The following is a 56,314-nucleotide window of genomic DNA, read 5'->3' on the forward strand; positions in this document are numbered from 1 at the left end:
GTTTGGCACTGTGGCCTGTTTGCTTTAAAATGCATACCCAGCATTTATAACACAAATGTTGAGCAACTTACAGAAAAGTAAAGAAAGCATAAAGACAAATATTAGAACAACATCGAAGAGTTTAAGGATACCAGAAACTGGACAAATGGTCTTATTAGAGCCACAAAGAGCTCCATCACTTTGAGCTGGGAGTAGACAGAAAGCATGGTATTCCTCCTAGTGATAAACTAATCTGGGTAATCTGAGCATCCACAAGAACACACCACATGAATGCTGATGCTTGGATGCTGTCACTGGCTCATCATTTTCACTACAGATTCTATTATAGTAAAAAAATAAATAAAACAAGAGCAACATCATTTTTACCAAAATAGAGGACCCTGTCTTTTACATCTGATGCTTGGGGTTAAATAGGCACATAAATATTTCAGGTTAAATATTCACATACACAGAATGAAAATTGAAATTTACTCAGCATACACTTCACATATTCATTGCCCAAGCACCCAGGAAAAGGCATTGCATAAGTGGCTATCATTGAAAAGCATAGTGTATTATAAGATTTAGAAAGGGCAAATATTGTCAATTTGGATTTCCACAGAGGACTAGAAAAAAAACCCTTGGATGTGGATGCTGTCTCTGCTGAAAACTGTGATTTCAAAGCTAGGCTAAGCAGTATGCATACAATCTACCTAGGAAAAATCTGAAGAAATATTCTAATGGCCACAATGTTATTGTCCACATGGCCTGGAAGGCTAAGTGGACAGGAACTTTGTTTCAAAGAATTATCTTGCTTTAGCCAGATGTGTCGTATGGTGTAAAACTAAGTATGAGAAATCATTGCTAAAAATGACTGACTGACTGTATTTGAGAAAATGGATGATATGTGTTTGCAGATGGATTCACTTGCGCAGGCTGTGGAAAAATTCAATGCCACTTGCTCCATCAGTGTCAATTACTACTAGAACCAAAGCTGAGCCTTTAGAGCAGCTACAAAACCCTGCAAGTAATGATCTACAGAATGCATATTTCTTAAAAATAATCTCACTGAGCATCGCCAGCCAAACAGACCTAGATCACTTGAGGGATATTCACAGCAGGACACAGGCCAACAGTTCAATTAACCCAGCAACAGATTAAGGAAGTCATAAACATTAATATTAAAAGGCTAGCCAGGACATAGATAAAGAGAAATAACCCTTGGTTCATTGATCATAGGGGAAGAGTCTTTCAGGGAGAGAAGTGCTCCTTTGCTCCACTCTTGTCATGCACAGATAAGTTCTCTCAAAAGATGTTTTTATTTCTAAGAGGAAAGTCTCTGGGCTCAGCGGGAAGCCAGTCTCCAGGTTTCCACATACCTCATGTGATTCGATCAGAAAATACAACCTTAACAAACAGAATATAACAAAAAAACTACGAAATAGAGCATGTCTGGCTGATACTAATCACTTAAGCTTTTATTTTAAAAGCACATAGAAAGTTAATATGTTTTTGGAGCAATGCTCTATTAGTGTTATTTTAAAGCTCCATGATAGATGATATATTTTCTAAATGGAAAAGGTAATTCCAGGCCAAGAAAGAGCCTATTAAACAATACTTCCTGTTATATATTCTTTACTGCTACCTATTTGCTTCACAATAGAAAGTGATTTAGAGAAGATGCTGACCATGTTATCTACTTACAATAAAAAAAATTCATAAAGATTTTTTGCCTATATGGTCTAGACTTCCCCTCTGCTTTGTTAAATTTTGGGTTTATTTTTATAATAAATATCTAGAAGGTACTTTAGCTAAGGAATGCAGATCCAGGGAGCCTTGAGAAATTAATAGATGTAACTGGTGAATTGCAGTTTAATTAATTAACGCACATTTTAAAAGTAACTTTCTTCCCAAGTGAAGTTTTCAGTAGTCTTTTAAAGATGGATTGTAAGAATCAAGTCTAAATGTTGGTCAAAGAGAACTGAATTCCTTTTGCTTGCACTGGAAAGTGTTAGGGCCACATCTCAGTAGGGAGGAATGTCAAAATCTTCATCAGAAAGTCACATTTAAAATTTATTTGTGATAACTGACCATCACCAGCTTGTAGGCCTTTACAAGCAAACAGCCTGCTTAAGAACAATGTTTGACAAGCACTGGTGACTTAAATTGCCTAAAAAAAAAAAGACAAAGTTAAAGGTGGGGAAAATGCTATCAGGAATCTGGAGACTGAAAACAGCCTTGACAAGTTAGTGAACTGAGATCTCCAGGTGCTCAGATGGTGAGTAACAACCTGACAGAAATCTCAGCCAGCTGAATTCCTGCCTTTCGGAAGGAAGAAATTGCCCCTTGATGTGAAACCAGGAAGGCAGAAAATAAAAAGTGAACTTGAAAATAAAAGTCAAGGTGATGGATAAAGTCTCCTCTCTGGCATCATGGAGTAGATTGGTAAGATACAAGAGGACTTCATCTCGCACCAAGGCAATAAGTACATTTAGAGCAGTGACAATGGCTATAGCTATCTTGTGACAGCATGTAAGGAATTGGCTGTCTTCAAAAGGGCTCAAACCATTTAAACCTTAGACAGCTCCTGTGGTAGGAGCTGCTCCTCGGTTGGGAGACCCAGCAAAGGACACCCAGGAGAAGGAAAATCCTGATGGCTGCAGACCTCCTCCTCCACCAGGCAGCAGCTTGCCAAGCTTCGGGGCCGGGTTGGTGGGTAAGCAGCCAGGCGAGGGCACTGGCACATGCCTGTGGCCTCCGAAGGTGGCCGGTGTCACAGAGGTTGTAGCACCTCCCAGCACGGCCCGTGAGGACAAGCTCCTGCTGCGAGAAGACAGCCCCAGCCACGGCATGAAAGCCCATCTCCCTGACTTTGGTGTCCCACCTGGGACCGGGAGCCAGCAGCACGGGGAGCGGGTCTGAGACGGCAAGGTGCTGGTGGGGTTTGGTGGACCAGGCGCACGCACATGGCCCCAGCCTGCGGCTCTGCAACACCCACGCGGGCGAATCCTGGCCCTACCACTGCATCGCTCTCCTACAGAGGCACCAATGCTCTGTTTCATTAAAAGGTTACGTCCACATTAGACTTTAAGACCAAGTGAAGCAAATAATTCAGAGATCTACAGAACTCAAAAAACAAACAAACAAAAACTTCTGATAGAATGCAAGTTAATTTAAATAAAAGGAAGACATTCTGATGGCAGTTAAACATTATTTCTCAGTTCTCCTGGCATATGTGATTGATTGGAAATAAGGATTTCTCTTTAAGGATAGATTTGGGGATCAGAAATATCTATCTGGAATAGTACAGAATAATGCTAAAAGCTTGCCTTTGAAACAAGGCTGCAAGTAGATTTTTGCATTGATTTGCTTGATTTTTTTTTCTTCTTGATTCTTTTGTATGTTGAGTTTGAGTTTAATATTTTAGGCATTGACATCTGACCAGCTACAAGTTTACTTTTCAGTAATTTCTATTTCTTTCTATAAAATTATGTTTGACTAACAAAACTTTAGTTTTCAGTCATTTTCTAATCTGTACATTACAATAGAGATGCCCGAAACAGAGAAAATTCAACGAGGTAGAAATCCTTGGTTACTTAAAACTGTTCAGTTACAGCAGGTTAACCGTATTGTGTTAGATATCTTTCTCCCAGTACACAATTTATACCTGAAGGAACTCGCTGAAATGCTGCTTCACTCCTTAGCAAATGTTTTCTTTCTGTTCCTCTCCTCCCCTTTTCTTAAACTGGAAAATGAAGGTGTAAATATGAATTCTTGGATCAAGTTCTTTGAGTCAACAAAAGTCTCCAATGTGGACATGTGCTGGTTGTGTTAATCACTGTGAGGTTCCAATTTTAACTTTTATAGAGAAAGTTTTCATTCATACATAATGGAAAATACTGGTGACTTTCTGTTATTACACCTTTCAGGAAACCAGCTTGCTTCAGGATTCAAACCTGTTTCCTATGCAAATCAGGAGGACAGGAAATTTATCCATGTGACCAAGCAGCCCTGTACATAAGGTTCACCAGCTGAGTATTTCATGTTGTTGTTTTTATGCAATACATCAGTTTTCCTGAGGTAGGCAACAGATGATTACATTTATGATATCCTGAAAGTCTTGTTTATGTAAAACCATTAAAAAATAAAATTAAAGTGTAAGATTTTATATACACATTTAAACTCCATGTTTCCAGCTGCATTTTGATTAAAAATTAAGTACACAATACATGTTGTAAGTTTATGCATGTACTAAAAAATTGGTCTTGAAACAAGTTGAATCTTCTCACTGAAACAACTTCTCCCATTTTAGAAAATTACCAGGACATATTTTAAATCACAGTCTTTTATACTGGTTGTCTACAAATGTATTATCAAGGTGAATGTCAACAGCTTCCTAAGTAATACTTAGTAATGCTTCCTAAATGGCTCTGAGGTTCGCAATATCGTGTCCTCCTCTGTGGCCAAGGCTCTCCACAGAGGGCTGAAAGGAGCCTACAGACTTTGGTCCTGCAGGACCCATGAAATGGATAAGAAGAAAAGTTTTTGATGCCTCAGTTACTACATACCTAACAGTGCATTTCAGAAGTTTTCCTTCCTGTTGTTCATTTGCATTGGATCTGTCTTCTCATATATCTTTCATTTTCAGTTCGAAGGGCCAAACTACTACTAGTTATCTGACCCCAAGGCTTACCTGTGGAAGGGACTGGGAAAACACGTTTCTTTACCTCTTCTTACAGGCAGTCTTGGAGATTCAGCCAACCCAGAATAATTATACTTCTGAATCAGGCTTGAATTGTTGTCCTTTCTCTCTCAGCACAGTGTCTATTTCCCCTGATAATAAGGATAAAATTTGAAGCTCTTTATGAATGAAATAGAAAATTACTAGTTAGAATAACCTACATATATGCCTACAAACAGAATACATTTACTCCTTCAGAGAATAAACATTATACTGTACCATGTTGTAAATAATAGTAGTAACAAGGACTTAACTACGCAGGAAGTCTCACGGTTGGTGTTTGCAATCCTGTCTTTCCAGAGTTACTAAAACAATAGGTACCTAAAAATCATCCTTCAATATGTTCAGTTCATCTGCCAAGGAAGATTAGATATTCATAGGAGAAAAGCTGTAATGAGATCAGAAGATAATCAGGTAAGATTTATTATATGCTCCACTAGGGAAATCGTACAGAATCACAACAGTGCTCATTCGCTGAGATTTCTGTCCTCTTTGGTCACAGGAAACAGCTCCAGCAAGCAGCAGCCTCACACACCTCAGCCTGACAACGAGATCTTCCAGGTTAGGGCATCACTGAAAATTCATCCAAAAGCAGTAAACCAAAACATCTACATTTCAGAAACATGTGAAATTCACCAAACAAGATGTACATGTGCAATAGTGACTAGTGATTTTTTTTTCTAAACTCTTAAGTTGGAGAGGGCAGAAGAACCTACCCTCTGAAAACCCAACCCTCTGATATCCAAGCTTCTTGAGAGCACCTCAGGTTGCTAAACAGCACTAACAACCCCCTGCCCCCCCCCCCCCCCCAAAAAAAAAACCCATAAAATAAAGATCCTCGTGCTAGTAAAACTGCAGTTTCAGGTTGTATATCCACAAACAAAATTGAGGATGACTGAGTCTGTGATATGATGGGACTTCTGAACTTTATGCAGTCACATGGCTATTATATTTTTCAATATAGCAGCATAAGATTAACCGCACCAAGTGCCAAATAATGCACAGGTCACATTGTGTACAACTTCACTCCTCCGAAGGGATCTCAGCAAGCCATGGCTGCTCCAGTGACACATACAGTCTGTCTCCAGGCTTTCATGTTTCCAGCACCATTTTCAAAATACTGAGTGGCTTTCTCATGACACAGGCTGCAGTTAAAGAAGTGTGCAGTGATGCCAAGGATGCTTTCTGATGTATCCCTCTCTTCCTTCAGCTCCCATACGGCTAGTGACTGCCTTTTCTCTGCTGTATACAATATACCAAGCAATATACAATCTTGCCTTCTCCATGCCTCTGTGCCTGGCTGGGCAGTACCAGCAGCCCTTAAGGTTTCTGTGAGCTGCCTTATATAGAGCACTAGATGTGTGGGACCAAGAACAATTGCATACAGGTTGCTTTTCCTCTTTTCTTCCTCTGGCTCGTAGCTTTACCCAGCTGTTCATTGCAAGCACAAGCAAGCAATTTTACCACAAGTGGGTTATTTTCTTTGACTGCAGTCCCGATTTCTTACTGCTCAGGGGATTTGTGTTACAGACTATGACTTGAAGATACTCAAGCTGTTTTAAATAAGCTGTTTGAGAAGCCAGATGGAGTATAATAGGTTTGTTTGATTAAATCCATTGGTATCTTTGTCATGCCTAGGACTACTTCTATGCTTTCATTTTCCAGGAGGAAAAAATTCAAATGTGCTTTCAGGTCTTCAGGTCAGAGTACAGATGTTCGAGTGACAAAAGCCAGTGCTCAGTAATCTTAATGCACAAGCATACTTCTTTTGGCAGGATCCTGGAACTCCAGCTGTTATTTTAGGCTGCTGTCCGGCTGTTGTCCATTAATCAGCTTCTGGAAGGAAAAAGACAGCCTCCTAAAGATCCTTTACCTTTGGCCTTTATGCAAGCAGCCAGAAGGATGCTGCAGAATACGAGGCTGGTGCCAGAAGGGACCTTCAGCCTCGCAGAGACCACGACCCTCATTCCTCTCCGTGAGATTGCCCACAGGCCCATCACAAAAGACTCAGCAGCCTTGGCAGCCACACCATGTTTTAGGCTTCTACATTTAAGTAGGGTGTTAGCCCCCAGTTATCCTGCCTGGCTTTGTAGCAAGTTAACAAATCTGTTCCTGCCTAGCAGAGATGTAGCAAGACAGCGTCACGAGGGTGGTGACTAAAAGAGGGACAACGTGTTTAAGTGTTTTAAGACTTCTGTGGTTGAGGGTGGGGGAATAAAGGAGGAAAAGGAATCAAGAAAATAAGGATGTGAATTGAAATCAACTTCAGCCCTTCCTCCCATCTTTTTTGCCCATATCTGGGAATATTAATATACAGAAATCCTCAGACAAAACTCATTTCTTTTTAGTGACCTAGAAAGGAGAAAAACTTTCAAGAAAACTACATTTCACTCAAAATTAATATTAAATGTTTAAAACACTCAATTAAGGAACCCAAACTACCTTTATTCTACTTCAATAAATGCCCTCAAAAATTTTGATGTGTTTATTCACCTGTCAGTGCACTTCCTCAGCACTATCATTAAGCTCTCTCCCTTTCTTCCCAAGGGAGGTAAGGAAGCCTGCTTTCTAAGCCAACGTTTTTCTTACCTGTCTCAGGATATACTCTCTCAGTTCTTCCACTGTTAGACTGGAGTTCAGGATGCCACGGATCTGCATCCCAACTGCCTACTGCCCCAGGGATCAAACTCCCCTATCTTACCCATGTGGAAACTGGGGGACCAGTGTCCCTCTTAAGAGCTGAAAATATATTTAAGTATTGAGTAGTGTATGTTTTTTTCTATTTTGTTTTGTTTTTAAGATCCAGGAAAAGAGCTGAACAAGTTTTCAGAGGGTTCCTTAGTCTTTGTGCAGCTCCAGGTATACATTCTCACTACATCTGATGTGATAGCATTTATTCGTTTGTTGATTGATTGGCATTGGACTTTCAACATCCAGACTGAACGTGAAAACTACACTAAGTAGCAAAAGGTAAGCTCGAGTTACTGCTTCTCATGGACAACGTACTCACCAGAACACGTGCCGGTAGGACTTGTGAGGAAGACGGGGCAGCTTTCTTTGTGCTATAGTAAACCGGACTCTTCTCGGATTCGATGTTAGTTCGCCCATGCCGTGGGAAAAGCGAAGGAGGGATCTGTTCATATTTTCATGAGTAGTGATCAGATGATATAGTCTACATCCTCACTGAAAAGTCAAAGCGAAAAATCACAAGAGTCGTAAACCATCTATCAGCCATACCAGCTAGCACAGGTTTGAATCAAACTTGGCTGCGTGTGGACATGGTAGTGACAATGCCCAGGGAGGAGCCTGTCTACAGATTTAGCTACTGGTGCAGCTCTGTCTCATAGTCAATTATTCCTAGATAAAATAACTTCATTCTGGCATATAAACTTCAATCCATTCTCAGTCAGTACGTGCACATCAGTGACAGTGCAGCTGCAGTAACTCAGCAGTGCCGTTGTACCAGGCTGCTCCCTGCTCTGACAGCCCGAGCCCGAAGCAGAGATGCTGCATTTCTGCAGCACTGGTATGGAGATGGCACCCAAGTGATTTTTTCATGTTGCCAGCCGGCCTGAAGCAGACATCGGCCTTCTATTAAAGCTGTGGTGAAGGAGCAGCCTCAGGAACAGTCAGGAGGGCTCCAGTAAGGCCTACGTTTTGCAGGGTCTATCGCAACCCACTCCCTCTGCTGTCTCCTCTTATTTAATATGGCCTGCATTAGAGCAAGAGCTTTTCTAGGTATTTCTGGTCTCATGATTGACTGCTTGTGATTGTCATATGAGTAGTTAGTATGTCCCTCTGCATTAGCCAGAATGACTATTTTTAGTAGGCAAGAAAGCAGCAGGGAGGTAGAGATTTCAGTTGAGTGCACTACAACCTTCTGTTATTCATAGATGGAAGCACTTTTTGGCACTTTCATTAAAACCATTAGGTTAACAAATGCTGTTTGCTTTTCTCTTCAGAAAGACCTGTATCAACACATAATTCCACTTGGAATGTGCTGAAGTACTGTTTTACCCTGCAGTAGGGAATAAAAGAGCTCACCTTGCAGTGTCATTCATAAAAGCAGTGCAACGCACTATTAACAGATGTGACATCCCTGATAGTTAAGTTAGCATCTTGCAAAAGAAAAATAGAGCTTACTAAGTTATACTGAAAATTACTGAGATGGAAGAGAATAGGTAGAGTAATTTAGGTCTAATTTGAACATCAAGTTCAATTGAATTTGTCCTGAGCATGATCTGGTGCAGAATAACATTTGCTGTTTTACAGAAGCTAATGATAGTGCTTTATATCTGTCTTTTCTCCTTCTCTCTCCATAACTTTGGCTCTTGTTTCTAGGTCAAACTGTCACTTCTTGTAAACAACTCAAACATGCCTCTGAAGGCCTCCCAGAATACAGCACTGGCAGAGCCCTGCTCCACAGGCTGGACCTTTGCTTTCCGTCCTAAGGCAAAGCACAGCTTGTGCTTAGCTTGAACCACAGGAGGATGGGGGAGAACATCACTCGTTTTTTCGGAAGTATAGCGGCAGTGACATTAAGAGAATCACTTTGCTAGTACCACTTGCTTCAGAAACCACTATGAGGCCTAGGAGAACACTTTTGTTTTTTTAATTCAAGATATACTAGTGTTTCCTCCATCGAAACATGCTTGCAAACATTCTCTTCTCCCCATTAAGACAGGCCTTAATTAGTATGCACAAAATAGTTTGAGGCATGTAACAGCTTTTTCTCCATGTATAAACAGTAGCTATGAGGTTGCTGTTCCGTCATATTCAGTATTACACCTCTCCCACCCTCCAAATCAGGACACTTAAAAAGTGCCGTTAGGATATAGGAGTCAGCCTTTTAGCCTCTCCCTCAAAAAGAGGGCTAGCTGACATCATGAAATAATTTGAATCCAGAAACACAAGCTCTGAAGGGAGGAGACCTTTTTCATGGGGCTTGGGATGGAGTTACAGAAGGCAGCAACACTGCAGTTTACGAGTTTTACCAGCTCCATTTGGGGCTTCCATTCGTACGCCAGAGATGTCTTAGCTGACACAGTCACCTCCAGAACATGTTTTGATAGTCCCCTGAGCTCCATTCTCCACTCTCCTATGTATTTATACCTTCACAGTATTTGTAAACTAAATTGTTTTTCTTGCCTTTACTAAAGGCCCTTCTCAGTGCTACAGTAAGAATACCAAACTTACTGCTTGCTGCTGTTTGTTCTTCCCCTCTACCCCTTTTTTTTGTTTGTTTCTAGGGCTATTGCCCTTAATTACAGTGTTTGGGAATCTAACAGTGATCAAAAGATACAGATTCAGTTTTGAGGAGTTCATCTAGCAGAATAAGAAGAAATTTAATTACTTTTTATATTTAAATTGAATCATGTTTCTTTGAAAAGAAACATTCCCTGTCCCCTTTCAAAAGGAGCTGGTTTGCTGTGGTATACTAGAGATTAAAGCGTGAAAAAAAATTCCCCATAGATTCTGAACAGTGCATTTGCAAAACTAATAACATTGTTACAGGAACGATTACCTATTTGGCTAGTGAATATTTTACGCAAGTCAAATGACTAACAGTCCAGTGAATATCTTAGCAAACTCCAATACAGTCCTGACAGTGACAGGAATTATTTTATCATTTTGTAGCTGTTTAGCAATCTAGAAAGAACCAGTAATTTCACCACTATTTGTAGTGAATCAGTGCCAAAAGACAAAATAAACCAGTCATAGGTAGCTGAAGACTTCAGATCACAGCTATGAACATTTAACTACTGCACCCCTCCCTCCCCCAAAAACAGTTCTCCAGAAATAATTTGAAGCGTATGCACATTCTTACAATGAATTCACATAGTATGCACGAACTAGCTTTTGTGAGCATTCATTCTTTCCATACTGGGGGAAGAGCACATCATACCAATCTTATTCTCATACCTACTCTCTAAGAAATCAATTTCAGTAAGAAGTTGGTTGTGAAAATATGCTCAGTCTTTGTGAAATACTTTGGCAGTGCTACAGAGGCCCACGATCAATAATCCAATATATAGCTTGGATGATGAACAGCAAATAATCTTGCAGCTACACATGTAATAGCCAAGGATAAACTGCTTCTTTAGAATCAACAAGTTTGCTGGAGAGAGATAGGATGCAACGATTTAATTAAGCAGTTTGCAGACATTAGAAATGTTTTAATGTCACTCATTCAATTAATCAGGAGAATCATTTCTGTTCTGTATCAGCTTTCCCTATAAGAATTTCAAAAACAAATCTGAAAAGAATAATTTGAGAAAGGCAATCCAAACTTGATTATCCCCAATCTAATAAAAGCAGAGGGTAGTGATAAGAGTGCTTCACCTGCATTTTAACACCAAACTCAAGCCCAGTATTTGCATAGATTGCGTTTTCTTTCTTCCTATTACAGATAACAGCAGTTATCTATCTTTTCTGTTTGTCATAGTAGTAACAGAGGAAGTGCAAGCTATTTTGGAAGGGCAGTCTTACTCAAAGTTCAAGTCCTAAGCAGTATTGTAACATGTTCTGGGAAACGGGTAGTTATTTTCTCTAGAAGTTTTCCCACTCTGCATTTACAACACACAAAGCACATAATTGTTTCAAGTTGCCTAGCACACAACCTCCTGGTGCCCACAATATTAGACCAAAGGCCACGGGCAAGTACTCAGCAACCGTCACACTGAACATTATTGCTTTTGTTTCCTCCTTTTTTTTTTTTTTTTTTTTTTTTTTTTTTTTTTTTTTTTGGAGGGAGATGGATGTATTGCCACACCTATTTTCCTTTAACTAGTCTTTAAAAACTGATCCAAAAGTCACACTGGGAAGAAGGGTTTCCCATTCAGGATTCTAAGAGAAGTACATGAAAATTTTTCTAACAGTTCAATAAGTTAGAAGTTTACCTGACTCATGCTAACCAGAAAATATTTCAGCTGAATTACGGTCATAAAATATATTTCAAAGTTGTAATTTACAAGCACAATTGTACAACTCCAGGGCAGACAGCACACCTGGAAGTACTATTTGAATTTCTCAGTAGAAGAGAGCTTCCTGTATCACCTTTCTCATATGAGATAACTGAAATCAGTAACTGTGGAAGTAGCAAAAGAGTAGCATACAAACCATCAGAATCTGTGGAAGCACAAAAGTATGAGGAGTTAACTTTGTTCTTTCAGGTTTTTTTTAATCTGTTTTTGTACTGACGGCTGATTTATTGTAACACTGTTTACCACTGTACCTACAGACAGGAAAGTTACTTCAGCTGAAGACAGTCTTTGAAAGCCATCTTGCCACACTTCACTGAGCTCTTACAAGATGGAATACATTTTCTAACTTTTTAATAACAAAAATGGCTAAGTGATTTGCCAAAGCAATTTACAGCTGGCAAGAGAGTCAGGAACACTGCTACATGCACTAGACAGTATGCATTTCCACAGCAGTAAAACAGAAAAAGCAACCCAGGGAAAAGGCAACTCAAACTTAGCTTACTCAGGTATACTTTTATGGTCACAATATCAACATAAAGATAACCAGCTATGTTTTTATATGTAAAATAAAATCAAACATTTGCCATCTTTCAAATATTTTATTTTAGTACTTTTAAATATGTTTTAATACAACAAAGATATAAAACAATATATTAATTCAATCTGAGTTTAGAATCAAAACAATATTTACTTATTTACAGTACTTGCTTTAAACTTCACTGGCATTCCTTCCAGCTGTTACGTAATACTAGTTTCTCTGTGAGAACAAAATTGATTTAACTGTTCAGTGTGAAAAGTCATGTTTCTACATGCCTATTATGGTACATACTGTGTACAATGCAGTTGGTGATTTCTCACATTTGACATATTTCTCATTTAAGAAAACTGAATTGAGAGACACCAAAACTAAGTTACAGTAAGTCTTTATGCAGTCACTTGGCTAACAGGTCAGGTTACTGTGCTCTGCATTTAACACCTTAAGTTCTTACACACCTACTACAAACTGGCTTTGAAAACGTGCATATCTCTAAATTATGTACGCTCTATTCACTGCAACTTTAAGATACAAATGGTAAGTAATGCAGGAAACTGCTATATGAGAAGTTCAGTGTTCACAATACTATAGTGTTTGAAGGGTTGTAAGGGCTTTGGAGGGGCATGTTTTTCTTAAAACAATGAGCAAGACACCTGTAGGTTCACTCCAAAGGACATTTTTTCCAGAAATACTGTTTCAACTAGAATAGTGACAACAACAAATATGCATCAGAAGTAGTAATCTATATGGATCACCAGTGGTCTACCAATTAAATCCCGATTCAAAAAGTCTTACACAACATAATTCAGAGTGTGTGCTGGCTCACTGCTAGGACTTCTGTCAAATAAACTCCCTTCACAAGATCATGATAGCTTTGTAGTTACAGGTCAACTTTCTAATAAGTAATTCTAGATTATTCAAACCAAAACCGAAAAAGTCAACGTCTTCCACAGATTCCAGCAAATTCTCCCACCTCTTCAGTGGAGGTTATGTAGACAGAATGAAATACTATTTGTCATAGTCATAATTGGTTACTTTTCTGATGTTACACTCCAAGTCCACAAAACTCACATTTATTTATTCAAGATATCTGGTATTTCTTCAAATATATGTTTAATGATTAAGATTCAGCTCCACAATAGTTTTGGTGCTTGCAAACCTCAGCAGACATTAAAAAGTACATGAAAAAGGAGCTAAATAGAAACAAACAAGTAACACTGAAGTGTGCAATCACTGCTAAAAAAGATACTGCCACAAGAGACTTGTGTGCATCTCAGGAGTTCCATCCTTCCCTCTTTCTCTCAGATATTCTTTCTGGCATTAAGAGATACCACATATAGCTAGCCATACAGAAGAAAAAAAAAAGAATGAGTATAGGAACCTGTAGTTTCATCCTTGTTGAAGGACTTTAATACTGCTAAATAACACTTCATTTAACGTTTGCAGCTGAAATAGCTTTTTTTCAATTAATTTCACCAATTTCTGCTTCTTAAAACAACTACCAAGGTTTTTGTTGCACTTTTTTTTGTTTGTTTGTTTGGTTTTTTTTTTTTTTTTTTTTACAAAGCTTTTTTTTTCTCAGAACATTTATGTAGTATTAGAAATTCTACTGGAACATGTTTTCTTTTATGACAGACAAAGAGTCAGGGTAAACTGAAAAGAAAATGACATTATCTATTCCCATTACAGTATCAGTATACCATGCACAGTATGCACTTGCCCTAATCCAAAAAGAGGCTTAAATTTAACAGGTAACCCTCACTGAAGTTAGTAATTAGTGATTTGCTTAGAGTTAAGCATATAGTTTGTACTTAGAGAATCCATAAGTCTATCACCTTCGTATCACCTAAGTCTGTGCATATATATATGTCCACACATCCACTCCAAATATATCCCAAACTCATAGCACTAAGGAACAGCTTAGGACTATTGCAAAGTCTCAGGTATTACTGGATTTGCCAAATTACCAAGAAAAAGCATATAAAGCATGACCTTCTGCCTCTTTTGTATATCCAGAGTTATTCGAAGTTAGACTTTTGTACTTGATCAACTTGTGCACTTGATAGTACCTGACCCACGTTCTTGTTAGTCACTTGCACTCCCTGGGTAAAGAACTGATCATTCATCACTCCGAATTCAGATGTGTGCACTTCCCCAGACCACACAAGATGACATGTGTAAGAAACAGATGCAGTAAGTTAAAGGAGGGCAAAGGGACTGGTGCATGAACATAAGGGAGAGGGATCAAGCTCAAACACATTTAACATCATCTCCAAGGGCCACCAACGTTCTGATGCCTTCACTTGAAAAGGCTTGTCAGCAGCAGAGAAGCAGTAAAACCCTTTTAAAGCATGGATTCTTTAAAAAGGAGGTACAGAATTGCAATCCTGTCAGTCACTTGTAGCTTGTTTCTATCTAATTAACAATAAAACTTATTCTACCAACTTTAAGGACTGACTTGTGCTATTTTGCAAGTGAAATCAAATATTCTGTCTGCTAATAATTTCAAGCCTTTCACTTGTGTGTTTACAGACAGACAAAATTACCTTCAAAAACCTAAGAGGACAATTATCCTGGCAATATTTTAACCCAATCCAGTCCTCACAAAACCAACCTTTGTATACCATGCATCTTGGACACATATATAGCATCAAGGGAATCAGCACAAAAGAACACATTTCTTTTAAAAAAACACCGATAGGCAATGCTGACTTAACACACTGATTTACTTAACAGAATTTGAGAAAATAAATTCAGAAAGAAGCCTTATGTTTCAAAGTATTTGAACTTAATAAAAAACCCTAGTATTGAAATGACACCTTTACTTTATGTAAACACCATTACACTGGGCTATACTTTAAAACCGTGCTGCGTTACTAACTTTCAAAATAATTTTTTCAATGCAGACATAGGTGTGCCAGTTAGCACTGACATGGTTCTTTTCAGAAGCAACAGCTTTGCAAGTTTAATTGCATACCTTTCCCCATGTTATAACTCAGAATACAACCCTGCACATCACGAAAACAGGCAGTTTCTTAAGAGTATAAAGCAGCATTCATAACTGTGTATGCATTGCAAAGGCAAATATAAATTAATAAATAAAACTTACATCAAGTCTCAAGAGGAATGTTCAAATCAGAAAGGTAAGGACAGCAAATGAGCAAGTCTTTCACAATATATTCTCTTTTTTCGTTAAATATAAGCATACTCCCCCAATTTGGATGGCAGGAGCCATTAGGCTATGCTGGATTAAACAATGCAGTATTATACTCACAATTTTGCTAAAAGTTGGAATGTTACAAATACAAAGGTCTGCAGAATAGTACAACATATGTGTGCTCAATGCACTTGGTGCAGATACTCTAAGATGCACAATTCCTCTGTGAAATAGGAGCTAAATTAAGTTACAAAAGTAATATATTATGAAGAGAGGAAGATTGTCAAGTTAGTAATTACTTCTAATACAAACCAGGTTTAGAAAAGGAACACAGAGAAGTAGATGACAGGTTACAAACCTCCAAATACAAAACTGCCTTGCAAGACTCCACCAAAGGGATTCTTTTCCATGCAAATATATGTACATTATGGTCATAAGCGAGACTGTACCAAGCTGGAAAAGTGTCATGCAGCTTTCCAAGGCTAACTTACACTACCTTCCACACATACCACCTATTCTGAAACTGCAGTAAGTAAAAGGGCTATACACTTTTTGCAAGTTGCAACTTCTACCTATCAGGCAAAATCTCATCAGCATAAACATAATTTCAAATCTCATCCACCAATGGTAGTATTGTCTTCTTACAAACCACTGCATGAAAAGCCACCAACTGTGTGACCCTTGCTTACACATCATGGGCTCAGAGTGATTTTTATAACTAGAACTCAACTGCTTATGGTACTTTTATCTTTCAGTGTAGTAAATGAACAACTTAAATTAAGAACTAGTCTTTTTTCATACTCGTTAGAAGAACAATACTGTATATATATCCAGAGATATTCACCATATTGTTGACACCAGAGAGATAAAACACACTTTAAAATAGAAAGATCAATATGAGCACTACCTCCAAAACTCACTATTACGCTTTTCCTGAAAGAGTTACTACATGCATTTTCCCCACTGATTTACGGGACAGTAAGATACGTGAAGGTAACTTATATTTTTCCAATGTTAAAGAGCTGCTCATAAAAAGCATGCATAGGTCTGGATATAAAGCAATTAAAACCACACAGAAAAGTTATTTTGTGGCTTTAAAAGCACTAGAGCTAAGTTAACTTTCAGTGGATGCAGCATTTATTTCTAACTCATTTATTGAAACACAAAAGGGAAAACTTGCAAGTGCTAGAACAACCGTATAGACAGTCAAGACTTGACTAAATAAGCTCTCTCTCTCTCAAAAAAATAACAACAACAAAACCCAACAACATGTCTTCACTACATACCCACAAAGCAGACTTTCATTTTTGGCATCCTGTAGGCAGACCATTTATATTCTCAATTATACTTTAAGACTTGTCACTTAACAGTTGAGAGACCCTTTCAGCAAGGAACATCTGCATTCCTCATTATGACACAATACTCCTCAATCTTTAAGTATACACAGTTAATTTTAAAAATTAAACTACTTATGACTGTTTTAAAGGAAAGTCAATGTAAAGTCAATTTTTAAGTCAGTATGTGTAAAGGCTGACATGTCAGATAATGGAGAATATTTGGACCTATAAAGGATACACTATATTCAGTACAAGCACATATCTGAGGTTAGTTACTTAAACATTCACATAGAACCTTACTAAGGGTAACAGTCTTCTAGTTCACATTCATGATTCAGCAATTGCCTTTACCCATCCCTGTCTTGCTTTCTATTTAAGCGAAAACAAAACAAAACACATCCCCTGTGAAGTATGGGTAGCCCGTTCTATGACCAAGAATTGTAAGAAATGAGACACGGAAGAGGAGACCACGGAGTGAAAAATGTTATTTTATATCCCCCCAGCTAGCCTTGTAGGTTCTTAGTCATAATGCTTCATAAAAATCTGAATTAACCCATACACTCTTCAGCCAATCAATCTTTTCAGTATTGTAGGTTTTGAAAAAGGCCAGCAATACTCATTGGGAACAGTACCATTAACATTGCATTCAAAAAATGAAAACATAGGAAACCAGATCCTTGCTCTCCTACTCTGTTGATATGCTCTAGTATTAGCCAATGTATGATAATACAAGAAGAGTCTTGTAGTGATGTAAAAGGCAATGAAGACATCTATAGAATAATGTTCATGTGCGGCCAAAATGAAGAAGATTCCAAAGAGATTCAGGACCCAGGACAAAGTATGCAAGAAGTTCCAGCTCCTTGGTGTATCTAGGAGAAAAAAGAAAGTGACTAACCGGACTGTCTCAAAAACCTGAGTTATTACTAAACTCATTCCTAGACAATGGAAGTTTACAGACAGGTTTTTAATCCACAAATGTGATTAACGTTACTGCCTTCATCTGGAAAGCCTGTTTATATCTACTGGTCCAATACTTCAATGACAACAAGCACAAGTTGTAAATGTCAATTACTTCATCACTTAATTTACAAATACACCTGTTGTTATTCATCTCTGGATCAATGGAGCATCCGAAAATAATTTAGGGACATGCAAAGCTCAATTCCTTGTCCACCACACTTCTGTTAATGAAAATCATGCCTTATATAGTATTAAAGGAGGAAAAAATGTCATAAAGCATTTATAATTCTGCTATTGCAGTCATTCCATCATAGTTGAACTCTAATTATCTTGGCTTGCTATATAATGCATCAAATTGCACTTCATAATTACAGAAGAGCATTACTGTGTGATATCTTCTCATTCATTTTGAGATTTTATATTTTGGCTGTACAGATTATACTAAAGGAACACCTAGCCTGGGATCTTGTCTGACAGAGGTCACTGGCAGATATGTAATGAAGTGTGTAAGGAACAGACAAGCATGAGTGATACCTTCCCCAATATTCTCCCAGTAGTGAACTAGAAAGCCTTTCCAAATTTCTTTGCTCACATGTTTTTTCAAGTGTGCCCTGTTTATTCTTCCACTAACCCACATGGTGCTGTTCCTTCCCTGTCTGGAATAGAACAGTCATGAACCTGAGAAAGAGCACAGCAATCTCAATGCATCTCTCTTAGCTTTAAAGCTGCACCCTGTGCCTTCGGTTGATGGCAAGCAATATATACTCTTAATACTTAAGGATATTTAAGTATTGACACTCTGTACTTACATTCTGTGACAAAGAAGTTGAGCATGGTCAGGACAACAGTATGGCCACTGAACATATAATCTCCACACGTATGTACTCCAGTCAGAGTCATACCAAAGCCACTCCATATTGCAAATGCCCGCTGGAGTTTTGCCCAAACATTGCCATACAACTAAAAAACAGTGACATTAACCTTTAGTATTTTTTAAAAAAAAACATTATCTCCTTAAAGTTATACCATAGATAACTGAACATTAGATATACGTACTGCTAGACAGCTAACATCATTTATCTTTTTTGGCTTTTATTAAAATACAGGTTAGCACACATTTGCATTTTATTGAGGCATAGTAAGTCATATTAGTAACTATATCTCTGACAAATCCTGGAATTTAGAGCAAGTATTTTGTTGCAAGTGATTTACATACCAAGTCTGCCACCAGCTTCCTGGAATGTATACTACCTCCCAATGCATCATTGTCAAGCTTCCAATACTAAGCTCAAACATGTTGCAATTAAAAGTTAGGATAAAAACATGAAATCCCATGTTCTATACCTCTTCTTAAAAGGGGTGAAGCCATGCATCCAACACAACAAAGATGCAATTACTCCACATTCGGCCTTTCCTCATTAAGTCAGTGCCTTAGGTTCACATTTCTCTGATGTATCCTCTCCAGTTTATATTGTGAAATGTCCTGAACACCGCCTTCTACCTTCCCCAAATAACTATCTCCTCTGGTAGCATATGCCTCTAAGATCTCTAAAAAGAATGTGTACCTGCATAATGGAAATGGGGGGGCGGGGGGGGGGAAGGGGGGAGGAAACGGGACATGCTGTTCTTACAAACACACATCTAACACGATGGTCACAACAACCTTAACCATAGATTAAATTACAAAAAAATGGGAAACAAAATTTTAAAGTGTTTGTTTGTTTTACCTTTCCAGTACACTGCAGGTGCTGGCCTGGCACAGAGAGTGAGGTAACGAACATTGTAATGCAACGTAATAAGAATACTGTCCCCATGAGGCTGCACAGCCTTCGCAGAAGTATAGATCTGGGAAAAATACATAGAAACTCACAGTAAGAATCCTAATATATTGTATTATTAGATTAAGAAAGTGATGAAAGCAGCTTTTTCACATCCCCAACTTAATCCCATGCAGTCATTTCACTATTGTTCCCCAAGCTTCATCACAAGTTTGTTTGTGTGTTGTTGTTTTTTTTCTTTTAATTGGTACTATAAAGGTATGGGTCCACAGGACAGGATGAGACAACGTAACAAGCTCACTGCCACCAAAAAGGATAGCCCCATTCCTCTAAAGCTGCATTTATACTAGCTTTGACACTCACGTGTTCTGTTAGTGAACAGATAAAACTTGATAAATTTGTAAAAATCTAATTTAAAACATGCACACACAAAGAGACTTTCTCCCTTCAGTGGCAGCAAGCTGCTAGGTTGGCTCGGTCATCTTGTGGTTTTTCATTCTTGTAGAATTTTCTTATGCACAAAATTGTTACAGTATGAGAGTATATACAGCTCCCTGAAATACATCGGTTCTAAAGGAAATTGCATATAGAATTAGTAGAAAAGTACATTTAGCCTTCATAAGGTTCACAAGTCTACATTCTTAATTAAATACTCCCTAGCCCATTTTAATAGAGACATATTAAAAGTATATCAGCTTTTCTTATTGAAAGAAAAGTCATAAAGAGTCATAAATTCTAGTAATGGCCCTTTCTTTGAATCAAGGCACCAGTTAATTTGAATTTACATATATGCCATACCTGTGTTTGTGAAGGAGAAGAACCAACAGCCAAATATAGCAAAGAACTACGCCACACACTTCAGTCATAGCAAAAGCCCATGGTATCCTAGGGACACTAAAACAATGATGAATCAAGAACGTTAACTTACAATATAAAAGCCTAGTTGTTCTTTCTAGTCTCAGTATTTAGAATACAGGCATGTAAATTTGTAAGCTCTAACTACAGAACTAACTTGCATTACTCTGAAAACAGTTTAAATTACAACCAAAAATTGCTAACACACAAACTTTAATTTGTTAGCCTAGATTAGGCATGATTTATATTCATTTTTAATTACCTTATCTCTTTGTAATAATTTTTTTTTCCCGGCAGACACACACATGTAATTCACCAAGTCGAAGAAAATCTGTAGGATACTTTCTAATACTTTAGATGTGTGATTCCCTACCAAGATGTGTTCCTTTATCATCCAGTTTCCAATGATCTTTTCCATCCCGACACATTAACTTGCACCATGTGTCTTATGCTGCATTTGCAAGAATGCCATGTCAACACAATTAATGAAATGCTGCAAAGTTTAAAACCATAAATATATGTAATGAAGTAGGACTGCATAGAAAAGTATTAGGAAAAAAATTACTTTCAAAGTTAGATTTCAGTGATAATCACTGTATGCAAACCTTTTAGCCTTGCTTGTCAAAATATTTGATGAGCTTCTTGCACTAGTAACAATTTCCACTCTGCAACTTCACCAAAATACAGATTGACAGATTTCAGCAGAGTCTGTTCCTCAAAATTCTGCGTCCCCTTTGATACGAAGAGGTATCAAAGCGCTGCTCAAATGCTGGCTCTGCAGTAATCCTCTGGCTTCGGTTCGTGGGCTGCTGCTCTCCGCCCTCATCCATCCTCCTGCACACTGCGTGCTGTGTTAGCGCCTGGGAACAGAGTCCAGCAATGCCGTAACCCCCAGTTTCCCTCCTCCTTTCTACTTGGCTGGTGTGGTCAATCCTTGCCAAGTGATATCTACATTTGTAGTGGATTTTGCACACTTATTCAAAAGATTAGCCCTACTGACTTCACTAAAACAATTAATGAAAATAGAGTTTACTGGCAGGAATAAGGATAAGGAGACCACAAGACTAAACTCTTAGACAGTTTATCTCATCTTAAACTCTGTAGACATTAAGTTCTCTATGGTGTAATTGCACATCCTCAAACAGACCATTTATCCCCTATTAAATTTCCAGCCAATGACTAGAATTTCACCTTTGTGATTGTGTATCTTTTCAGACTGAAGGGGAATATTTTCTTCAACATTAAAAAATGAGCAGACGCTGTGTAAATCATGACAATGTTTTAGTACATGGATACTCTGTGGTTAAAGATATGCTGTCTGTGAAGCCTACTTCAGTGTCCCTAAGCCATCTTCAACAAGCATACGGTGAAGAGACAGCACAAAAACAGTATCAGCACTATCACCTTTTAACTTTCTTGCTCACTGGCACTTGGCTTACCAGCCAACTCAAAGCAGAAGAAAGTGTACCTTCTGCACAAAGCCAGCCATCAGTGAGCTGCTGGGACTCACAGACAACTCAGAATTAAGACAAGGATATTCCTTCATTAAAAATTTTGCTACATCAAGACATTTAAAAACTTGATGGCAACATCTGGATTTAGCAAAAGTACACGGTGGCTTATCTATGCTAGCTGACTGCATTTTTTTATGTACAGAAATCAAGAGACAAATACATCCAAATTTATTTTAACAACATATCTCAGGCATGGTGGAGAGAACTTCAACATCCTCCAGGAACTCAGACAGCAATTTCTGCAGAAGATGCTCTTCCTCTCTAATTTCCCATGTAAAGAAACTACTTTGGATAGGTCAAACAAGTAAACTTATTATGAATGAAGCTAGGTTCTAACCCAAAAAGTTAATTTTCAGCTTTTATCAGTAGGACTATTCAAAGGCACAGGTCCTGTTTTCTTCCTTTAACTTTTCTCAAACAAAATTACGTAACGGGTTTCAAAAGAATGAAATGGTGTTTGCTTGAATACTCCACAAAATCTAATTTCTAGTTCTGCAATGACTAAAGACTACAGGATACATACAAGAATAAGATTAAAAAAAGGTTTAATCTTTGAGAGTCTCAAGCATTATAACAAAACCCTCAAGAAAAGTAAAAGTTCTTAAACTCACTGAAAGATGGACTTTTCAGCAAAGTAACCACCCCTTGCTGTTAAGATTGCAAGTTCAAGCTCTTAAGCAGGTTCCTCAAAACACATATACTAGACTGAGAGGATGGACGAATTTAATCCCTATATTGTAGTATTAGTTACTATTAGTAGTTAGCTAAAGCTGTAGAAATAAATATGAACTGGGTAGAACAATTCATTTTCTTTTCCCCTGAGAAGACTAAATCTCTGCTTCTAACTGCAGCACATTTCAATCTTAACAGAAGGGTCTAATACACTCAAATTATTATTTTGCAGAAGTATCTTCAAGAGCGTATGAAGCTTTTTAACAACCAAGAACAGACAACCTATGCTTTAACCATCAATTTATTGGTTTATTTTAAAAGAAAATTTCTTACCTGTCTAGAAATATGTCTGGCAGAGGTGGATATGTCTGCATGTCAGGTACTCGCTCATGTACTATAACCATAACAAATGATGTAAAACCAAACACTATGAAGACATACACACAACTTAACACTGTCTTCCAGTACTCTGGGTCCAACCTTCGCATACAGTGTTTGTTTTTTCCATTTGTGTATTGATACTGATCACCATTCAAGTCAGTAATTGGTCCATCATAGTCCCGAGGTACTTCACCGTTACAAAACCAATCTGTACCTTGAAGTGAACCAATATTAGGGCATGCTGTGCTAAGATGACTATCACTGCTGTAACCCAGCTCTTCTAGGACATCAATATGTTGTTTTTGTAGTTTGCGTATGGACAACATTAGCCTTTTGATATCCCCCAGGACTTTGATTTCTAAAGGAGGGGATCGTAAGTCATATTCAGTAAGTGTCAGTAATGTAATTCCATCTAGCCTGTGTCTATTGCACAAAATATCCACATATTCACAGAAGCCTTCTTCCTTCAGCCACTTGGCCACATTCTTGGTAGTCCAACGTCGAATGCAAAGCTGGTTATTGCCTGCCATCATCCTTCTCTATTCGCCAACAAAATTGACCTGTTATATATTGGAGAAAGACAAGACCGAAAAGTTTACTAAAGATTACTGAAATGTCAGTGTATCTTGTGCACTTCTAAATGCTTAATTAGCCAAAGAACTTTTACACGAGAGCTGGCTAAAAAAAAAAAAAAAAAAAAAAAAAAAAAGAAGTAGTAATTCATTATGTAAGTAGTAAAAAAAAATGCTTTAGACTTTTTTTTTTTTTTAATTAAGGCAAAACTAAATTCAGGTTATTTAACTCACTCCTAAACAGAAAAAGAAATTTAAAGTCACCCAGAAAAAGAATGTTTCCTAGGTATATCCAGTCTAGTTTTAGTCTCCTGTTTAAAAAAAAGTTTTATTATACTAGGCAATGAAAAAACAAAGATTAATCTATTTAAATATCTGCTTAAGTGTTATTCTTTTCTACTGTTTGCAGTTTCTAAACTAAGCAAGAAAGGAACCATATAAAACCAAACTAGGACTAAAATAGTACACTACAGATCCAAAACATTCCTCTGTTTCAAAAATACATACTGAAGCTTCGGTGGCTTGAATCCCCTGGTAAACTTAAGCCAAGGTATCTACAATAATTAGGTGCATTTTAATGGTGCAGACATCATATTTCAATATATGTTTCCTTTAAAGTAATTAAGATAGAAGTTTATTATGCTGGAAATCACTTGGGATACTCACCTTTTAAAATAACATTACTAGAAACTGAGCATTAGTTTTAATTCCAATCCCATCTTTAAAAGCAATGTGGTAATAGACACCATAACAGCCAAAGATAGGAAAAAAATGTATTCTCCATGAAGAGATTTCCTCAGTAACTGTTTTCCTGACTCTAAAGTATTGTTTGAAGGAAGGCAAGACATCTCAGCAACACTTTATTCATGTGGAACTGACAATTGTAAACTGTAGTGCTAGTCCATACCACCACAAGTAATTTAATATTTTTAGGAAAAAAGGCTACCAGTGATGTAAAACTAATAAAAAGCTTATCCAGTATTTAAGATCATAAGAACAGCAATACAGAATGAATTTGTGCATAATTTGTATTGGGTGGCTTATGTACAGGTACTCTCCAAGGAATGGCTATAGTTTTATGACTTTTCCATACTAGAAAGCATTTCATTTCCCAGATTCTTTCAGTCATGGTGACAACCAAATCACAAAAAGAGAAGATAATACAACACACTAGCTGCCACAAACATACCATTCAAGATTTTCAGAATGAAAATAAGAAAATGTTCTATTTTATCTATTCTTCAGCTTCTGTATGTAGTAAACATGCACTGAAAACCAGCACAAATATTCAACTTGAAGTTTTACACAGGGATGCAGCCTGTGAAAAGGGCTGAAAAGGCAGAACTCTTGGTCCCACCAAAAGTTCTTTCTTTCTCGCTTTCCTTCTTAAAAAGGCACTGTACCTATAATATTATTTTCAGAAAATTCATATTTGCTATTTTTAGAAGTAGCACTTCACACAATTCTGGGATGCAACTGTTTTTTCCAGCTTACATCTAATAGGACTGTATACTTTCTTCAATATTAGCAGAGATTCAATTTTGTCCATTAAGATTTCACATTAGCATGAAAGAAATATTTCAGAAGGAAACTGAGCGCACAAATCACAGTTGCCATTCCGAAGGATTAAGGGAGTGTTGCTTCTGTAGATACTCTTCTCACTGGGGTCAACAGTATACTGGAGAGTATGCACTTAATGCATAGGTTTAATTTCTTAAAACTCTATATATAGTCAATAAATATATAAACTTTAATACCTTGATATAAATAGCTGCCAAATCACCCATAAACCACTACTGGAGTCTCTGTATTTTCTATACTCTTCCTTCTCCATATAGGAGAGCAGCACACAAATGATTTGTGTAAATACTAACACCATTATACACAGCATATAAACATTATACAGAAGACTGATTTTAGTGAGTAATGAAATTGTCTGCATGTAATATTAAATAAAAACAGCTTCTACTTAAACTGACAAGTCTGCCACTTTATGCACCTGACATCCTTCTTGAACCCACAGTTTCTTCTTGGGGGGCGGGGGAGGGGGGGGACTAAGAGCTGGAAAAGGCATGGCCTTCTCTTCAAATGTAGACTTATTTATTAAGGTTATCAAAAAGACATTTTATTCTGGTTAGCAATATTTGTCCATTTCTGTGGTACTTTGCTACTTTTGAAAATCTCGTGCAACAACTCTTTCTCTACTCTGATTACATAGTTACTAGCAAAAGAAATTATAACATTTAATTTGTAATTAATGAACAGTGATAACTGACCTCTTTTGTACTACATCTTGTTTCATCTTAAGTAAAAAGTTCTACTGAAAGTTAAAACAAAACAAAAAAACAAACAAACAAAAAGCCCACCACACATCCATTTGAGTCACCTACCTGGACATCTAGCTTTTCTTACTCAGAAATATAGATGAAACACGGTAAGGATAGAATTCGTTAACTGTAACATTACATAGACTGTAATGCCGTAATCACTGCAAGTTTTCTACAAGCAGTGAATTTAAACACTGCCAAAAATTCACTCAGCTTACTGATTTGTCTTCTAACCAAAGCCACTTCAGAGGGTCAAGGCAGGAAATTCTCCTTAATCTACAAGAATTCTGTTTATGTGTTACAAGTCAAGAATCCTAACACCAACCTAGTATTTATTCATCTAGCATGGTAAGAATAAAACACAACTCCTATATTACATGCAATAAAAGTGACCTTTTAACACTGAGTAAGCATACCCCAAAATGTCAAAGGTCATTAGTGAAAGGGCTGGATCTGGGAGAAAGTCTGCATCAACTTATGATGCACCCAAGAGGACCTCCTCCTATTTTTAAATGCTGTCAAAGAAAAGAAAGTTGAGCAATTGAAAGACAAAGTATTCAAAAGGAACAAGCTCTTACACAATACACAAATGTAAACCATTCCACACGGCTCATACTGAATTTTGTTTTTATAGCAAAAGTTAAGTTTAGTTTTTATGACAACACACTTTCTTTAAACTTGGAAGCTGCAATCTCCTTCAGACTACTCACTTAGAGCCACTTTCATAGCCTACACAGTGAAAAGCACTTTTCCTAATAATCTTAGCACATGGAATACAACACAGATCTCTATGCTCAACTAGCAAATGTTCCTTTGTGAAGCTTAAGAAAATTGCCAACTTACAGTCCAAAAGCAGGAATATTCTATATCCAGGATAATCATGCCTTTTGGTAATTTCCTCACCCCCGTATTCAAACTTGGACTTCAATACAGATTTCATTTATGTTTTTAACATTATGAGTCTGCAATGCAAGACTGACCAATGAAACAGAAGAGATCAAGTCATCTAGATAATGGTACTTGTCTTAACAGAAAATAACACTGAAAACTACTTTCTTGCCTCCTACATTCCTGGCTTTATCTCTGAAACCACATAATGGAACATACACGAGTAATACGGAGCAAGCAGGAACTCAAGTGCCAGAGGGCAGAAGATAACTTTTTTCCCAACATCAGCAATGTCTGCAGCCAGCCAGTTATTTGCTTTCCTGTTACTGTGGTCTTACATTTGGTCAGTTCATCAGTAGTGCGTATCATGTTCCATTTCCCTTTTTCCTTCCCCAGCCTTTCTATTAGCAGCATGAACACAACTGAATGAGAACCTGTGTGTGTGCATGCACATATGCCTGTGTATAGGGCAATCTTCCTAAAAATATGTTATATTATGAGCCATGCATATTTCTAGAATTTGGCTAGGGCATTTTAAAAGACGAGGTGCCTGTCAGAGGCAGAGTATACTCCAGCTGTTAGCTCAGTATGTTTCCTAAATACTCATTTAAATATGGAAAATTACTCTCTCTCAAAATGATTATCCACAACGTGTATCATGTTTTCCGCTACTGAATTACTGCCAGTCAACCATTAAGTAGCTCTGTGTTTATAACTCTCTGAGCATACAGACTTTGAGTCAGTATATTGAGCTCAAAATGTGGAAAGCTGGATATGATTATCATTACTATAGCCAGAGAAAAGTAGCATTAACCTACTAACATTTGGCTGTGATCCTGTTACAGGAACAAAACTTGATTACACTAGAATCATAGCTGAAGGGTTAAATGAAATTCTAGTTATGTCTGCAGCACAGTGCATGATACTAACTGAATTAGTTTACTCCATATATGCATGCAAAATCCTACCAGCATCATTACTGTACCACGATCTGGTCATGCGTGCCTGGGAGGCAAAGCCTGTAGCTCTGTTTGCTGACAGACACGCTTCATGATTTCTTTTCCAAATAGGTTCAGATCTTGCCATCCTTGAGACGAATTTTAGGAAGGACAATGAAGAACTATCAGATCTCAAGTGATTTAACCTACATTTCTGCGTAGCAGGTTTCAAGCTGAAGTAGAGACAAGTCCAACTAACCCCCTCCTTTACTGCGTCAGCTGGCCTAAGAGTAAAAGACCTCACACCTCAGGTGAAAAGCTTTTCTGTACAAAGTCTGTCTGCTGTCTGCAGTGCAGACATGACCTAGGTTTGAGTACTTGGCTCCCCTGCACAAAAAAAGCCATAAACAAAAATGTACACTGAGCCAACTTGCAATAGTAATGCTACTGTCACATACCAATTTAGAAATGCTGCGCTAGAAAAAGAACATACAGCACTGCCTTGTTATGCATAGAAAGTCTCAGATTCTGTCGACTGGCATTAGAAGCTTGTCACTTGCTCTTCTTCAAAACTCTTGAAGTTCTTCAGTGCTTATTTAAGCAAACAGAATCAAAGGTTTCCTTGCAATAAGTATACATTAATGCAGTGATCTGATCCTTACCTAAATGCCACTATATGTAGTAAGATATCTCATAAACAAAAGGAGAAAAAGAAAACTTCCATAAATAAGACATGATTTTAAAGTTATTTTTAAATACAATAGCTACCCCTGTACATATGACTGATGAAGCACAGCACAAAAGCCAGTGAGAGATTGAAAAATTACGGAAATATTTTCCTGAAGCAAGTTTACAATAATTTCAAATGCAGAAATATTCCCATAAAATTTGCATTCTGTTTTTCTTAGGGACTTTGCAATCAGAGTTGTTTCATAAACATTTTTAGTAAGTGACATTATCAGCAGTTTTTAATTGTACTCAAAGGTCTTGGTGCTTTTTCTGAATGCAAGATAAAAAAAAAATCTCTTAAAGTAACACATCTAGCTTATTCTATGTTTTAAATTTTTAAACCACACAGGAATGTGTGTTTTTCTAGCATTACTTGTTAAAGTGCTGCACTGTGGAAAATAAATATAAAGTTTACACTTAGAATTTCAAAGATTTGCTCCATATGCTTAGAAGAGTCTTTCTGTTGGAAAGTAAAATTGACAGCAGGTATTACAGAAAATCCTGAAAGTTAAACATATTTGCCTTAAGAACCACTAAAGTGCTGTTACATATCGCAGCAAGCTGAATAGTACATGTACTGCTCCTTGACTTTTACACATCATTAAACCAAATGGGTTCTACTGTACTCAAGTGAATGCTCTTAACAGCTCACCTCTAATCTAATAACTAACCAACAAAACATTTTTCACCCTGCCACCATAATTCAAGGCACACAAGTGATTTTTAAACAACCGAACAAGTACTTTCCCACACAAGTTATCTTAGAACATAACTCAAGAGTATTTTATTAATATTTGTACAAGACCTTGAACATTTCACATGCTAAAAGTCAAATGTCAAGTTTTTTCGTTTTTTTTTTTCCCTCCACTCTTGCCTCCTCCAACCTCAAGAAATACTATATCCATCTGGTAACAGAATGTTTGCCGCTGCTTATCCAACTTACCAGAAAAGCAATGTGGGTTTGCTTCTCTCTTTCACCTCCTCCTTTTCTTCCCACCCCCTCACCTTAAGATGAAAATATGGGGGAGACATGAAAGATCTATATATCCAGATTAATACCAGAGCAATATCAGAAGTGCAACTGACTGTTCTTACTCTCTACAATCACTTATAGTCTGCTTCCTAGTCTATGGAAAATCTAGGAGCTCACTTTAGATGCATTAAATTAAATAAGAAAGGGATACCACTTCTAAAAATTATATGATTATAATTAAACATTTGTAACGTAATATGGCTTGTGTATCTCAAGCAACTTAGTGGACTGCAATACTGAGCTTCGTGCAAAGAAAAGTGACAGTGTAGAACCAGAAAGATTGCAACTTTAAGCCAACCAGTGTTTTTAATCGTATACCATGGAAAAAAAATCTGTCAAAAAGATCACGTAAAATAGCAAACAAAATAATGAATTCTTGCTCTTTACAGGTCTACCAAATGTTTCCTCCACATAAGTAGCTTTTTCACAGCTTAAGCTTATCTAATTTCCCAATGAATTTCTTTCTATAGAAAGGTATTTATGGGTATAAAATCACTTTGCCCCAATCCTGCAAGTTGATTTTGCCCTTTTCCATATCACACAAAGCAAGATAAAGAACAAGACCACAGGAATTTGCTTACCTCTGTTATCCAGCAAAAGGCACACCCTACCAAACATGAGAGGCATTTAAGCACCAGGAAAGGTCTTGCTGAGTTTTCGCCACTCCAGAGCACAGCATGATCAGCTGCTCTGTAGAGATGGCACATACAGTGTCCAGTTGCATGAAGGAGCTCTGTGGAGATGGAGCGTACTTTTTAGTGCACATAGATTCTTCCATCAATTTATCTTACAACACCAAATGCGTTTTTCTTCCTGAATTTTGCAAACGGAGGAGTCCAATACAAACTATCAGACCACTTCAACTTCAGTTATAAACGAAGAAAAAGGCAAACATTAAAACTGCCTCTCATTTGCCCCTTCTTCCATTAACTTACGGCTCTTGAAAAAAATAACCCTTTGAAACGTAATCACAACAAAAATTAGAAAGGCGTAACATCAGCAATAATTAATTGAATCGTTTGAGAGGCCACCTAATGCATTAGCTATGTAGATTTGGCAGACTGGATAACAATTCCTGCAAAGTTAACTTTCTAAACATGCGCAGGACTTAAATCCCTATTAAAAACGCCTGCTAAAGGCAGACTGCTCCATCTAATCATGAAGCTCAAAGAGCATGTAAAACAGCAGTGGCACTTTTCCACACTGCCTTGCTGATTAATCAAATCCTGCTTACTCAACCACTTTTTACAGAAAAACTAAATACTGTGCCTTCAAAAAAAAACAAGAAAAAGAAAAGTCACCAATTTTACACCACTGACTGAGGGAAAAAAGTTATCAGAATATCAGCTTTGACCTGGTATAACTGTTTCTACATCTAACTGTAGGACTAACACGCAACACAAATACTTGACATCATTTCTAGAAGCAACTGTTTTCTGTCAAGGCTAACGTAAGTATTAAAATCAAACGATCTGTCTCTCTTAACAGACCTACTACACTAACAGAGCACAGTAACACGGCACAGCTAAGCTGCCCGATATTTGACATATTCCTGTTTGGCAGACTATGGATTCTGCCACCAATCTGCTAAATGCTTGCACTGTCATCTGAAGAGGTTTTTTTATTGTTGACCAGTATCTACATAGAAGACTTGCACAGTTCACAAAAAATAACAAGTCACAGAGGCCCAGAAAGTGCTAAAACTCTCATCTTTGCTATCGAGCAGGAGAAGTTAGGAATACAGCCGGTTTTTAGCTTCTCCGCGGACTGCAGCCCCCGAGCCCCAGCGGGGCCCCAGCCCGACCTGCCGACTGACGCGAGCCGAGGAACAGCCTGAGGGGCCGCGCCCGTGGCAGGCAGCAGGCGGACGCCGGAGAAGCGACTGTTTCAGCACAGAGAAAACGCAACAGCAGCCCGGTTTTTCCTTCCCGGGCAGCCTCCGCCTGCACCGCCCCGCCCGGCCGCAGCGCTGCCCGCTCCCCCGCGTGGCTGAGGTGCAGTCGGGCCCCGAGGCGGCGGGCGGGGGGGCAGCGCCGGGAGCCGGTGCCCGGCGAAGGGCTCCCGGCCGAGGAGCGGCCCCGGCCCGACCCCGCGGCGACGACACGGCTGCCGCCGCGCGACCCCTACCCGTGCCGCGGCCGTGAACCGCCGCCCGAGCCGCCCCCGCGCCCTCACTTGTCGCGGTGGCGGCGGCGCTACGTGGCGGTGCCGCAGCGCCCGGCTGCGGGACGGGAGCGGCGGCGGCTTCGGCGCGTCCTCGCTCCCTCGGGCGGCAGCGGCGGCCACCGCAACCTCCCCATCCCCGGCCGGAAGTGGCAGCCACCGGCGCCAGCCCCGACCAGGCGGCGGAAGGGGCGGGGCCGGGGCGGGGCCGGGGCGCGGGCAGCTTCCGGGAGGGGCGGGGCGGCAGTTTCCCGCCCTCGGAGGCGGCCGTTAGCGCGGCGACGGGCCCGGCGTAGCCTGTGCCGCCCCGGCGGGGTCCCGGGCTGCCCGTTGAAGTCCCGCACTGAGGGCGGGGAGCCGGCGACGACTAGGCCTTCACCCGCGGCCTCGCTGATACCGGCCTGAGGCGCGAGAGGGGCTGCTGCCCCCCCCGGCACTGGCATGCTGTGCTAGGGCCCCTCGGCCCACAGGCACCTGTGCTAGTGGCCTCCTCATTAAACTCGCCCCAGCGTCCAGGCTGTACCAAGCCACAAAGAGTTCGTTGGGTCTGTCCTGCCTTAGAGCAGCGGGAATGAAGATGTAAAATTGTACTCTACAGGAAGATACTGTAGTGTGACGTTTTCTCCAGTATGATCTGTCTGTCTGTCTGCTGGGAAGTGCCTTACTACAGTCCAGACATGATGAAAGGGAAGTTTCCTACCGCATTAAGTAGAATTTTATTAAGCTGATGAATAAACATTTAGAATGATCCTTCTATCATTAAAAAAAAAACACTAGCGTAGTCATGAAAATATCCCCATCCTTCATTAAAGGCATCCCTCTGAAGAAAATAGAGAAAATTTGCAAAATCCTCTTAACGCTGCTATCAATATTCATATCACAGAAACTGTTGTGAAACGTTTTCCTCCCTCCTAGATGCACCATTTTTTTGCACCGTTATTCTTTTCTGAATAGAAAAAATAAATCTGAAAACTGGCACGTGGCCGACAGCACTTTGTCAATCATTTATCCGAGGTGATCCGAAGCACAGATGTGAACAGCACAAATGACTTATGAAAGCTTCAACAAGGCACCGTAACTTTAGGTGCTCCATAACCTATAAATAATACAAATGGAGAGGACAGATAAATTATAAACAAATGACTCCAGAAATAAATTTATTTTGTATATCAGCTGGCTGTGTTAGCAGTCAGCCCTTTGCAGCAGCATGATGCAGTCTGAAGAACACAGAACTAACTTTATTGCTGATGCAATTACAGCGAGGTCCAATGCAAGTCTCCTAAGTTGTAGCTTCAGTTGAAGTAAAAAGCGTAAGTGCCAGTGTAGCTCCATTAAGTTAATGAAACTCGCCATGTGAGAGAATTTGACCTTGAAATCTTTCTTCACAGAGAAAAAAGGCAATCTTTTGCAATCCTTGAGCATGTGTAAGTACAGTGAAAGAAAAGGAAATTTTGCATTTCAAAAGTCTTTGCAACTACATTGAGTTGTCAAGTCATTGAGTAGTCTAATGCAAATGTCCAAGATTGTACAGTATTTGTTTAGAATATACATTCTAAATAGGTGAAATAACAGGTATTCAAAAACGAGCTGGAAGAACTTCTGTCCCTTATTACATGTGCTGATCTTGGTTCAGAGATGCTTATCTCTATGCGGCCTGTTCCAGCTATCTTTTTTTTTCTTTTCTTTTTTCTTTTTTTTTTTTACACCAAATGTTACATAGTTTTCCTAATGAGCTGCTGAAGTTTGAGGGAATGTTTCTTCAGGATTTACTAGCCTCTGCAAACAGTGCAGGAATGAAGTGCTGCTTCAGTACTTACAATGTTCTCCTTGCCCTTCACATGCACTAGATGAAAAACCTCACAAGACGAAATTCATAAGTGACAAACTGTAGAACATGTGCATGTGAATTTGAAAAATAAACAAAAAAAAGATCAAACCGATCTGAGAATAAGCTGGTAATAAAGCAGGCTGAAATGTTAAAGTAATTTAACTTACTCCAGGTTCACATTCAGTGTGTAATCAAAATAACTAGTATTCCTCTGACAAGGAAAACAAAAATACAGGAGAGTGAGGAGGATAAGTTAAAACAGAACTGTAATGCTGCTTTACTGTGTGCATTCATTGCTTTTTCTGCCATGAATTTTTTCCGCACCAGCTGCCCGTAAATTATAACTCTTTGCACACTTCTAGATGCCAAGTTGGTATAATTTACAGTACATTGCCACTTTTATTTATATTTGCATTTGTATGGGTACAATCTTTGTGATTTATCTGCCCTGCAAAGACCTTACAATGCTAGGTCTGGAGATTACCATATCAATAGAAAAGGGATTATGTAAATCAGAATCTGCATTAGCAGTAATCTCACTTCAGTGATCCAGAGGGTGCCCTGCTCCCACATCTGTGAGAAGTTGGAACTTGACTGCATTTTCTGTAACTTGAAAAAGAAGTTTCCCCGTAGAGGCTGTGTCTTTTGTTTTTTCTTGCCCCAGTAAGTAACTGATTTGTACTAATAAAAGCACATTGTCACAAGTTGGCTCCTCGCAGATCAGTTTGACCAGTCTCATAAATGATCTGCTGTCGCCTCCGTGTTCTGAAAGGTGAAGTGATTTATTTTCTTACAAGGCCATATCCAGATTATCTTTACTCTGTATCCCATCCTCACTGCACAGCTCACCAATTTTCGTGTTTCCTGTTCTCTCATTTACTCACATGGCTGAAAGACTTCTATTTCTTTGTTTTAATATCATTTCAGCATGACTTTTAACCATTTTTACTTTATTGCAACATTGATGTACTTCTAAGGCCCTGAAGGAAAAAATATTAGTTACTTATGAACTAGGAACTTCACTAAAGCAACATAAAACTGGCTGCCTCCTCATTTCATAATCTAAAATAAGTAGATTAAAAACTAAAAACACAAGCATCTAAAACCTCAGGGAAAGCCTGTACAGCAACATATGCAACAACATTAACGTGCCTTGGCAGCCCAAGACCAGTTCATAGATCCCCACTCCTGGTGTGATACAATAGATAATATTACACCCAATTCCTCAGAAAAAGATAAACAGGATTAAGAACATGGGCCCTCCCATCCCCAGAAGTCCTCACAGAAGAACTTAGGTTCCATTTCCACTGCTGCATTATTGGGAAGACCCTTCACCTGTCTATCTTAATCCTATTACAGTAAAGTAAGGACAGTGCTCAGACATCTCTGTAAAACAGTACAAGAGCCTGTTATTATTATAACATGTTTGGGTGGAGCCATGTCTTGGAGACCACACTCTATAAACTGCTAACCAAATGATGACTAATCTGTGTCACAAGTCTGCAACCTGAACAAGTTTACTACTTTTCATCCTTGTGTGATTCTTCCTGCATATTTTCAAACAACTCAAAAAACTGGCTTAAGCAAAAAGAATAAGAGTAAAAATAAGTAAAAGAAACAATTAAAAATTGCTACAAAATAACTACAGGAGGCTGTCTCATCACAGAAGAGGTCACTGTGTCAGTGTATCTTAAGAATAATTGTAGAGTTAACTCACCCTTCTCCACCTTTTTATAGAAGGTGCTAGAAAAGTGCTAACTTTGTTGAGTGCTATGGCTTTGATTTGTTGATTTTTTCTAACATGAACATGCACTAGAATCCACCAGCTCATTAGAGTGCAGGAAAGAAGCAAAAATGGAAGCAGAAGCTTCCTTATCCCATTTCCATATACTGTGCATAGCAAGACCAGCAATCAGCTAGCAGTCAAATGACTTTCTGAATTTAGTCTCCAGACTTTATAAGTCCAGGTTGGAGAATCATCTGTAACTATAAACATATATGACTCCAGGACTATCTGAAGTTTATAGGCCCCAAAGTCTGTTATATCATCAGATTTCCATGCTGTAAACAACTGGCCATAAGTAACATCAGCAGTAAAAGTGGGGAAGACAGAGTTGTATGTAGCCTGGTGATGCATCATTGGTGATACTGCCCATGCCTGCCTACATGGGCTGCTCAACTGTTTTGCATCAGTAGTTTGGCAACCCCAGCACTGAAGGGAGCCTCAACAGTAGGTTTCTATCTGAAGTTATTACTGCTAATGGCACTTTTCTGCTCTGTCTAGTTTCGTTGTCTAACAACTATTTTCAAAGTGACCAAATTAGCTTACATGGCAAGATGATAAAGGGGAGAATTTAAAGCTTGTAATTCTTAATTGAAAGTAGACATGCAATAGCTGTTTAGTCACTGCATTTTGAAACTGAAGATGACTTCTCCTTGCTTATATTTGATGCTCTTTCGGAAGGTGAAGTCTGCAAATACTTTGTGCTTTATTTAACAGCATTTTCCAATAAACCTCTTTCCATCACTTTTAGTTATGTCAGTTCATGGCATGTGACAGGAATGCATTGATGTAAGTTTGACAGGTGGTGCCAATGCTGACATGTGAGTCTCAGTATTTAAGACAAACGCTGTGCTACAGATATTTTAAAAACTACTGCAGATTGCCAAGAGAAAAGGTCTTTAAAATGTGTAATTATGCTGGATGCATCCTTAGATTGAAAACAATTTAATCGATCTACACGGTTAGATGGATTCACTGTTTAGGCTGACATTTAATCACAAACAAGAAAGAAAATTCATATTGAAATTTCCCAAATAGCTCCAGCTACAATATAGTATACAGCAATGGAAAATGAGATGTGTGAATGTAATTTTTTTTAAATACTCTTTGTCATCAAATAATACTGTTTACTTTCAGTGATTTGAAATTTCTATTTCCAAAAAATCTCAACACGACCATATGCAGGAAAAAAGGGCCGCAGGTGAATAGAGTGAATCGCTTATGAAAATTCTATTCCAGCAAAGAATGCAACACAGCAAGGGGGATCTTTAGCTAGAGGTAAAGCTAATTGATCTAAATCATGCTTTTTTTGGCAGGCTGATCTCTTTTTTTGTACAGACCAAGTCCTAGTTAGCTTAGAATGTTTTCTGTAATCCCTGTACTTAAGCTGAAGTATACTTCAGCCTGTGTAAACTTTCAAGCATCCATTTTATCTTCAACCCTCTGACGCCCTAATTGGAGAAAAAGGAACTGAATGGAAAAAGAACTAATCAAATTAGTGAACCACAACTTTATCAAGGCAGAGAATGAGCTTGTCAGAGCAAAGAAAGAGTAAACTCCATGTGCTAAACAGGCAAAATCATTCCATAGGTTAAAAATACATTAATGTAGTAGAAAACAGAAAACACTGTATTGCTTAAAACTGAGCTAAACCTACCAGAATTCAGTTGGTTCAATTCTTGTTCAATAATTAAACAGCCCAGAAAACAAATGCTGAAAACAGGCTAACAAGTGAAATGAGAAGATCTGTGGAGTGTGGGGATGAATGTAGTTACCTAACCGTGCTTATTTACACTAGTTGAACTTCTATGCTGTAACATTTTCACTGCAAAAAGCTTTGTCCTCATAGGCTTTGTGAAAGGAATTTGATTTTGGCCCAGTTTTCACTGGAGAGATAAAAAGGTGTCACAAACATGGGACCAGTTAGTATTGGTAGCAGTATGTTCAATAAAAGAGCTGCCATGAATATTCTGTCTTTGACCAGTACACTTTTTGCCTTGGGGCGGGGGCTGCTAATGCCATGTTGCATGCTAATAAAGCACTGCAAGGGAGTTCACACTGTTGCTTCCCATTACATTGTTAGCTAAAGAATGTCTGATTTAGATTATTGCACCAAGTATTACCTACAAAGTAATCACAAAGGCATAGTCCACTGATTAAAAGGATGACTTTGTTGGGTGTTCCTAAATTACTCATGCTTTACTTCAGCTGAAGCAGCAGCTCTTTTAAGATCATGCACTACTGCACACAGATGTTTTACTTAGAATTGTCCACTGCCCCAACAGTCAGGAGAATGGCCAAATTCTTGGGATCTCGAGAAGTCCCTAGTACATAGCTAATTTCCCCTGTGAGGACCATTTAAGGTGACCATATATCAATTCTTTGCTTCTTACATCCATTCTGAGTAGCTTCAGAAGGGCCATACAGGAAGCAAAATGGTGGAGAGCCAAACCCACCTGCACAAAAAAGTTACACTTAGAAGGGATCTTCTGCCAAATTTTATGACAAAGCTACGTTGATACTTTGCATAGCTTTTTCAGCATCACATTCCAGCTCCCTTTATGTGAACTAAAATACAACCATTCTCCACAGACTCGGAGAATGGTAGTCTTTTCTTGAATGTTAAAATGAGAATAAAACAAAGTACGCCAATAAACAAGAAAATGATGGAACAAAGCCTTTGGATTTTTAGAAGAGTTAGCACTTTAGCTGATAAGGATCCTCAGATCCATGGGAGTTTCATATCAAGGGACATTTCAGTAGAGTAGCATTTGACTGTCCTATTTTGACCCACAGACCTGACAGCTAAATCCTGGGTAAATACATGGGAAGAGGAGTATGCTGATGCCATCAGCCTTTTTAGATCTGCAGAGACAAGTGGAGCACCGATACTGAGGGCAGAATGGCTGGCAAGGGGGCACACAGAGCAGAAAGAGATGGTCTAATTCTTGCAGGCAAAAGCACATCCTGTGCGTTAGTATCTAATGGATCCTGCTTAAAAAACAGATCTCCACCTCCTGCCTGTTTCAAAGACAGGTCCTGGCAAGAGAAGTAACACAGCTTTACCAAAGTCATGTTTACAGAACAATTAGAGGTTTAGAAGATGCTAGGTGGAAGGACCGAGTTTTGAAGCAGTTGGCCACATGTTACAGCAAATGTTGGAGGCATATAGGGTTTGGAGAGCATTCTTCTGGAGGTCACATTTTGCTGCTCATCTGCTTTTGCACTGCAAGTTACCTATGAATTTTTAGTCAAGTGCATTTGACGTAGAGGCCAACAAAAGTTTTACTGGTGAAAGGTACAGAGTTAAATATGAGAGTCACATTCCTGCCAGATCTTGACTGGCACAAAAGAGCTGGGCTTACCTTAAAAAAAAAAAAAAAAGCGCTAGTAAAAACCCCAGCTTGAACCTTCACCCAGAAACCTGGGAAAGCTAAACTAAACTAAGCAACTTTCATCTGTTCAGTCAGTTAATTTTCCTTACTCATGAGCACAAATCAACTAGCTTAACAAACCTTATTTTACTAAAGGAAGAACAAGACAGATAAACAAGATAACATATTAAGAATATATACCTAGTGCTTGAAGTATAACTAACCATTTTACAGTGTTCTCCTATACTGGGTCTGATCAGCTGGCTGTCCTGCTCCCAGCTGGGTCTTGTGGGGCAGCAGCCTGTGGCTCAAGGTGCAGCAGTTCAGTGCCTGTCTCACCGCCCCCCTCTAAATAAACACTGCAGCAACTGTTGCCTACAGTTTCTCATTTCAGCTCCTAGGCCAGAAGGTACATGGCTTTGGGAACTAGCAGTGTAATCATGTACAGAAGACTCTTAAACAGTTCCTTCTTTCTCTAAGTCCACAGCGTAATCTTAACAACTTCTCCTGCTTCATGAGACTCTAAACTTAAACTCACTAATTTTTTTTCTTCACTAGAACATTTGCCTTCTGATGCTAGAAATTATTGCATTATGGTGACCACTCACCATGAGTGCTCTTAGGCATAGTTAATTAGTCCAGACTTTAATATCCTATTTCAAATTGTTATCCATGATATGCCTCAATAAAATAAAATAAAATAAAATAAAACAACCCTCTCTCCAACATAATAAACCAATGCATGTAGAATAAAGGTGTTTCAGGCCTGACCAAGTATTCTTTCCATTTATCAGCCTTTTTCTACAGTGGATATCAGCTGCAAGCTTCTCCTTTTGAGTCTCCTTCTCTTCTGGACTTCTTCAGTAAAGGAGCTTTGCTCTGAGTACCAGCTGCCAGGATTACAAAGGAAGAACATCACATTTCACATATTTTATCCTGTAACTCCACAGATCACCTCATATTTTTGTGGTTCCCTACCAGGAATCACACAGCCTAGAGACCAGACCCACAGGCACTGGTCTTCTTGAAAGGGCACACTGATATTACAATTTGATGTGATGAAGCCCCAAGCTGGGAATCACCAGGACTTCCCATCTAAACTACTGCAGTGACTTACAAGTTTCACCTGGCAACCATTATACTGCTGTTGCGTGTCCTCTCTTCAACAAAAGAGCATATACAATATGTGGCAGCTGTATTTTATTAACACATTGATGAAAACAATAACTGCAGTAGAAAACATGAAACATACAAACTTAGGCTCAGTTTCTCTTACCTGGTGCAAAACCAGTAGCTTCAAGAAATAAATTTCTCTAGATTATTTGTGCTAGACAAGAGGTCATAATCTACTTGGTGTTTAATCCCTTGGTGGCTGTGTCAGTAGAAGCCATTGATGCATTTCCAGCTCTTTAGCAGCTACATTTTTAAGAGCCTCTATGTTACTGGGATATATTTGTCATTCTTAGTGCACCTGACAGGTTTCTATTTTTCTTTTCTTGGGCCTTTTATTACTTGTGATGTATGGCTCGCTATTGCTGGGGGTAGTCGGGGCACCTCAGAGGAGGATGCAGACCCTTGGTGGGTCCAGGGCTGCAGCACTGCTGGGTAGCGTGGTGCAGCGGTCCGGGAGCATGTGGCTGGCCAGCAGCTGCTGCAGCCCATCTCCCTGAGTCCACTCTGACAGCAGCGGGTGCTGGCAGCACCCCAGCAAGCGGGGCAGGGCTGATCTGGGATCGTCAGCTCCTGAGAGCCTCGGCTGTTTCTCGCTCAGCATGTCTGGGCCAGAAGCGTTATGCCCACAGGGCCCTGGAGGGGCTGGGACATGCACAGGGGACATTCCCTCCCTTAAAGAAATCGAGCAGCTCCTGAATACCAGGGGACCCTCTTGTAACCATGTTGATGAAGTATGGCCTAATCTCTTCTTAGGAGACCTGTAAGTAAAGCTTGCTGGACTGACTAAAATTTAATGCCTCTATTGTACTTGTCTCTTTCAGCCTGTTACTGCGCTTGCACTTCTGGCTATTAATACGACGTATAGGTATGGCTCTAGGTAGCTCTTAGTTTTGCTAATTGACATTATTTATGCAGCAGATAGCAGAGATTCTGAGATAAAATTATGCCTGAATTGGTAGTTAATTGTCGGTTAGCCCTGAGAAACAATGCATTGGCGTATGTTCCAGCAAATGGCTGAGATGCAATCACAGTGCTTTCCCTGCTCTGTAAATAGCTCTACGTTCATCCTGATCTGTTTATGTTTGTCTTTTCCTTAGAGTAACAGCTCACAACAGATTCATTCTGTGGAAGATGGGTGTTACCCATGTTTTAAATGCTGCCCATGGCACAGTGTACAGCCAAGGAGGCCAGGACTTTTATGGAGCTACCATTGATTATTATGGTGTACCAGCCTATGACCTTCCAGACTTTGACATAAGCCAGTTCTTTTTCTCTGCAGCAGAATTTATTCACAAAGCTTTGAACACACCAGGAGGTAGGAAATTATTGTTGTTCACATTTTGATGTTAGTTGGCAGCCTCTTGTAACAGGTCAATTCCACAAGCTCAGTGGTGGACCAGTCAGTACATGGTCTCCTGCTAGTTGTTGGTCATCTGCACGGTGGGTGGCAAGAGGAGGGCTGGTCACATGTATGCAGCTGTAACTAGATCCTGAAAGATCAAGGAAGACTACAGAAAGTGGAAGGGAGAGAAGGGATGAAAAATGCAGGAGAGAGACTGGGGCAAAGAAGAAAGGAGACAGAACAGAGAGAAAAATATCTGTGAGGAAAGGCTGATTCAAAAAGAGAGAAGGAAAAAAAACATACATTTAAAATGGACACAGAACATAGTCTGAAAAAAAATTGCTGAAGAGTAGAGAAAGCTAAGTATTTATAAGAATTGGAGAAAAGGTGCTCAGAATGGTAAAGGGACCTGTGGGAATTATAAGGATGCACACACACATTGTATCTGTTCACTCTATGGCAGAGGTCAGGACTTGAGTTCAAACATGGCTACTTCCCAAGACAAGCCCCGAGCATCCATATTACCCAGGAGAAGTCAGCTGTAGCTTAATGGCTAAGCCCACCCCATCTTGCTGCCCCGAAAGCATCCCTGTGTTATCACTGCCGTGGCCCTTGCCCACCCCACAGCTGGGAGCGTGCTCCAGTTCATTCTGAGCACTGCAGGGGTGGGAGCTCTCCCCCCGCCATGTCTTGGGGTGCACCAAAAGCCCTAGGCTGCCCCCAGACAGTTTGGACACCTAGTGAGGTTGGGCTGGAGTTGCTGCTTACAACAGAATTCCTAGTCATTTATAAGTAAGCATCCTACAAGGTTTTAAACCTACACCTTCTTTTTGGTTTGACCTCAGGCTCTTTTAATAATGTCCAAATAGATCACAGGTATATTTTAAGGGCAATGTTGGCAAAGAATTTCTTACCAGTTCTGTAGACAGCTACATCATAACTGAAAAGCTCAAATAAGCTTTTTTCCCACAGTGAGAGTGGTACTGAGTAATATGGGTGGATTCTCTGCTTGCATTTTGCTGTATATTTATTTCTATTATTTGTATGGTTTTGACAATCTTATCTGGTCTAGTCTTTCGGGATCTTTTTATGCCATCTATATTTGTAGAACAAATGAATAAAGACACAAAAGTCCTGATTTCTACAGTGACCAGCCATGTGAAGAGGCTTATACACTGCAAATGAACTTCCTGTGTGACTAGGGCCTGCAGGGCTGTGCTTCTGAGGAGAAGAATTAACTTCACCCAATAAGATTTATAGCATGTTACTCAAGAGACTGAACTTCTTGGCTCTGGTGCAATAAAATACTAACTAACCTGTATTACATAAAAGACTGATCCTTAACTTGAATAAACTGGCATTAATGGAGCTATCTCAGTCTGTATTACAAGTTCTAGCTTTGAAAGAGAATTACAGTCATGGCATATTGCCTTATTATACAATGGTACTAGGCCAGTCATTTTTCTTGGTGGCTAATTTGCTTGTGCCATGCTTCCAGGCCAGATTTTAGCATTCTTATTCACCTAAGTAAGCCACTTTGAAATCAGTGTGTCTGATTGTCCTCTTGCTTATAACAGAACAACTTCATTGCTTCAATAAAGTTTTCTTTGATTTACCACTGTTTCTGAAATCAGGTTGTGACCTCATGACACTTCTCACACAAGTGAGTATAGCTCAGATGAGTAAGTGTTGCAAATCAGACTTAATTGTTAGTGATTCATGTGATCTATGAGAAAGGTAAGAAATAAAGCGTTTGCTATGTTACTCTGACTAGGCTGGAGAAGGCAGGAGGTCTGCCTTTCCTTTAAATTAAACTTCATCCACTGCACTGCTCCTCTTCTATGATTATAATTGATTTTTTTTTTTACTAGCTAAAATTTTGGTACACTGTGCAGTTGGAGTAAGCAGATCAGCTTCCCTAGTCCTAGCATATCTCATGATAAATCACCACCTCTCCTTGGTTGATGCCATAAAAACAGTGAAGGAACATCGATGGATCTCACCCAATCGTGGCTTTCTGAAACACCTGAGAAATTTGGATGTCCAGCTACGGCAAAAGAAAGGCTGCTGAACCAGGGCTGCTAAAAAACATTTAAAGTAGCATTTCTAAGTTTCAGGCTTCATAACCATTGCACATGTACAATTTCCAATGATCAGTGCATGTTGAAAAGTGAATAAAACTATGTAATTAAAAAAAATCCACAGGACTTTATAATGGATTTATTCTGATAGCTCAGTTCCTTCGAGAAGAGCACAGCCAACAGCAGCACTAGAAGCGCTGTGTGCCATAGTGCTTCTGTGCCTGATGCCGGGCTGCCATGTAACTCCACTGGAGTGCTTTAGATGGATTGAGTTTGTTTCTGATTTGTGCTAATGTCAGAGACAAGTTCAATAGTTGCATCTAACCATAAAGTATATTTGAGTCCCTTTTACTTAGAAGTATAACACAGCCAAGTTCCCTGGTGTGGTTACGGTTCTCATGTATATATTCTCATATCAAAATCTTTTTGTGCACCACGTCTGGTGATGGGATGAGGGCAATTACTTAGGAGTCCATGCACTGCTCTGTTAGCGAATGCAATGCTACAGAAAGCTGTGATGGCCTGAACACCAGCACGATACACCTCGCATGAGCAGATCTCTCGCTATGCAGTCTCAAGCTCAACAAGCCCACAGACCTTCTCTTGTGTAAATATATTTTCAGCAAGATGTGGTGTACTACGTAATATATTGAGGACATGTCAAATCTTTGAAGTATTTTGTAATCATTAACGCATTGGTTTTCCCCCACACTCTCTCCAAATTATCTCTCCATATTATAGCTAGGAAAACTGAGATAGGAAGCTGAAGTGAAACACATTTGTACCACCTTTCTGCTCCTTCCTCCTCACTCAGTAAGTGGATTGCTTAGCCCATCTCGTGGCTACTGCTCCCACTCATCAGCAATACGAATCTGAGCTGCATCAGTTTAGCGTCACAAGCAGGAAGGAGACTAGCACTGGCCCTGTGAAGATACCTCCCGCCACTGCCCATCCTCCAGTTCTCATTAAGTTCTTTCAACTTCCCAGATTTAAGCCCAAACACAAGCTGCCTTTCTCTGGCCTCTTCCTTCTCAAAGAATCAGTGCAGAGCCTGGAAGAAAGAAGACGTCAAGGGGCCAGGCTGCGTGTGACACAAAGACAGGCTGCGTCGCCCACACGTGGAAATTATTCCTTTCTATCAGGCTCTGTGTAAGGTCCTGACACCTGACTATGGCGTCTTGTCTATGTTCCAGATTTCAAAGCTTCAACTTAAAATAAGCTTAAAAACAGTTTAGTAAACCAGACTCACTTCCTGCCTGAACACGCTGAATTTGATTTAAGCCCATCATGTACCTCTGTATTCTAAATTCAGGAAGGAACTGAGTTAGCTTACATCAATGGCTAGGCTTAATTGATACAAATTAGTTTTAAACTGATTAGACCATGTCACTTTTCCTATCACCAATTAATCAGTTACTTAAACTAATGTGATTTTTAACACAGAAGCAGCATTCAAAATTCATCCTATCATTCTGCCTGAAAATTAGCTTGTTACTTACATCTTATGATGAACCATGGAGCAATAATCAAATCTATTTTCACTCTTTGCTACTTGTTTGATTTATTGATTAGCTGACCCTATAAACTTTCCTTGCCAGATTAATATATTTCTCCTTGTCTGTTTGCATTTTAAGCATCAGGTCTGATCATTTTCCTCTCCACTGGAGAGATTTGTGAGGTTATTGGAAGACTTAAATGGGGGTAACTCATGAGTTGTACTTCCTTCCCAGACCCCTGTCATCCTTAATTCTTGGAGAGGCTGAGACAGGGATCCTGATTTAGCTGAGCACTTACAGAAAGGAAATCCCTCCTTATTTCAATGTACATGGGTGCTTTGCAAAATCAGCATATTTAAGACCATTTTAGAGATCTAGTTGAATATCTGTTCAGATTTTCCTAAACCTTGCCAAAGAGCTCTGCTGTCAAGAGAAAGAGAAAACATTATAGCACAGAAAGATCAAATAGAAAATCACATTTAAAACCCGACAGTGTTAGGACAATCTTTACGCCTCACAAAGCAGCAGAGGGGTGGAGGAAGAACTGGATTTCCTTTGAAGTTCTCCATTAGGGTTAATAGGGATTTATATGAGTTAATATTACATCATAATTTATACCTCATTCACATTACAGCAGATTTCACTCGAAGCCTTTTGAAGACATGACACTGAAAAATCTGAAATACATGTGAGTGGAATAATGCATCTTAATGGCTTTAGGCTGGGTAAAATTAGACACATGTGAGAAAGATTAATGGACCCTCCCATCAGGATAATGCTTTGCATGCCCCTGAACATCTGTCCCACAAAGCCACAGCTGTGAAAGCTGCTCCTGTTGTAAATTAGTAGCTGCTCTCCTAGGTACTGCTCATCCTATGAGAGTATTGTTTCACAAGGGGTGCAGGAGAAGAGCATAGAGCAAAGCTGAGCCAATATGGCATCCAGACCACCAATGACATGATGGTGATCTTGTACAACAAGACTTACCCCAGTGGATGGAATAAATTAGTTAGAAACTCTTTTCAAGGACACTGGGAAATCACAGAAGTGTTTTTAATCGCAGACTTAGTGTTACCTATATTTTTGCTTGTCTGTATTACTCACTTTTTTCTTCCTTATATACAGTTTAACTTACTTTGCTCAGGGAAACAGATTCCAGTGCAAAAGCAGTAGAATTAGCCCTGTAACTTCTTAAAACAAAAAGTAGTCTCTGCTGCAGCTTGCCAAGAGGAAAGGAGGCCTTCTCACCACTCACTCGCAACTATCCATAATTCAGGGCATGACATGACATGACACTAGAACTTCACTGTTTTCCACTATTGACAGAAAAGAACTGTATTTCAAGTATTGTTCTGGTGAATCAGACACAGGAACAAAAACAAAAGAAAAATACTGCCTCACTAATGGCACTTCAGAATATGCACACGTCAACAGGGTCCATATGATCTGGGAGACTAAAGGCACTGACTGTTAACATCTAGTTGAGGGAGGGTCCCATTCTGAAAGATATTTCAGTACCTGAAGATGAGCTGAAGATAAGAGGTGCCCACGTATCCTTCCAAGACAGTGTAGGAGTTGTCAGCACTGGAGATCCAGCCTGGCTGAGAAGCCGATTGCCTTCCATCTCCTCTGAAATGAACACAGACCTTCCTGCCCCAGGCTTGCCTTCTCACATAGGTTCTCCTCAATCTGTTTTTCCTTTTCAGTTTTTTTTAATATATCTAACCGAAGAACGTACCTGGTGAAAACCCGCAGCAGAGGTCGTACAGTTCAAGAACAAGTTCCTCCCACAGGAAAGGAGTATGCCAGAAAGAAAAGTTAGACCTCCTCTGAAGAGGATTTGAAAACCAATTCTTTTTTTTGAAAGTGGTTGTCAGCTAGATCCACTTTAGCAGGTGGGTCATGGGGGCTAGTCCCAGCTCAATGCAGGCTGCGAGTGTGGGAGTCTGTGAGCAGAAGGGCCAGCAAGACCACCCCCAACCACAGCTGTGGTAGACAAATCTGTTTAAAGCAATCACAAAACCACAGTGTTAGTCTGGAGAGAGTCATGTAAAATTCCGATGCCAAATTACCTTAAATTTCTTTTCCTGTACAGGAACGTAAGGGCGTCAAGTGAGGTTAGTAGAAATCAGGTTCAAAACAAGCGGAAGTGGTTTAGTTACGCTGTGAGACACCTTGCCACAGGATGCTGTTGAGAGTAAAAGCCTACAAACACCCACGGGGGTAATCAGACAAGTTGATGGAACAGATAGCAAATATGTAGAAACTACATCCAGATCTGGGAGCTCTTGAGCTGCAACCGATTGGAAGCTGGGGGAGTATTGGGGAGAAGTATAATTTGGGCTTGTGTGTGCGTATTTCCCACAGGCACCCACTGACTGCCACGGTCAGGCACAGGACACCAGGCGGGAAGGACCTTTGGTGAGGCACAGGACAGCTGCTCTCATGGTCTTTTTACCTTGAATTTTGAACTTGCCCCTAAGATGAGCTGTGCCCTGTTTCCTAATAGCTGATGATAGTTATTGTTAGACTGGGGCCGCATGTGGCATTTGGGACTGCATCTCAGTTCTGTTGGCCAAAGTTTCATTCCTGGGGAGAGCTCCGTGCTGGCACGCACAGTAGTATTCCTTCTTTGGGGAGTGAATAGGGGGTTTTGCCTAACATTTGCCTAGTGCAGAGTTCGGTGGCTGCGGTGGCTGTTCAGGCTGTTCCCATTCCAGCCGGGATGCAGCGGGGAGCTAATCTGGGGAGGCGTTGAGGCGCATGCCGTATTTTGGGACAGCCACCTGCTTGGACACATCAAGCAGCAGCAGAGTTCAGCAAAAACTGCCCGGCTGATGCTGCAGCAGCGACATCCCCACGGCCCTCGGCGGCGTGCGAGCCCCAAAGGGGCAGCGCCCGAAGATGGCCCGACCCTCTCAGCCCTGCAATGCTTCGAGCCTGGCGTTCCTTCTGCCCAGGAACGGGAAGATATTTTGGACAGCTGCAAGGTGGAATTAAATCATGTGGATGAGGATTGGCGTTATCCCTACATTGGCGATATGTAAGTGCTATTTGAAGCTGAGCTGTTCTGAAGGGCTGGGGAATACAGTACTCGATAACATATGCTGTCCAACTATTTTGTTTAGTTAGAGCTGTTAAAATTAGTTGCCTCAAAATAGCATAGAGGAAAGCAAAAGGACTGTCCACTACAGAAAGAACCTACAGAACAGAATAACATTAATTGAAAAGAGAATAAAATTTTCCTCATTATTTTGCATTATTTATTTTGTAATTGCTCAACAAATAGATTTTATAAATGCTGCAAACACTGAACATTCAGAGCATGAGGCAGAATCGTGATCCTGAATAGCCTAAAATTGAACTATGATTGTTTTTTGCCCTTCTGAGATTATTTTAACCAGAATGGTAATTTTCACATAAAAGGGTATAATAATATTTGCTGTTTGCAGTGCGAGCTGATTTTCAGTTGAAATTTCTGACAAAAAATGCAGATGTTCTGAAGGAGCCTGGGCTGCAGTGCTCACACCCCAGACTTGCAGATTGTTTCATTCTGAAACATGAGGAAAGCACAGAACCATCTACACTGAACAAGCCTGTTGCCCATTTTTATGCCAAAACCAGTTCTTTCCACCACTAGCAGATTGGAAACTGGCTGGAATATCTGGAAATTACAATTATGTTATTTCCCCAGTAAGAGAAGCAGGAGGAACTAATGATCCTTTGGCTAATTTCCCATTGATTACAGCTAAAACAGGGAATTCTTTTAGCTCTGAATAAGCAAAATATAAAAATGAGCTAGATAGTTGGAATAAATAAAACCAAGTTTTGTAAATGCAGATTACAAATTAGATGTGCTTCCTAGTCTCACTGCATTTCTAATCAGTGAAATGACAGTGTGCAGATAAGGCTGGTGCACAGCAGGTTGCTGCCCACTTACAGTCACTGCGAGGCAGCCAGAGGAACAGTTGTGATGGTCTGGACCTGAATGTAGAAAGGCAAAAACCAGCACAGCAGACAGTACTGGGGTCTCACTGCAGGAAAATGGCATCTCCCATGGGCAAACACCATAGCGTATGCAAACACAAGCAGGATTTCTGCGGGGGGAAGAGGTTTGATTATGCGTGGAAAGCAAGCTGTGTTTCATTCATGAAGAGATGAGGAGAAGACAGCCAGGGGAAGTCCTGGTGGTTTCTTGGTACCTCCGACCCTCTGCACCCCTCACCCAGAACGTCACAGCAAACTCCAAAAAACTGCTGGGGGGACAAGGCCTAAGAGGAGGCTTGGGGCTCTTTAATTGCATAGTGGTGGTGTCAGGCCAAGCATGACAGCATTAAAGTGTGGCACTGTGAATCTGAGTGAAATCCTGTCTACGTCACTCAGCTTCTGACTCAGTGACAAGAGTGGGAAATCAGCTTTGCTTTTCCAGTTAAACCTTGTAACTATACCCGGACTTTTTTTGCTCTATTAGAGCCATTTAGAGAAATAAGGATTTGCAGGACTGAGTTCAACAGGCAGTAAAAAGTGAAGATTTAAGACCCTATAAAATGCACTGGAATTACATTGTCTTAATGCCATCATTTTTTCGGACATTCTTCCAAGCGCAGTTTTAAGACTCCCAGTAATGCCTATGGGTATATACATCCCAAGTTATTCTTGCATGTTTATTGTTAAATGCATTCTGCCTCTTGAAAAATGTAGTGAGTGCAGAAAAGAAATGTATAGATAGAAAGTGTCTACATGTAGTAAGGAAAAGATGAACTTGCAGAAAAATCAGCTAACAGAAGTAAAAAAAAGGTAAATTGGTTTTGTCGCTAATGCAACAGCTGCACTCTAATATTCAGGTTAAATACAAAGAGTTAAAGACTGCAAACAGTAAAACTGGAATTTTTTCAAGTACTACAGAGGGGATTTTCTTTATTCTGCCAACATCAATAAGACAAATATGAACAACACCTCAGAATAAGGTTTCATGGGATCTTCTTGAGGTGGAAATAGAGAAGAAAGTGAGGATTTGCATTTAGGCCTGACCTACTGCTCGGTGAAGTCAGTGGATACTGGATGATTCTGCTACTGAGCAAACTCATGCCAGTATAAATTAATTAGTGTCAGGACATCTGCCATAGCTAAAATAACCTGAAGCAGTACCATAAATTGTCACTACTTGTTCCTGTGAAACCAGTCACATACAGTTCCTGAGGAGCTACTTGGAAATTAAAGATCAGTCTAGAACTAAAGGTTAATTTTACTAGAAAGTATTTTTCCTCATGACTTTATCAGACACTTGATGGCCTGCTTCTATAAATGAGCTAAACATCGTTCATAAAATAAAGTAGGGATGGCTGACTTTACATGATGTCTTTCATCCCAGAGGACTTTGAAGTGGTCCACAAACTGGTTATTAAATATTTGTCTGGCTCTCAGCCATCACTGATACGCAAGGCCAAGGCCAAGACCCTTTGGGTTCGAAGGTAAAAGCTTTTAAAAAGTGCTACATAATAAGCAGCTCAGGGAACAAGAGCTAAAACATCCTGCAGAAATCAAACTTCATGTTGAATTTTAAGCAGGCAGGATTATCAGCTGGCGTTTAGCCAGGTTAGCAAGGCTAACATCACTCCAGCAAAGAAATGTGCTATAATTACAGTCTGAGGCAAAGTCTGAGTATGTTTTTTCAGCATATGTATTTCAAGCCCAATTGTAGAAGGACCTGAGCTGCTTCATGAAATGAATCTTTGCACAGCATTTGGGCCAGTAATTCCCACTGACTTTGTAGTCAAATAGAGCCTGTAATACTTGTTACATTCATAAGAAGTTATAGGCAGGAAACTGGTTTTGCAGAAGTGAAATGACTTTGAATTCCACATTTTCTGTATCTCTTCTGAGTATATTCAGAAATCACAACCTTTTATCTTTCTTTGAGTACATTATCATTTGCTACACAGCAAGTCTCAGTGTGGTGGGCACTGGGCTCTGCAGACAGTAATACAAGGCAATAAGATACCCTGAGTTGCTTTTTCACCGTGAGCTTTCATACGTGCTTCTGGACAGCTTGATAGCTCATGCCAAGGAAGTCCTGAGGAGCCCTGGTATCACCCACCTACCGAATGCTGCACACTGCATGGGGAAGCAAAGGAAACCAAACTTTCTATGGCCAGGAAAGTCGTTATTATGGAATACCTGCAGAGGACGCAGTTGACATTTGCCTGGGCGTGCATTTCTGTAGCGACAAGGCACTGACTGCTCCCGCTGGGCAGCGTCTCCCGGCAGTGAGCTGCTGCTCCTAGGGAGCACTTTCGTTCGGTGATCGCAGATTACTGCACAAGCATTAACTAAACCTCACTCAACCACTCGGGCAAGGGTTGTTATCCACTTACAGATATCGTCTCCATTGGCAGGTGGGAGGAAAGCAGGGCACTGAAAGATTAGGAGTAACCCACAAAACCGTGTTCAAATCAGTGGCAAGGATCACATGTTGCCTGCTGGTAATCATCAGACCGCATGTCCTGTAACAGGAGAGGGAAAAAAGCAAGCAACTATAAGTGTAAATGATGCTGCATTTTAGTGAGTGGGGAGAAAGATTCCGAGTTTTCAGTTGAAAACACCACTGATTTTTAAAGTATTTCTGTATTGAGTCGTCAGAATACACAGCATAAAAATTGTTACTTTTTGGTTTGAGAAACAGCCAAAAGCTGCAAACAGCTATCATAAGAGCTACGCCAACTGGCCATTTGCAAAGTCTTATGCCATGCTTTTACCTCCATTTCTGGATTTGGATCTCTAGTAACAAAAAGTGGTTCTTGATTTATGAGAGAGATTAATGTAATACCCTGAAGGCTGGTTTATCTCGGCTGCTGTAAATTGGATCTCTGAGGGATGAGATGAGAAGAGATGTGGGTGAGGCAGAAGCAGGAACTTAAGCAATCTCTGACCATGACACTTTTCTCTGCTGCCTGGAACAGCACAGCCTGTATTCATTTTTATTTTGCAGGGAAAATCTTGGCTCATTGTATTCTTGGTAAAAGCAGATCTGCTTCCCTTGTGCTGGCTTACCATCATTTTTCTCTAGGCGACACTGTCCAAAGAGTTATCCAGTACTGAGCAATTTCACTAAACTGAGGGTTACTGAAACAGCTGCAGGATTTAGATATTGAACTGAGAAACAGAATACACCTACATAATCCACTGTAAGATGAAAAATCAAAGTCACATGAAGAAATGTCAGACTGACCATCTGAATATGGAATAAAGACAAAAGGAACACGGTCCCAAAGCTTCGACATTAAGCCTATCTTTCCCCTACACTTAGGGCATAGAAGATTTCCAAATTTCATATCTGACCCAAATCATTCCTCAATCATTCAGATAAATAAAGGCAACAAATATGTCCTATGTCCTTTAGGATATGTTTCCAGTTTGTTGTCCACCCGATTCATGAAAACTTACAAGTTTTCAACTTGTAAAACTCAACTTCAGGAGAAACTAGGCCCATGTTTAAAACTAAAGTACTTAAGGATATCCCTGAATTTTAAATGATGCTGACCTGCTTTGCTGATTTGGGATCAGCAAATGGAAAGGGGAAAAAAGTTAAAGCCCAGCAAGTACAGGAGGTGACCACGGTGAGGGACAGAATTTTTGCACTCTTATGGCAGTAGATAGTCAATTCCCAGAGACTTTCCAGAGGCACCTGGCTCCTGCCATGCACCCTAATTGGCAAGCTGGGGTAGATCACCCTCAGATATTTCTCATCTTAGGCGAGGCCCTAGAAGAAACATACAGTCACAGTGTGCAAGTGGTACCGGTGTGTTGATCATGGCCTCTCATATTTGCTGATTTAGACTGAAATCCTGGAGAAGCAGAAGTGAAATAGCTGGGGAAGGCTACTAGCGACAATTTGAGCATCTTGGCAGAACTAGGTAGCATTTGCTCTGAGTTCACTTGCAGCACGTGTGTGTTTCTGTCCAAGTGAACACGGCACATCAGAACATCCATATTTAGGCCAAATTGATCCCTGGTGAAACTCCATTAAAACCCAGCGGCGCAACCCAGCAGGGCTGAATTGGCCTTACTATTTCGAAACAGGGAAGCCTCTCAAGGACAGTATGGCTTAGGAGGCACACATAATTGGCAGGTGCTCAAGTATCAAAATAGCACAAGAATCAGCAGCCGTGTACATCCTGTGCTTCACGGGCGAGACGCAAGCGAGGAAAACAATCAAGCTGTCTAGTGAAAAAAGCAGCTTCCCAGGATCGCTCTAACCGAGGTGTAAGTGTGATCAATCCGCATGGGCAAGTATCAGTTTTCCACGTGCGTTTCACCTAACGTTGGCTGCCTGCAGAGAGCAGCTTGGGCAGGCTAATGCATGCTTGTTATCGCCGGCGTAAATATCTCTGCCTTGTGTTATTGTGGCACAAAGCAGCTGGACCATTTGAAAATCATTTAAGAAGCACTATAAAATTAGGGCTCCAGTGCTCTTATTTTATGACTTTCATGAGCAGCCATTGCCTAGAGAGAAATTATCCTCTTTATTTTCAAGGCTAAAGGTTCTTTTAACATTCATCAAAATCAAAGTGCACCCTTGATAACACATTGAGCTGTTTCTTATCTAGTACAGACTCTTTACCTTCTGCATAATATCACATTTGAGATCTCAGTTCTTCATATACAATTCATTTCATTTTGTCTGCTGTTGTTTTCACCAGCTGAATTTGCATAGTTTCAAGAGAGGCTGGCTTATGCCCTGAAACATATTCTTTCCATAATTCTTAATTTTTTTTTAATTTCTAGAACAATAGCTCTGAGTATTTTTGTTACTCATCCTTCTGTAAAAATGCTCAATTACCTCTTCTGGCAATGGAGTTTCACAGACCAATTAAGCACCATAAGCGAAAGATTTTTCAAGGGCATAAATAGTACTTAGGTGCATAACCTGATAGATTCTCCTTTGTGCCTTTGAAAATCTTTCACCCATATATAAAAGAGACGTTTTTGGTAATTTTCTTTTTTCCTGTATTGTTTTCACAGACCACTTCTTTACTAAACTCTGGAAAACAGTGGGTGAACAATCATGAGTAATTCCTTCTAATTCTCGTATATGTTAATACCAAAGAAGCATGAGAAAATACAATTGGCATGAAAGGCATTCTGTCCTGTTCAGAAATAAAAAAGTGTGGCTGTACCCACCATACTTAACTTTCCATTAGGACACTCAGATTTGAAGGGCTTAAGAAGAGACCCTTCGTGAAATTTGCAGTTACCAATGTCATGAGCAGTGCATGGTGAGGCCTTGCACATCCCCTGTCCTGCAGCTCAGAAAAACCACTGTTTCCCTCTGTGTTGTACTCATTTAACCTGTCTTTCGTTTCTCTAAGAGACCTGTCACCGTACTACCCAGACATGAAATACAGACTGAAGATAAACATTTAGGAAGTTATAACTATAGCTCTGTTCTCACGACTCCCTCTTTGGCCAGGATTTCTTCTTTATTCCCTCCGGGGGGAGCAGACTGTGTTCCTGTGCCTGGAGGTGGCAAATGCTTGCTTGCTAGTTTTTCCAGGCATGCTTTCGAATCTCTGTACATAGGGATGGCCGGTGCTGACAGATCGTGCCGGGGCTGTATGTACAGCCACACGGAGGAGCTGGGAAGTCAAGGTGCAGCATCCTGCGTGAAGGAGCTGTAATGGAGCAGAAGGCAGCCTGCGTGCGGGCGAAGAGCGCCTTGCTGCCATGCCAACACCTCTGCTAGCAGAGGGAGCTGGATTGTGTAACCATAGAGCCCTTGCCTGCTGTTACCCAGTATTCAATTCACCAGCTAGAGGCTTAATCGAACGGAGGGACAAGATGAAGTTGTGTGGCAATCACAATTGCTTGTGACCCTAGGAAGACAGAAAACGACAGGCAGACAGGATCAGCAGACCCTAGTACGATCTGCTGTCACCACAGATAAGGAAAGTCGGGCAGCATTTAGTAAGTCGGTCACAATGGGAAAGCACCTCAGCTCTGCGGCATGTTTTTCTGTTCCAGTACTGAGCAAGGCAGTAACAACGTGCCTGTGTCTGACGGTGCCGGGAACAGACAGAAGGGCCCTACCTGGGCCAGCTCTGAGCTCCTGGACTTCAGGCCAGGTTTGGCCTTTTGGGTTCTGGCTGATCCACCCAGGCTCAGCCCTTTTTTGTGGCAACAGTCAACAGTAAGTGGCAGGGGGAGAGCAGAGCTCAGTGCAGCCCTCTCAAGACCAGATCCAGGACCACAACTGCAATTGTTTCAGCTGCACAGCCTCTTCCTCCCTTCTGTGCCCGTGTGTGCGTCTGCTTTCTTTCTCAGGTACTTGCGCCTCACTCAGTACAAAGCTCTGCAAAATCCCTTGCACTCAGAGCTTTCAAATTCCTTGACAGCCCTGAATTTGCCTTTGTTTTGGGGACAAACAGTTCGTGTTGAACTGTTTCTTGTGGTAATCTTCACTAAAAGAGATGGCAAATTAACGTTTGAAGTCAGTGCTTCAGTGCTAAAAGGAGATCAGGTGAGGATTTTTCCTTTTAAGCATGGAAGAAGAATAGAGGCCTGTGGAATCTCTAGAGCATCCCGTCTTCTCCTACCTCCTAAAACCTCAATATGTAAAGGCTACACGCTCGCATCACATCCAGAAAAGGATCAAGCATACCCTGGAGGAGCTTTGACCTAGATGATCGCTGCTGGCAGCCTGAAGGAAGGACTCAGGTTGTAGGATGTTCTAGAGGGGGTAGATTCAAAGTCATATTTTGCTCTGTTAAGCCTGTTCATTTTCCGGAAGGCTAAATCTACTTTAGATTAGTAGGTAGGACTCCATGTCCCAGAGCTGGGTAGTTGAGGGGCAAAAGAAAGCTCCTGAATGCTGGCTGTATGCTTGTGGTGTGGTCAGCAACAGCACAACTTCTGTCACTTGCTTTCTTCATAAGATAAAGCTGATTCCTACTTTTGACTGCGGATCCAAGCTGGGGACAAAGTCATTCCACAATGGAATAGCTTAAAAAAACAAGTAGGATCCGAAGGGGGCAGGTGTGAAGGCACTAGGGTCTGCTTTAGCGTCCTCTTAGGTGGTAAGCATGCTCCAGTCCAGGTAACTGGCACTTGAGATCTTTGCTGCAACAGCTGTAAGTTACTTTAAATATTTTTCTTCTCTTGCTTCTCCACTGCTGATCCCTTTTCTTCCTCCTTCTTGCTGCCACTGAGAAATGAATCATGGTTCATAGCGATGAGTGTGTTCCCAGCCTGAGAAGCAGATGCTGGGTGTTTGGTGCCTATAATTATCTAATTCAGTATTTATTAATGGCTATTGCGGACACCCCACTCATGAGACACATGGAAAAGGTGCGAAAGCAGGTTAGATCCAAAGCTCTATCTAGCCCACTGATCTCCATCAGCCCACAGCAGGGTCTAGGGGAAAAGAGCATAAGAAACAGGACAAGCTTGGAGTGATGCTTCCCCTGCATATCCTCCAGCTTTGGCTGTCAACAGATTAGCTGTTTCCTAAACAGTGTGATACATTTAATTACAGGAGACAAGGCAGAAGGTCTGATCCTAGTGCAAAATTCCCTAATTGCTTCTGCCTAATGAGCACCTTGCCTCAATCAGCTCCAGGGAGCTGCTAAAAAAAAAAGAAAAAAAGGAGGGTGAACGGAAAGCTGACATATCTGGCTCTGGCAGCAAGCTCTTCCACTGT

The 56,314-nt window shown here is 40.0% G+C and overlaps 2 protein-coding genes across 4 annotated transcripts; one reads left to right on the forward strand and one right to left on the reverse strand.

The window, feature by feature from the left end:
* Positions 1-12,323: 12,323 nt before the first annotated feature.
* On the reverse strand, positions 12,324-31,757 carry SAMD8 (sterile alpha motif domain containing 8). Of its 3 annotated transcripts, XM_064513834.1 has the most exons (8): positions 31,555-31,757; positions 29,961-30,112; positions 29,290-29,351; positions 22,845-23,452; positions 20,269-20,364; positions 19,420-19,537; positions 18,502-18,652; positions 12,324-17,601 (listed from the first exon to the last, which is right to left on the reverse strand). In XM_064513834.1, exons 4-8 carry the CDS (start codon positions 23,423-23,425, stop codon positions 17,297-17,299), a joined length of 1,251 nt encoding a protein of 416 aa, XP_064369904.1. In that variant the 5' UTR covers positions 23,426-23,452; positions 29,290-29,351; positions 29,961-30,112; positions 31,555-31,757; the 3' UTR covers positions 12,324-17,296. The 3 variants fall into 3 exon arrangements, with proteins under 3 accessions (XP_064369904.1, XP_025972536.1, XP_025972537.1); XM_026116751.2 differs by lacking the exon at positions 29,290-29,351; XM_026116752.2 differs by lacking the exon at positions 29,290-29,351 and having other exon boundaries at positions 31,507-31,757.
* An 8,542-nt stretch (positions 31,758-40,299) lies between these two features.
* DUSP13A (dual specificity phosphatase 13A) lies at positions 40,300-43,113 on the forward strand. Its single transcript, XM_026116822.1, has 3 exons — positions 40,300-40,460; positions 40,798-41,015; positions 42,914-43,113. The coding sequence occupies exons 1-3, from the start codon at positions 40,300-40,302 to the stop codon at positions 43,111-43,113; spliced, it is 579 nt and encodes a 192-aa protein (XP_025972607.1).
* The last annotated feature ends 13,201 nt before the right edge of the window (positions 43,114-56,314 follow it).

The sequence above is a fragment of the Dromaius novaehollandiae genome, chromosome 6 (assembly GCF_036370855.1).
Source record: "Dromaius novaehollandiae isolate bDroNov1 chromosome 6, bDroNov1.hap1, whole genome shotgun sequence".
Classification (NCBI taxonomy): Eukaryota; Metazoa; Chordata; class Aves; order Casuariiformes; family Dromaiidae; genus Dromaius; species Dromaius novaehollandiae.

Excerpts from the sequence above, each read along its gene's own strand:
- SAMD8 (XM_026116751.2), bottom strand. The coding sequence starts at position 23,425 with ATGATGGCAGGCAATAACCAGCTTTGCATTCGACGTTGGACTACCAAG. Across the intron at positions 19,538-20,268 it reads CTTCTCCTTCACAAACACAG|ATCTATACTTCTGCGAAGGC; the intron begins GTATGGCATATA and ends TATTTTTCCCAG. Across the intron at positions 17,602-18,501 it reads CAACTTCTTTGTCACAGAAT|ATACACCAAGGAGCTGGAAC; the intron begins GTAAGTACAGAG and ends TTTTTCTCCTAG.
- DUSP13A (XM_026116822.1), top strand. The coding sequence starts at position 40,300 with ATGTCTGGGCCAGAAGCGTTATGCCCACAGGGCCCTGGAGGGGCTGGG. Across the intron at positions 40,461-40,797 it reads AATCTCTTCTTAGGAGACCT|AGTAACAGCTCACAACAGAT; the intron begins GTAAGTAAAGCT and ends TCTTTTCCTTAG. Across the intron at positions 41,016-42,913 it reads AGCTTTGAACACACCAGGAG|CTAAAATTTTGGTACACTGT; the intron begins GTAGGAAATTAT and ends TTTTTTTACTAG.